The 72,089-nt window shown below is 36.0% G+C and overlaps 2 protein-coding genes, 1 long non-coding RNA gene and 1 other non-coding gene across 8 annotated transcripts; 3 read left to right on the forward strand and 1 right to left on the reverse strand.

Annotated features, from left to right (window-relative positions):
• Positions 1-7,216: 7,216 nt before the first annotated feature.
• Positions 7,217-11,465, forward strand: LOC141678514 (putative zinc finger protein At1g68190). 5 transcript variants are annotated; one of them, XM_074484857.1, is made up of 7 exons: positions 7,217-7,398; positions 7,907-8,535; positions 9,123-9,494; positions 10,117-10,347; positions 10,641-10,688; positions 10,851-10,948; positions 11,186-11,465. In XM_074484857.1, the coding sequence occupies exons 2-7, from the start codon at positions 8,017-8,019 to the stop codon at positions 11,190-11,192; spliced, it is 1,275 nt and encodes a 424-aa protein (XP_074340958.1). In that variant the 5' UTR covers positions 7,217-7,398; positions 7,907-8,016; the 3' UTR covers positions 11,193-11,465. The 5 variants fall into 5 exon arrangements, with proteins under 5 accessions (XP_074340958.1, XP_074340957.1, XP_074340959.1 ...); XM_074484856.1 differs by having other exon boundaries at positions 7,218-7,398; positions 8,007-8,535; XM_074484858.1 differs by lacking the exon at positions 10,641-10,688 and having other exon boundaries at positions 7,221-7,398; positions 8,007-8,535.
• A 3,015-nt stretch (positions 11,466-14,480) lies between these two features.
• LOC141680563 (secreted RxLR effector protein 161-like) lies at positions 14,481-14,924 on the forward strand. Its single transcript, XM_074486756.1, has one exon. The coding sequence runs from the start codon at positions 14,481-14,483 to the stop codon at positions 14,922-14,924; it is 444 nt and encodes a 147-aa protein (XP_074342857.1).
• A 6,548-nt stretch (positions 14,925-21,472) lies between these two features.
• On the reverse strand, positions 21,473-22,730 carry LOC141678906 (uncharacterized). Its single transcript, XR_012557954.1, has 2 exons — positions 22,590-22,730; positions 21,473-21,901 (listed from the first exon to the last, which is right to left on the reverse strand). It is a non-coding gene; the product is annotated as an uncharacterized LOC141678906 (long non-coding RNA).
• An 11,463-nt stretch (positions 22,731-34,193) lies between these two features.
• LOC141681196 (small nucleolar RNA R71) lies at positions 34,194-34,300 on the forward strand. The gene has a single exon (XR_012558638.1). It is a non-coding gene; the product is annotated as a small nucleolar RNA R71 (small nucleolar RNA).
• The last annotated feature ends 37,789 nt before the right edge of the window (positions 34,301-72,089 follow it).

Consider the following 72,089-nt stretch of genomic DNA (forward strand, 5'->3'; position numbering starts at 1 on the left):
CAATAACGAGGACGACGATTTGTCCAATAAAGATGAGGACACAGTCTCCTAGCCACAACTGCCACATCCCCCCTCTAAACGCAACGAACCGACAAGTTCGGAGAGTAACGTTGATGGTTAAGGTTATGTACACAAAAAAAAAATTCATTCATCAACACACACTCTCTGATCAAATTAATATCTTGTATTTTGAATTATCCATACAAAAACCAGTTAACTTATTCTCATACCGGAGGTGAATCGGGGGATCATCTACCGCATTCATCTCTTTGTAGGCCGAAGTTTATTCATCGGGACGGAGACCAAGTCGGCAGAGAATTGGTTATAATATTTGGCGCCGTTTGTGGGAATACGAGATTAAGTCCTGAGATCAGAGACGATGACTAAAAGCAACATTGAGCAGGGCCATTCGAGGTTCACCGATCCGAAAACTAATCCTACGATGCAATCTGTGATTAACCCTCGGAATCTGGGAGCTGATTTCGATGAGGAAGCCGAAATAGTCCCAACTCCTGAAGAACAGGAGATGCTAAGAAAGCTGAGAGCAGAAAATATCGCCAAAGAAAAGGGAAAATTGAAAGAGGCCGATGAGACTCAACAAAGGACCAAAAATGGGAGGTCGATGTGCTGAAACTCAATGTCATAAAGCTACGAAGGGAAGAGTTAAAACTGGAGGAGAGAGTGCTTAGAGCATCACTCGAAGAAACCAAAGGGGCTAAGAGTACTCGAAAAGAGAAACGAGTCCACGTTAAGGAAGATGATTCCACGGACTCTAACTCACACCACGGGAGGAAGATGACGAAAGTTATTTTGACTTTGGAGTTTGACCATGAAGAAGAAGGTGATGTGTTCGGCACTAGGCTGTCCATGCTAGAAAAGGCCATGTTTGGGGACAAGAAATTTAACCGTAAACCGGTTGTGACCTAAGAAATAGAGGCATATCGGCCTCTTCCAAGAGAAGAGAACAGTTTTTAAAAATGACTAAGTTCAATGGGAGGGGGATCCTGAAGATAATTGTGACAAATATGAATTATTGATGACTGGCGTGGGTCATATCCAGACGATGTTGTGTAAGATATTTAAGACGTACCTAAAAAGAGGGGCTTCGATGTGGTACAAATCGCTTCGTCCATATTCGATCCATTCATATGAGCAGCTGAAGGAAAAGTTATAAGGAACTATTCACACCTATGCCGAAGAGACAAAGATAATGAGACTCTCATCCATTTTAGGCAGTGGAAAAACGAGTCCCTAGGTGATTACCTAGCCAGGTTTAAGGAGGAAGCAGACATGGTCACCGATCTGAATAAGACAAAGGCTATGGGATATCTAACCACTGGACTGGGCCCAATCAAAGATAAAAAAACTCATATCATCTCTTTATGATTATCCCCCAAAATATCTTAATGACATATATGTGATGGGTGAGAACATTCGGAGGAAAATGGAAATTCTGGAAGGGTATAGAGAGCCACGAAGAGAGGGCCGAAGCAGGCAGTCCGATCTTATGAGTACTCTCGAGGGTCCAACCGTGACCGAAGGGAAGATCGTAGGAATAATAATAAAAAATAGACTGGTCGGGGCCTGGAAAGGTGAAGAGATGGAGATTTGACCACGTTTACACCTCTTAATGCGTTGATCTCCAAGATTCTCCATGAGATTAAAGGAAAGACATGCTTTTTCCATCTCGCCAAAATAAAAATGGCTGATCACCAGAAGAATTCGGACAAGTACTGTGACTACCATCAGGATAAGGGGCATAATACAGATGAATTCTTCCACCTGAAGAAGATAATTGAGAAGATTATTAAGGCCAGAGAATTGAATAAGTTTGTAAGGGATCTGAGGGACAAGATGGAACAGAACGATGCAAAAAATAGAGGGATCGAAGAAATATATCAGGGAGAGGTGAAGACCATCTCAGGTGGCAGTGCCCTCGGTCTTGATAGCAAGAATGCCAGAAAGAGGTAGCCACCAAGTTTATAACATGTGTCAGTTCAGCCTTGCCAGGAAGGCCATGCCCCTCTCCTTTACCGAAGAGGACTATGAATATGTCATATGCCCTCATGAGGACCCACTTGTAATATCTTTTTCCATCGGACATACACTAAGATGAACCTAGCGGGACAATAAATGGAACCGTGCCGTGAAACACCTCTCGAGGCCTTTGGCGGACATCATATCCCCTCTGAAGGTACGATCACTTTACCTATTATTATCGGTAAATTGCCCTGTACTGCTGAAATATAGGTCAAGTTCTATATTATGAGGGTTGAAAGCCAGTATAATCCACTCTTTGGCCGACCCTTCTTATCCGTTTTCCAAGTCGTGGAGTACATACCCCATCTCAAGCTGAAGTTCCCCACGGAAAAGGGGGTTGGTATGATGAGAGGGGACCAGAAGATGACGAGGATTATCATGCTCGAGGACCTCGACAAAGATAAGGAGTACGAGGAGAATGACTTAAAAGGGAAAAGAAAGTGTTTTGAAGCCGAACCAAGTGGGAATAAATAGTTACTGAATATTGAACTGAAGAAGTTTGGAGCCGACCTGTCTTGCCCAATTGCCGAGCATGGGGCCGAAGTAGGAGAGGTCGAGCTCTACGCTGGATGTTCAGGAAAGATGGTTCGTATAGGAAAAAATATGGAACCTGACCTGAAGGAGAAGGTTATCACAGTGGTAAGGCAATACCAAGACGTATTCGCATGGGGTCCCGAAGACATGCACGGGCTAGATCCGAAGACAGGTAAGTATTGCCTTAATGTGAAGCTCGAGGCTAAGCCCGTGAGACAAAAGAAGAGAAGCTCGAGGCTAAGCCCGTGAGACAAAAGAAGAGAACCTTCGCCTCAGAGCGACAGAAAGTTATGGAAGCCGAGGTTGAAAAGTTATTGGAATCCAAGTTCATTGAGATTGAATACTATGATTGGCTTGCTAATGTAGTCGCAGTCAAGAAAGCAAACAATAAATGGAGGATGTGTGTAGACTACCCAGACTTTAATAAAGCATGTCTGAAAGATCATTACCTCTTGTCGAGCATTGACCAGCTGATAGATGCCACGGCCGGCTACGAAGTCCTCGGCTTTCTTGATACCTTTTCGGGTTACCATCAGATAATCATGAATACGGCTGATATCCCAAAGACAGCCTTCATCATGCCAAAGGGAACATACCCATACATTAAAATGCCCTTTAGCCTGAAGAATGTAGTGTCAACCTTTCAACGTATAATCAATATAGTCTTCAAATAATAAATTGGGCGCAATATGGAATGTTATGTGGACGATATGATTGTTAAGTCACTTTTCCAGGACCACGCTAAAGACCTCCGAGAATATTTTGAAACTCTGAGAAAAAATAGCATAAAGATTAATTTGAGCAAGTGCATAAGAAAAAGGGGATCGATTATACACCGTAATTAGGAGAGGGGAATGATTCAAATCTCGATTATGGGTCCACTATCCTCCCCGATTCAATCTCCCTCGGCTTGTTGTGTTTGTTGTTTGTTGTGTGTCTGTGTTTGTCTGTGTTGTGCGTCTGGATTTTTGTCTGTGTTCTGTGAGTGTTTGCCAGGGATTGCATAAGAAATAACTGACCCCAACCGCTGAAATTATTCGCGGTCTGTGGGCTAGGGGTAATTTGGTAATTACACCGTACCGTGGATAATTTCCGCGGTCCCCTTCATGTTATTTTTAATCCCAGCCGTAAGATCCACCATCCAAGGGTGGAAAAACTATTTGTTATCTACCGGTCTACAACAACCGTTTTAAAATTTTATCAAGGCCCAAAGAGAGGCCAAAGAAGTAAAACTTTGTCAAAATTTTACTAATGCCCAAAGAGAGGTCGAAGAAGTAAAGCTTTATCAAAATTTACTAAGGCCCAAAGAGAGGCCGAAGAAGTAACACTTTATCAAAAAATTACTAAGGCCCATAGAGAGTCCGAAGAGGTTAACAACAAATATATCTATATATATGTATATATATGAAATTATATATTACAAACCCTAAGGCAATGGTAGTCTAGCCCAATGGCAATAAGTTCACAGAAATTAAAATTAAGAAAAAATTACATCAATCGGAAAGGTTTTGGTCCGGGTCTGAAGAAACGACGAGAGGCGCGTCATCATCAGCTCTTCCGACAAGGTCTTCTATCCCGACATCCAGCAGAAACTTGTAGTCCCATCCCCTGCCGGAAGCCCGAATAACAACTTCATCAAAGCCAATATGGAAACAAGATTTCTCTGTCCGCTCCAGCTTCTTCTTCTCATTTCGAAGTATCTTCTGGGTTGCCTTCAACAGAGCATTTCGCTACTCCACACGCTTTTTCAGACGGGACACCTCCCCTTTTAAATTTCATTTACCAGTAGTCAAAGACAAAGCTTGACCTTTAGACACTTCTCTTGCTCTCTACTCCCGTCTGAGCTCCTCCTCGGCCTATGTGACCCTGGCTTCGATCTGACTCGTCGCCTTCATCTTGGACCCTGTCGGCTATAGCAGCCGCCTAAGGAATAGTATGCCATAAAAATAAGAGAGTGAAAGTAAATACAAGCCAGGACTAATACTCAAGAAATAAAGAGGCACGACGTAACGGTAAAGGTAAAGAAAGGGGAGAATGAAATATAACAGAGAAAGTCGAACCATCAGCTCGGTGCAAGCATTAGAAAGGTCCAACGCATCATAAACTTGTTGATCATTCGACAACATGAGATCGCGAAAGAGATCGGGCCCGACTTCCATTGCTGATGCACGAGCCCTTGCCACGATGAAATCCGAGGAAAGTACCCACCGGCTCAGGACAAAGGTCTCAATAACGTTACTGTCATGAGCCCTTCCCCTTTTTCGGGGGTCATCCAAGGCAACTGCAGCATACGGCCGAGTCTCGCCGGTTAACTCCAAGGAAGGAGTGGCAGAGTGTGAAGGAGAAGAAATGGGCACCCGGGTGTCGGCGTCCTCCGGTCGAGAAGTCCCCGCGACACCCTCTCTAAAGCAAGCTTTTCTTCGTCCTTACGCCTTTTTCTTTCCAACACCTCATGTCGCGAAGACACTGCGAAAATAAAAACCCAAGGAAAATGTCAAATACTCGAAGTCACGAGAAGCAGTAGCTTTATACAAGTAGAATTGGAAGAAGAAGAAAATAAATAAAGTATATAAGGACAGAAATGTGTTACCACTACTCCATAGGATGAACAGCCAGTCTCTGTCCTGACTACTAGTTAACGACAGCCTCGGAGCTTTCAGAGACACTAAAGACCCGTATTTAATAGCCTATTCAGGATCGAGGTAAGGCATCACAAGCCGAGTAAGTTCGACCTCACGCCAAACCCCGAACTCTGCCAAATAGATGTTAGAGATGTAGCACCAGTGTGGGTGGCTTTTCTTATTACTGGATTGGTGAAGTACCAATCCCCTCGGCCAGCTCTTCAACCAATGGTGTAGAAACCTGGACTTTTCCCGTTTCTACGGAAATCGTAGTAGAACCAAAATAACTAGGTTGAAGGCTTGATTATCGCCTTCAAGCACAGACATTGGAAATTATTGATGTGTATGAATCCGTTCGGATCCATCTAGGCAAAGACAATCTTCATTTTCCTGAACAGACTTTTCACCAATTTTAGGAAGGGGGCCTCGAGGCCGCATTTAAAAGCGGCTTCAGAAATCCTGACGGCTTAGTCTCCGTAATTCGACAAAATCGGAGGGTATAAAAAATCTGATCCGGAATTTTCGGATGGTAGAGATGATAGACCCCCTCGGAATTTGATATTTGTCATAAAAAATTTCTATGTCTGTCTTCTCCGGCTGTGAGGGATTGTTGGCAGCTGGGAAGGAGGAGATGTCGCTGAAGTGGGTCGGACCGCTCGGCTCCGCTCCCGCGCTAGATCCATGATCCTACATCCAAAAATTAGGAAGCATTAGCCGTGCACTCAGATTGCATAACTATGGGAAAAAAGGACTAAAAGAGAAAGACTAGGTACAATAGGTCAGGATCGGCCCGAAGAAAGAGACGAAGTTTTATGGACTTAAGGGATCGGCTCCCGAAGAGTATTCTAGGGCTTGGACATTTTGAAGAACGTTCAAGACTTACATCAACATGCATGCCATCTTTAAATCCCGACAAGTCCCCAAAAAAGAGAAGAGGGGTGTTTGGGAGACGATTCCCGAAGACTGTTCCAAGGCTTGAATGTGCCGAAGCCTGTTCCAGCCTAGAAACAACCTTGCTTACCTTCTTTAAGCCCTCTAGACCAAAAACAGAATAAACAAAGAGGGGAAAGAGGGAGAACGACGAAAATGCCTAATAACCCCGTACAGACTCAAACCCTTGCAAACCCCCGCTAAAAGGATAGGATAAAGAATTTAGTGTTATGTAGAAGATTGGAAGCACAATATGGTTGTTGAGGGAACTTTGACCTTGTGCTTTGGGAAGAGGTTTTTGCAGTGAGCGATCATTGTTTGTAAGAAAGTGAAATGAAAAAGAATGCTATAAGAGACTAGGAATATATATATAGGGGTAAAAAGATGTGCCCTTTAAGTTTCGGGGTCCAAGAGACGTTGGTTTACCAACGGTTGAGATCAAAACGTTTGGGATTTAACGGCTAGATGAGACTGGGGTTTTCGAGATGGGACAACTGTCATCATTATGGCAGGCACAGTTTCCCAAGCGACACTATCCACCAAAAACTGCAAAGTCAGCTGAAAAGATTGGACTCCGGCTAATTTCAATCTAATTTTAGAGATTTACCATCCCAATATCACTCGTTCAAATTCTAGCAAGCGTTTGGATATAAGCAGGAGATCATGCAGATGGAGTGCTAAAAAAAGGCATTGTACTCTTCAAGAATCAAAATTAAGAATTGTCATCTAACACACATATCTTTGATTAATTTAGTTAATATGGACCGACCAATTGTAAAAGATTATCCGGACATACACTTTATATGGGCTGTATATTAATCCACTAGACCCCGTCCATTTCTTTATCTGTTTTCCACGTGGCATACTCCGGTTGGGCAGAGCTAGGATATCACATGGGGAACTTCAGACAGGGCCCACACCATACTTGCGTGTCTGTGCCACGTAGTACAACTCAAGCACTTTTCCATGCTGACACATTACACGTAAGGTCAAAAATAGCAAAACTCCGAAGTGTTTAGATAAAGTAGATAACAGAATGGCAATGCAGAGCAGCTGAAAAGTATGTGAATGACTGATGTGGTGGGGTTTTACATGTAGATATGTATATTCTTTATTTTAAATAATTATGATGATCATGTAAATATAAAAAATATGCAGAGAGATAGATACATGTAGATTCTTGTGACTCTCCATACCTACTTTATCTATTTCAAGTCTCAACTAACTATACTTTGTTCAGCTTCATAAGTGCTTCTGCAGAATCAAACCAAAGGTAAAATATATGTACAGCATGACTAATAGTTTAGGTTGTTAATCTTGAAATTATCAGATAGGTTGATTTACTGTGTATTATATGATCTATGTGATTTTCTTGCCATAAGTTCTTAATTTTGCTAGCTTATAAGATTTAGAAGATTGCTTTTATGATCGAGAAAAGATTAGCGGCACAATTTGTTGTTCGCTTGCGGTTCGTGTCATTAGTCAATATGACTATGTATGGAACTGTCATGTTGTACATGAAAATTTTCCTAACATGACAATTGGAGAAATTTGTAATTTTCTGGTTCAGTATACTTACAAATCAGTTTGGCATGGTTTTTGGTAGTTTTTTTAGCGAATTATTCGTCTGTTACTTTTTCTTGTGGATTCATATTACTTCATATGTCATGTTTTTTGTGTTTTATTGAAAGTTTGTACAGGACTTGACAATAGTATGTTTATATATTTTTACTTTAGGCAGAATAAACATCACGCAGTAACTTGTAATTTTTAATCTGTAGTGAACAAAAGGTAAAGGCCTAAAGCTGATCAAGGCTCTAGAATAAGCAAAAAAGGTGTGATGCTTTTGTTGTGATTAATTTTGGGCTTGGAATTGTTCAGGACCAAGCTGATGGATAAAGTTTGTGAATACTGCAAGATTCTGAAGCCAATTGTTTATTGCAAGGCAGATTCAGCAAATCTATGCCTGCAGTGTGATGCAAAGATTCACTCAGCAAATGCTCTTTCAAACAAGCATTCGCGCACCCTTCTGTGTGAGTCATGCAGGTGCCACTGGGCTTATATCCAGTGTTCTAATCATCAGATGTTCATGTGTCATAGATGCGACCGCAGCAAGCACAATGTTTCATCACAACACCAGAGACGTGTGATTAGTAGTTATATAGGCTGCCCTTCTGCTATAGATTTAGCGGCTTTGTGGGGATTTGATTTGTGTGCTTCTAATTTTGGTCGCCGAGATCAATTTCCATCCACATCATGTGTGTCTGCGGACACAGGTACAGTTAGTTGTCACACATTGCTGCATTATCCTTCTCAAACTGTAGGCTCTACAGTATTATCCAGAGTGGAACCTCTTACTTCACGCTCAAATGCTGAACAGAAAGCGGGATTGGCAAGTAAGCATTCGAAGGTAGGAGATTAGCTCTTGGCTATAGAATTAATTGTACTATGTGACATTTGATTGTTTATGTTTCAATTTCTTTTTCATTTTCTGACATTGACACATTTTCTCACTTGCATGGACTGTTGAGACTAATTATACTTTCTGGACGAATTTTAAGTCTGCTAATTAGTACATTTCTTGATAAAAGAAAAATACAGAAAAGGTGTATTAGCGAGACTTGAACATTTAAGTTTTTCCCAATATGTTTTGATGGAAAATCTATACTTCTGTCTTCTGCTGCACAGTTCAATACTACTGTTTTCTACTGTACAATACAATTTAGCTGTTGACATCTAACATTAGCAGTTCAATACTTTCCTTTGGCCTAAAACAAGTCAGTTTGCTATGAGATTCATGAGGTTTTAAGTAGAACTTTCTGCCGCCCTGAAAGTTTCAGTAGCCAAATAAGTCAAGGTATTTCTGCTGGCAGGCAGAAGTAACTCGTCGTATCAACTGGCATTAGTTCAAAAACATGTAATTAAGTATCTCTTCGTGTCTTTGAATATCGTGTACTTAAAATAAAAACTTTTCATTTCTGCTTCTTCACTTTGCAGGCCTTTCTCAAAGGAAGTCAAGAAGAAAGCACTTCCTTAATTCTGCAACAAATTCTTGATTTAAGAAGGCTTCAATGCAGTGATGGAAGCAACTGTTCATCTTTCATACTTTGCCTAGAACAGACTGACGTGTCCTCACTTGAAGATTCTCAAAACTGGAAATTTCAGAACAAGCTTGATCAACAATTGCAGGATTCCGCTGGTCTTGACTCTGTACTGCAGCAGATAGGCAGTCCTAACGAAGACCTTGATGTAGATTCTTTCCCTTTGTCATTCTCTCAGTTGGACCACTTAACCTCATCTTCAATTGGTGAAACAACTTTGCAAGGAGATGCTATTTGGCAGTGCAAAAGCCCAAATCAGAGTGGCCAGGTTAATTGGAATCCACTTTCTTATTACTTTTCTAAATTAAAATATGATAGAGAAAAAACTACTCCTCTTGTTGAGAGTGTTATCAAATCTTAATTTAGGATGAGCTGCCTCAGATTCATATATGTAGTTTACATGGGTTAGTGGTTACATTGCTATATAGCACCCCAGTAGGAAACATAGCTCTTCAGTAGAAAGTGTCAAGCTCTACATAAGCAGAGAAAATTTAGTTATGTCTTACATGCAAGCCAAACTTTTAAACCGAGCACCAAGCAGTGGTGAGATGTTGTTTGTAAATTTTTATCTGGCTAACCATACAAATTTATACAGTTAACAATGAACTGTAAGCTTATGCATAGAAATTATCAGAACATAGTTGTAAAAGAAAATTCAAGGATATCGATGGAAGTAAGCTATTTTCGCATGAATGGGATACATTTCATCTTTTATGGATTATGATTTTCATATTTACTTATATAATTTTCCGTTTTGACTTATCCTTGTCTTTCTAAATTTTCTTATTTTCTGCAAGTTTAAGAATTTTCTATAGACAGAATCAACTATTTATTTAGCATATATGCTGCAGTATCAAAATGCCTTAACAAAGCATGAATTACATCTGCAGCTATGGTCGAAAACTATGCAAGACCTTGGAGTTTGTGAAGAACTAGGTTACTTGGATGAGCAAAGCATGCCAGATATTGATTTGACATTTCGAAATTTTGAAGAACTCTTCGGAGGGGGTGAGCATGAGCCAACACAAGCTCTTGTAAATGATTTATCTCAAAGATGTACCACTTTGGAGAAGGATTTACCTTCTGATAGTCTGGAGCATGAGTGTGCCAGTGGGATGGAGGTTTGAAAAGCACTTCCGTCTTTTAATCAATTTGTTTTGCTTTCATTTTGGCTATAGATTTCCGCTGTAGCCAAGGATGCATGAACATTCGACCGTAACCTACATTATTAGATAACAACTTAGCAACACAGTACAAAATTCATGATTGAGAATTAAAAGACAACAGAAATTCTGCTTTTAACGATTCCATTACATTCCCCTTGTCTTATCTTACACTCTGTAACTTTTATTCCCGATGCTTATATATGTTCATCTTAACTTTTCGCATGATCTTTTCCTTCATATATTATAAGCTTTACACGCTCCTGTGGTCTTTGCTGCTAAGTCTTCCCTGCAACTCTGTAAGGAAATAAATTGATCCTAATACTCTTTAAGAATGAAAGATTTTTTGTCATCCAGTTTTACAGTCTTATTTTGCAAATTATTTACGTCTTCTTAGTTCACAGTGTGGAAAGTAGGACACTGATCATATTGATAGACTATTGCCTTATAATTGTATATAGGAACCTTTATCTAATAATCTCCTCAACCAGGAAAGCAAGCAACCGAAAGCCAATGAAATGGTCAGAATAGGCAACAAAGAGAAAAAGAAGATACGACGGTAAATTCCCCTCTCTACTATCTCCTTAATTGTAAATTAAGTCATGGACTCTTCTATGAAGCTACTGTTAGAATGATATAAGATCCAGGAAAGGACCTTTCTTTAATACCTCGGGGTTTTAGAATTGGCAATTTGTTTTAGGTTAAATAGCTTAAGCTCATCTGATACGTCTAAGACTTTATGGTATGCTAGTACTAGTGTGATAACATCATAATAGCTGGTTCCCTGTAATTGCAGATTCTAAATATCACACATTTAGGTATGAGAAACAAGTTCAGTATGCATCTACGAAAGCATTCAAAGAAATTATCAACTGAATGAAGAAAAACTACAACACGGTAACACGGGGACTGGAGATGCAGCACAATAGCACAGACCTATTTACGTTTGCTTGAACGTTGGCATCTTGTTTCTGTATACAAAAGTGAGCATCAGGGACACATGAAATCATACATGTCTGCTGATATACTCTTGCTATGAATTTACATAATTTAATTCTTTTAGTTCCTGATACAAATAGCTCTGTTGCGTCTCAAGGCATTTCTCGAACATTAGTGTGATATAGCTGTTAATCAACTTACTGTATGTGACTAAAAATTTATCTAATCAACTTACTAGAATACAATTGTCAAAAGAACAATATGATTACGATTGCGACAAATTTACCAATGTCTAATCAAATAAAGTACTAATTAAACACCTAATATATAAAGATGGAAGATGCCTGTTAAGAATTTTCTTAATTTTTATTTTTTATTCTTAGTCTGTAGAACTGTAGAAGTGCTTAAAGAGGGGAATCTCTATTCTCTAGTCGCTGACTTGCATTGCAGGTTTCAGCTTTTTTCAACTATGTTTTTGCACACCATCACAATTATATTTCACATAAATCCGACCGGGCTGAGTGAAAGGTCCGTGAGGGACGTTGAAATCCTGGTTCCGCCACTCCAATTTTATTTGCATTGCCATGGACAACAGGTAACTTGGCATATTAAATCTCGTCACCCTTTGAAAAAGAGTGAATTGACCTCTTTCCTACAATTTAAAACCCATGTCATTTCAGTCAAGTTAATCTAAATATGCATCACTACTGTGTCATGCTTAAGAAGTAGAAACAAACAAAATTATTAATTCAGCTGAACTGTTGCTTGGGGCCATTAAGATTTTGTATTAATATTCGATATCAGCAATATGATTGCTCTGAAATACGGCAAAAATTTATGTGGTTGATTCTACTACACTAATCCAATGGACGATTCAAGATCTTGAAGAGGACAATGTTATTATTATTTTAATAATAATAATTACTTAATGGGCTATATATAAATATATCAATTATATTAGTTATTTATTATATCGGATTAAATTAAGTGATTAAATAAGAAACCCAATTAGATTTTAATTTATTGTATGGACATAATGAGTGGATACTTAATACCAGACTCAATTAAATTATAATGGAAGATTTAATTAGGTGATAGATAAAAAGCGTTATAGTCCCCAATATATCAAGTACACATAACGGTTTATCCTCTACCCATCCATTAAAGGGGGCTATTGATAAACCCTAAATAGTACTTGGTTGAGGAAGACAATAATCAAGAATATTATTCAGATTAAGATACTGTTACAATTATAACCTTATGGATTCAGGTACACTTCCGCATTCGGTTTAATCTCAATAATTAGATATGATGATTACGGTCCTTGTCTCTATTTTAAAGATTTGTGTATTATTAGAATTATTAGCTATCAATTGACATCAGAATTTCTTCATATTTAGTTATCGGATATTGATTCATATGATACAATTTTGTTGAAACTGTATATGAGCATGCTATTATCAATATGATATCGAATATAGTATAGACAATGTTTATGTTGTTCCTCGTTGGGGATGATATTATCCCGTGGTTATGGTTTTAAATCACGTGTACCCTTTTTTTAATATATGTTTATCTCTTTTAACTCCCTGACTAGTCATGTTAATGTTATATATAATATAATATATAAGTGACATATATAAGAGACTTTGAGAGAGAACTAACTAATAAGAAAAGAGAACATCTTATTCTTGTGTACATAACCATGATACAAGCAAGCCTTATATAGGCTAGTAGGATGAATGTTACAAGAAAATGGAGAGCCAAAAGTCTCTAATTAATGTAGGAATATGAAAGACCAAAAGTCATCTGCTTATTACATAACACCCCCCCCCCCCCCCCGTAGATGACTCATAAAAACATTATGCCTCGTTAAAACCTTACTAGGAAAAACCCTAGTGAAGGAAAAAGAGTACATGTGTTAAACGAGTAATAAAGGGGACATTATATCTCCCCCTCATTTAAACATGACTATAAAAATTAACATAGATCTCGAAATTTACGCATCCCAATCTTGTGTACCAACTTCTCGAAGGAAGATGTAGGAAGTGCTTTTGTGAACAAGTCTGTTGAATTTTCACATGATCGAATCTGACAAACATTAATTTCACCCATTTGTTGAAGTTCATGGGTAAAGAAGAATTTTGGATCAATGTGCTTTGTCATATCACCTTTAATGTAACCTTCTCGAGTCTGAGTGATGCATTCTTCATTATCTTCAAATAAAACAGTAGGACTTCCTTTATTGACTAAGAGACCGCATGATTCTCGAATATGATGGACCAAAGACCTTAACCATACGCATTCTCGGCTAGCTTCATGTAGTGCCAATAATTCAGCATGATTCGAAGAAGTTGCTGCTAGAGTCTGCTTTGTAGACCGCCAAGATATTGCGGTATCACCATATGTGAATACGTAACCTGTTTGAGATCTACCTTTATGGGGATCGGACCGATATCCTGCATCTGCATAACCAACTAATTCCATTTTTGAGTCTTTAGAATAAAATAAACCCATATCCATTGTTACTCGAAGATATCTAAATATCTGTTTCACATCGATCCAATGTCTTCGAGTTGGAGCAGAACTATGTCTTGCCAACAAATTAACTGAAAATGCGATATCAGGACGTGTACAATTGGTAAGATACATTAGCGCACCAATGGCACTAAGATATGGTACTTCAGGGTCAAGTAGTTCTTCTCCTTTTTCTCTTGGGCAGAATGGATCTTTTTTCTTTTCAAGTGATCGCACAACCATGGGTGTACTGACAGGATATGCTTTATCCATAATAAATCTTTTAAGGACCTTATCAATATATGCAGACTGATGGACAAAGATTCATTTTGATAAGTGTTCAACTTGAAAACCAAGACAAAGTTTTGTATTGCCCAAGTCCTTCATTTCAAATTCTTTCTTTAAGTATGCAACTGTCTCATCAAGTTCGGCAGGAGTTCCAATGATGTTTAAATCATCAACATAAACTGCGATAATTGTGAATCCTCTTTTTGTCCTTTTAATAAAGACGCATGGACAAATGACATTATTAACATATCCTTCTTTTAGGAGGTACTCACTGAGACGATTATACCACATTCGACCAGATTGCTTTTGATGAATGCTTGCAAAATCTTGCAAAATCTTGTGCACTAATGGATACACCCGTGTCTAATGGAGACAAAATTAGACTCAAACAATATCCTAAGAATGAACTTGAGATAAGGGAAATGCAAAGGATACCATATGCATCGGCAATGGGAAACCTAATGTATGCTCAAGTTTGTACTCGTCCTAACATAGCATTCATTGTTGGAATGTTGGGAAGATATTTGAGTAATCCGGGAATGCAGCAATGGAAAGCAGTGAAACAAGTCTTACGGTATTTGAAGAAAATAAAAGATTATATGCTCACATACAGGAAATCAAATCATCTAGAAAACATTGAATATTCATATTCTGACTTTGGAGGATGCAAAGATGAAAGAAAATCTACTTCAGGCTATCTACTGGCTGGTAGAGCGATTTCATGGAGGTTTGCTATTCGCAATAAAACACGCGAAAATACACACAAGCGTACGCGATCACAAGTAGTATAAGAATTAAGTCAATTTCGTTCCCACAGAGATTGGTTTAGGTTAAGTTCAGATTATGCATTTATGCAACAATGTATGATTATCGTTCACAGCTAAGACAAGTAACAATTTTGAGTTAATTAACTACTTAGGAGATTATACTAAATGCATTAACTAAGAGAATAAAATTGATTTACTTATATGAGAATAAAACATGGGATTCTAACTTCATTAAATACTTCATTCAAAGTTTATGTCTTTATCACTAGTATGCGATGGTGATGATAACTAATCAGATAACACAAAATTAGTATACGCTATCTTTCGATTTACGTATACCCTACTACTAAACATCCACAATCAAGATAGAAGTTGAGTAGACACCAATTATGCTTAGACCCTATATGTCTATAAGATTTGAAAACATAACGGTTTAAGAACAAGTTATCTATTATGATTACATAGGGTGTGTAAGATGGTTAAAATTACTCCACGAATTATGCATGTCAATTCATACATAAACCTATGCTAGCATGGCAAGTTCTAAACCTCTATATTCATTGTCGCTTCAATAGAGATTAACAAACAATCTTAGATATTAGCTACGCATCAAAGACGAATAAGCACAACCAAACTAGGAAATCATAAATCACCACATACTAAAGATTTAAAACAATCAACTATTGAAATCCATAAATAAATCTGCTAGAACCCCATGACAACGATTAGTTCATGATCGAACACATCGTCACCATGGGTTCCAATGAAAACATGATAATAAATAAGTTCAGAATACTGCGAGATAATATAAAAGTACTAGGGTTTAGAACAAATTAAAAACAAGCATCCAAAAGTATCGCCTAAATCAAAGAATACAAAAGTATGAAACTAAATCTTCTTCTCTTTAGCCGTCTCGTGTGCTCTAGGTCTTCTTGATGTTCTCCCTGGCTTCCTTCTTATTAAAAACGTCTTATTTTCATTATATATAAGCCCCTGGATCACCTGGACGTTCCAAATAACCAAATTATAGTAGAAACGGGATTTTGCAGCTTTGCACTGGCGCGGGCGCGCTACTTCTCTGGAAAACATGGTGCGGGCACGCCTCACCAAATGCGGGCGCGCTGACCTTCTGCTGAAATTCTGAATTTTTTTTGTTTTGTGCTCCTTTCTTCGTGCGATCTTTCTCGACTCCATTCCTGACCTCGTATCAACATATTATCATATGAAAAGCTCATTTCCTCCTCTGACTAATGCCCTGTAACAACTAAAGACAAAACAAATCATAAATACCAAATACTTGAGCCCAAAACACCAACTTAAGCCGATAAGAAGCGTTCCAAGTGGATATAAATTCCACTTATCATCTGCCAAACAGACGCTTATAGTTTCATCCACCATGGTTGCAGAATATATAGCATGTTTCGTGACATCCAATCAAGCTTTATGGCTGCGAAACTTTGTCACTGGTTTGTGTATCCTTGATGTGTTGAAAGACCATTAAAGATATTTTGTGTTAATAAATCAGCAGTGGAGTATTCAAACAATAATAGGAGTACTACAGATGCAAAACATATAGATATTAAGTTCCTAGTTGTTAAAGAAAAGATTCAGAGTGGACAAATTTTGATAAAACACATTGACACTAACTCCATGATTGTGGATCCGCTCACTAAGGCGTTAACACCTAAGGTTTTTTCACGAGCATACTTCTAATATGGGTGTTACCTTATGTGATACTTTGTTTTAGTGGGAGTTTATATTTTGGTGTTTTATGTAATAAACATTGAGTTGTTTATGTTCTGCAGAATACAGTTGATGTAATTTTATTAAATGTCACTCTACTTTTGTTCAATTTTCTTATTGTGGTTTAAATTGAGTTGAGAACATTGGAATCAATCTCGTTAGAGATTGACTTAGGACTAGTTGGAAATAGACATTATATAGATCACATTATATGTGATTTCCATGCCACTTATCTATGCATTGATTCATGTCGTTGAACATATTTGTGTGGTGACCATGGAAGGTTTAGTCACGTAAAGTTTGTGACGAATGTCACCAGAATCTCATGCATATATAGTAGACGGACCGAATTATTTTGGTAAAATCTAAGAACGATAAATAGCATAAAGTTGCGCACTAAAATATTGTATAATTGATTCTGGATACATATGAAGCCCAAGTGGGAGATTGTTATTATTATTTTAATAATTATTATTATTTTATGGGCTACATATAAATATATCAATTATATTAGCTATTTATTAGATCAAGTCCAACAGCTCCCTTATATGAGCTCTTAAGTTCAATTATAAGGATTTTGACAAAAAATGGCACTACAACAGTGTCTTAATATTTCCTTATATCACTAAGACATTAGCTTCATTCTTTATCTTTAAGAAACTTCTAGTGCTCCCTTATAACATTTTTAGCAATAAAAAATTCATTTCTCTCTCTTCTTTTAAAATTCTCTATCTCTTTTTGTTCCACTTTTTGTCAATATCTTTTCAAATTTATTAATATAATAATAATAAGAAGAAAGGAAGATAAGGATCATTGTTGGAGTTGAAATTCAAAATTATGTCTTAAATCACTAAGAGTTAATATTTTATAATATTTATAAGAAATCTACTAGAACCCTGTTGGACTTACTCTTATATTGGGTTAAATTAAGTGATCAAATAAGAAACCCAATTAGATTTTAATTTATTGTATGTACCTAATGAGTGGATACCTAATACCAGGCTCAATTAAATTATAATGCGAGATTTAATTAGGTGGTATATAAAAAGGGTTATAGTCCCCAGTATATCAAAGTACACATAACGGCCTATCATCTACTCATCAAAGAGAGTTATTGAGAAACATTAAGGAGTACTTGGTTGAGAAAGACAATAATCAAGAATATTATTCAGATATTAAGATACCGTTACAATTATAATCTTAATGGTACTTGTCTCTATTTCAGAGAATTGTGTGTTTATAGAATTATTAGATGTCATCAGACGACTCTATTATAAGGTCAAGGCAGAATAAAAGTTAGAAGTATAGAGTACTGTAAAATTTTACAGTAATCCATGAGTGTGATGACGAGCACCATGAATATATAACAGCTCTGGACCTTGGGAAACGAGCTAGTGGAATTATTTCTACTTCCCACAAACATCCTCCTTTTCCATATCTTCAACCCTTGAACAGTGCTACTGCCCACTGTCTTATTCTTCATTTCTTCGTCTAACTATTTTGTCCCGTGAATGATCCAAAACAAACGTATGTTTTATAACATACAACATACCATGAAGCAGAATTTTATCACTGTATGTAAAAATATAGACATCATGTATTCACGTCAAACACCTTAATTTACGTGTAACATTAAATAATACTGATGTATGATATGCTATAACATATGTTTGTGTTAGACCAATTCTTTTATGTACTGAACTTTGAGCTGCGTAATAAAAATATAAACGAGTCTATTTTGAAATCATGTTTCCACCTATCGTCATGAACCTTTATGTCTGATCTGTAATTTTACTAGTAAAAACAAGTCAAGCGATCAAATCAAAGAAAAAAAATCTTCAAGCTCGCCTTTATATACGACCCGCCATGTCCCCCTCCTCCCTCTCAGACTTGCATTCACTTTCTTTGTCAACCTTTCTTGTTAGCTTGTGTACTAAATAACTAGTAATCTTTCTTATCTTCTTAGTATTTTTAATTTTCTCCAATACTATGAACAATTGCCGCTACCAAAGATCAGCTGATTTCGTAATCGGAAGGCAATGGTGTTGCACAAGAAAAGGCGGAGGAAGGTGGACAATGGAGTGCATAATGTAAGTGATTGCATCACTGATCACACAGCCAAACAATTGACAAAGCTTTGCAATATTTTTCGCTCTCCGGAGTCTTTAGCATGAATGTAGAGGCATCACTGGGAGATCGACAGTATTGCATTGCGGGGAATTGAAGATTGCGGTCCGAGTTTACCTTTAGCAGATTATTTTAGTATCTCTTTGTTTTGTTTTGTTTTTCTGTATTTCAAGCGAAATGTGGCGCCGCCATGGTGATATAACAAATATGTGTCAGAGTTGCATACGAGGTAGCTAGAGGTAGTTCGGTTTGCTGCACTTGTAGCTGCTGGAAATGCATCGCTTACACATATTATGTCACGTATATGTTGTTTATGTATTCGCATCTTTAGTTCTCATTTGATTATGAAAATGTGCTTTCATCTGCAAATACATAAATATAATATATACGGTGCCCACTCGCATAATATACATCTAAAGTTTTAGGTGGAGCAAAGTCATTTTAACAGATTTACGACATCTTTCTTGCTAAAAATTGAGAAAATACTATGTAGAAATGCAGTGTCGGTCCTGAGATTCTGGGGACCTTCATTGAAATCAATTTACGGAGCCTCTGAGTTTCTGTTAAAGTTGATTTCTTGCGATGTGATATGATTTACACCTCGGGGTACTCCATTCCAGCTGCTACAACTCTTTATTGCCTCCTATCGCATACTGGTAGACCAGTGTTCGACGGGATTTATGTTTTATCCTATTAATCTATCTGAGGTTTTTGACATGTTGCATACCTGGGGACGCTGTAATTTCGAGGCAGTAAATGAACCCAATATTTCGAATTTTTGTAGCTTAAAAATGAGCCTAACTTCAAATGTTACATTATTAACATCTGAACCAGAGTTCATTCTGAAGAAAAAATTTAATTAAAAAAAAGATTTATATGTATGAAGTATTCAGAATATATGTGTTAAGTAACCAGTCCTTCTAAATCTTTAAGGTAGTAGAATAAGGCCCGAGTAGGATCTTATTCTCTTTAAGACTACCCCTCAATCGTGACAAATGGTTGACTCGAACCCGAGTCCCTCCCTAAACCGAGCTCTGATAGCATGTTAAGTAACCAATTAAAATTTTAAGGTAGTAAAGGAATGTCCAAACACAATCTTATATTTTCTAACACTATGTAGCCTTTAACCTCAATTTTGCCTCTCAAATATTTTAAACTTGATAATATAATTCTGCTACAATATTTTGGAACTTCCAAGTTGGAAGCTAGATCCAAGTTTCGAGGCCCAGAAACAAATGCATTAACTTCTGAAAAGATGTAATACTGTCATTGGGCCTGCAAATGCTTAAAGATCCAAGAACCCACGTCCGTACATCCCCACACTGGCCTAGAAACTTGTTTTGCCAGAATGAAATGTCTATCTTGTCTGCTGAATAAAATGGAAAATTGTGTTCATACATGTCGCTTTACTCGTGGTGAACGATCCAAAAACATGCAAGACCTGTCTCATTTCACTCCAGGACCACCAGACTTTAACGGAGAGTTTACAAATTTATGATTTCTCGTTTACTTCCCTGGCCTTCTTTGTCGTTCTTTTTCAAATAGTTTCCTTCATTTTCAAAATTCAAGATATAAATACAAACGGTCAAGACCGATCTACAAGTTTTTATTTTGAGAGACATTTGAGTAAATTACTGAAGATATCTTTTTTTCTCTTGTCATATAATAAGTTGGATTTTTTTACGAAAACAGTCTCTTTATGTTTCATGTTCTGCGTAAATTTTACCCTCCACAGGATACCGGGTATGTTTAATTTAATTTGCCTTTTAAATTTTTTCGAAATATTTTCATATTTTTTATAATAAATATTTTGAGAGAACTGCGTTACCCTTACTAAATACTCTCCGCAAATCGCAAAAGTATTTTCACAGTCGTTCCAAGTAATATGACTCGTGCATGCAAATGGAATATATTATCATAAACGAAATATTTTTCAATAGCACATGAGATGCACTTACTCATACTAAGCTATTTTTCACGAAGATTGTAATGGAAGCACGTCTTCTATTTCACGAAAAACATGTGAGAAAAAATAGTACATCAATTCAAAATTTACGTTGATAAAGTAGGAGAAAAATATGTAAATTAAATAATACATCTACGTCACTACATCTAAGGTATCGTAAGAGAATAATCAATGATGACATTTCATAATTTGTTAAGATTACGAAATCGTGATACACACAATTAAACAATGACATTCCGCACTTTAATAATGTTACGAATTGTGATCAGATTTTAATAATGGTATAGTTGCCCTAAAAAATATAAACTCTATTGGAAGGTCATTCTCAACCGTTAATTTAATCTAAAATATTTAAATTTGGATCATCAACTGATTCAAATTATGATCCTCCAAATTTATGAGGAAATCCATCTAAATTTTGATCCTAATTTTTTTTTATATATTATAATAAGTAAATATCATATTAAATTTTTTATTCTTAAATTTTATATTTAAACATAAATAATTATTTATATTATATCTAATAAATTAATTAAATAAAAAATAATTTCTTTAACTACACTTAATAATTATTAAAATTATAGACTAAAATAGCTAAAAATATATTAATTTTATTAATTAACATCTAAAATATCATTAACATTAATTAATTAATCACAAATCAATTTTAAATTATTATTTTATATTAAAGTAAATTTGGATCAATGAATAATAATGATCTAAATTTGGATCAATATTTGAATCGAAGAAAAATTTGAAATAATCTAACTCAAATTTGGACATTTACATACCATAACAACACTTAATAGTTTGTATTAAGTAAAGAGATTTGGTTGGTGGTAAGATTGGGTGGTTGTGAGTGATTATATAAATCCAAGTTAGTAAATAAATGGGAGGGCATGCAAGTTGTGAAACAAACTGTCCCCTGCAGACGTCGTCCATTTGGTTATTGGGCACTCAGACAAGATAGAAAGAAATGACAGCCCTCTTTTAGGGCCCATCATGTGCTTAAAGTTGCAATCCATATTTCAACATCATACGAAGCCTACTGTCCCTAGACGCATCACTTTACCCTCCTTAACTCGCAACTTGCTTCTTCCTCGTGGGCTAACTCCTTCACCTGCATGACGCGCCAGCGTCTCTCATTTTGTTCGTTGTCGTGTGACTGTGTTTGTTAATCAATTAATAAATACAAGGTACATGCATTCGTTTAGGATAGATTTTTTGTTATGAAAAAGCGATCGATAAATTGCTGATATATTGGTTAAATTTTTAACCGATTCAATAAAATACCAGATAAATCATCAATAAATCAATTAATTTTTCAAATATTATCTAATATATTAGAATCGGTATCAACTAACTAGTTTCGACTTTCGATTACCGAATTTTATGGTAATACAATCAAACATGCTTATAAATGTGGGAATCTCATGTTTTCAATAATATAAATCGGTGCATGCATATAAACTTATAATAGTAGTATATATATTAATTAGTATAAAGCCAGGAACTATTCAACTCCAGCTCTCATAGCTTTGATTTCTAAATTTCTTTATTACCAAGTAAAACTTCAAACTTAACTAAAAAACTGCAACAACAAAAAAGTTACATTTTAATAAAAAAGGTTTACGATGGCAAAAAAAAAGTGCCTCACAGCACTTCAAAAAAACATGACAACCACCTAACTAAAAAAGTCAAAGGATGTCAAAAAACACCATCACGCGCCACTCCTAATCCCCACGCGCTCACCGGAACCAACCAAAGAACTCCGACACAACGGGCAATTAAAGTTAAGATGATCAAGCCAGCCATCAAAACACTTTTTATGAAACACATGTTTACAAGCTAACCTGCGCACATACTCTCCATTTCTTAGCCGGCTCAAACACACCACACAATCCGAGCCGCCACCAGCTGCATCTAACGTTGTACTTCTGTTATATTTGTACGAAAATCTCCTGTTGAAATTCAGCTGCTCGGCTAAAATGGCTAAACCTGAGCTCACGGCTTCTGATGAATTATGGTGAGAAAGATTGAGAGAGTGTAAGATAGCTAATATAACGGACCGAAGATAACTTACGCCGTTGGCGATGAGTAGTAGAATAAGGATTGGAAATGAGTCCGATGAAACATCGTTCATTTGGTTTTGTAAACCCATGTTCGAATCCTTAACTATGTGTTAACTATGTGTCTATAAGTCTAGACTAAACCTATGTATATATAGAGAAGATAAATAAATGTAAATATAAATATTGAGTTTATAGAGTGTAAAGATTTTGTTTAGGTGTGCAAACTGTGGATTGATGTGTTGAGTGTATTTATAGTGCGTGTTTGTGTGTGTTATAGGGAGCGGTGGAGTGTTGAAATGAAAAGCTTTTTTATTGGTTTTGGGTTTTTCTTTTAATTTGGCGAAATTTGTGGTAAATTTTGTTGGCGTTTAGAACTCGTGTGGCGTGTTCAAAGTGTGTGTTATTTGTTTATTTGATTCAGTTTAATTTAACGGTTTGTTATTTACTACGTTTTTTATGCGAAAATTATTTGCATCATCAATTATGATGCTCCAATTTTAGTGAATAAACTTTGTAATATGCTGTCATAATAATTTTGTGATATTATATTAGCTATTAATGGAGAGCACGGTTCGAACCGACTCAGTTTGTTAAAAGCGGAAATTAATGTACTTTTAATGATTTTCAGTTTCTCAATTTAAATTTGGTTTAGTTTTTAACGATTTGATTTTTATTGATTTTTACTAATTATATATCGGTTTCGATTTCATTCTGATTTTTACGGTCACCTTTGAACCCTATGCAAATTTTGAGTCTCTATTCTATGAAAATAAATATAAAAATATACTTTCTCTGTTTCTTTTTAATAGTCGTTTGATCTCTATGCACTCATTTTTAAGCGTTTTGACCGCCTGGTTAACTAAAACTTTTATTTAAAAAAAATTATAATTTTTACTTAAAGTTTACGCATCTTTGATTGTATGCAGCAAACTTAAGAGAGACGGAATAGTACTGAATTTAATTTCTTAAAAGTTCATAGATTTTGACAAAATTAAAGAAAATGTTAAAAGTGATGCTTACAACTTAGAAAACCGTACCAATAAAGAAAGCAACTACTCCTGCAAACAAGAAATTACTTGAACAAGTTTTACATTGCAAAATAATGTATGCATATATACTTTACATAGAAGTGAATGACATAGTACAAATTGGATGACCCAATTAGAGAATAGAAAAGGTGAGTTGAGAAAGGAGGTGCTACGTGGTGAATGTAGAGAGGGACAAGAGTCAAGCTATAGTGATGTACGCCTGTAAATAATTATGCACTATCGTGTCACATTTCCTCGCATTTCCTGGAAGCCACCGAAACAAGAAGATAAATGTAGAAGGAAATCAGCAGTACTGTGTATTTTCAAAGCTTAAACCAGTACCAGTACACTGTTTCAACTGGATTTGTCTACGTGTTGATTCGATTATAGTAGTATATATATTTTGAAGGACTCCATCAGCCCGTCTCCTATTAACGGGATTTCATTTTATTTTTTGAATCAAGTTGAACCCGAATCTTATCGTACAAAGAATGTATTTGGACTCGAATTCTTCATAAACTGAGATACGCTCGAGATTCTTTCAAATAATCGCACTTGAACCCTTGACGAACATGGGGTGAAAAAACAAATTACATAGTGAAAAGGTTCTACTCACTTGACGCAATTAAATATCATTTTTGATTCAACTTAATGTCAAAAAAATTAAATTACTAATTCAAAAAATTATGGATTAAATATTTAGATTGTAATTTTAAAGAAAAATATGCTATGAGTATTGTATAAAATGTGGATATAGGTAAGTTTTTTCAAGTTTTGACGAGTTAATTCTAAGCCAAACGGTTTCGAGCCGTGTATACTAATAATATGACTCACGATCATTAATTTAACACATGTATTTTGCATTCGAGTTTTAACTTGATTTTTTATAATCTAATTCAAATTGAATCTTTATTAAGCTGAGCTCGAACTTGTTTACTCTACTCGTTTACTTGTATAATTATCTTACTTACGAAATGATCCTCTGAGAATGATAAATCGTTTTACTTGCTTCTCTAATGATTGTTAAAGCACAAAACAAGGAGCCTTTCAATTACTACCGTTTAGGAAGGGTGAAATAATGCTCCAGTTAACAATGATTGTAAAGCGTGTCAGCTGGTATCCAAGTGGGTAGTATAATTTGTGGTAAAGAGCCTATGGTCATTAAGGTCTCTAATCCAAACCACAAGTTAATACAGGTGTAATTTTTAGTACCACGACTCATTATTAAAGTGTATGGGAGAAGTGGTTTGACTAAGCAAATGACGAGTTCTACACAGTTCTTTTGGTAAAGAAATTGATACGTATCACGTCCATTGAGCACCCATTTTAAATGTCATTATGCTGATTTATCGGGTCAAGTACTGAAGTTTTCACCAGCTACTGTTGTATTGCTTTGGCAATTTGGAGTACGTGTATAACATAAGCAATTGTTTAATTTAAAATTTAAATCATATCCTCAAACCTATACATATTATATGTAAACGAATCTGGATCTAATTTTCTAATATCCAAAAACTAAAATACTAAATATATAATATTTGAATACTCCACCAACATATTATGACTGAACATTTACGATTTTAGTTTTAAAATTATAAACAATATGCTGAAAAATGTAGGTTTTGAGCATCATATTGTCAACCTAATTTTGAATCAATTTTAAATGGTTGTTTGGTGTGCGTATTTAGGTGAAAATTTAAAATACCCATCATTTACGAAAAAATGTTCAAAATATTAATTGACTAAATATTTCATCTAAATTACCGACTAGATACGTACATGAAGAATGTGTATTGAAACTTTAAAAAATAATAAAGAATTGTAAATATGCATATTGGACATGCCCATTCTACTTAAAAACAAAAGTTAATATGCATATTTAACATACATATTCTTTATTAAGCTCGTAAAACTTGAATACCCATTCCTCAAATACATATTTCGTGAATATTTTGGACAGTTCCTGCGTACTGGGTATTTGGGAGGTTGAAATTCAAAAAAAATATATTTTAGGTATTTTTTTCCAGATTGAACAAGTATATAATTGAAAATTAGAAAAGTAGTAAGAAAGTTAAAAAAATTGAGTAATAATAACTATAGGGAGACTGTATGTAATAACTATGATTTTCATATCATTTTCCATTTTCTTTGTTTACCAATTATCATTTAGTAGTATTTATTGATTATTTTCTATATTTTGCGGCTATTGTACATACAAATATAATTTTATTACTAATGTTAGAATTTTTTAATATGCGTAATTTTTTTAAAAGTAAACAATTATTTTGAAATGGAGGCAGTAATATCAATATATTTACATTTAAAAAAATAAAAAAATGTATTATCCGATAAAAAGAAAAAAATGAACATGTATTATGAGATTTTTTTTGTCAAAATGGACTATTATTATAGGACGAACGGAATAAAATTATTTTAAATCTCAAGATTACGAGTAAAATATTGGCTTAGGACGGTGGTGGGGGCATTTGAATTCTTAAAGATATCTGCCGTGAATTGTGATATACTCTGGAGTCAACCTTATGAATATAAAATCGACAAGTACGTAAAAGTTTAGTTAATTTAAACACAAAGGATTATAATAAACACAATTGGATTAAGGGGAAGCAGTGACATCGATGAAAGACGGTTACAGAAGATTTGGATATCCGCCGGCCACACTCCCTGATTAGTTTAATATAATAACTTGCTGGCTTTTTTATTATGTTATTATTCTGAAACAAATGATTATAAATCGGAAACTTTGCTAATAATAAATGATTAATGTTATATTTATGTGGAGTCAAAGTAATTGTTTTCATTGCGTAAAAAATTACGAAATTTTAGTAACCAGTCAATTTCATTGATAATCGAATTATAGATTCGTTATTATCGAAAAATATCATCCATTAATTTTTATTTGTATGTAATATTTAGACTAAAGTTTATTTGGGTGATAGGGGGAGTCAAACTGTCAACCCTAGCCCATCCTTTCTCACCAATACCAGGATTTTATTTAATTTCTAATGATATATGTTTTAAAATTTATTTAATTATATATCGATCGTAATTTGTAGTAAAAATATAATGAAGTTGATCGTGAATTAGTTAAGATAGAGCAAATAATATGAGATGGAAGCAGTATAATTTAGATTAATTTTTTTTTTAAAAAAAAAAGAAACAAATAAAATACTATTTGGAGCGCTTGTAAAGTAGGTTACATATTTTTTAATAATATTATTTTTTTAATTTTTTGTAATAATTTAGTCAATGTTTCATATCAATATTTTTTATTAATATCTTATTGATTAATTTATTATAAATAATATAAAAATCTATACAAGTATATGAGATAATCGAGTAACAAACTGAGTCGCAATATTTCATTAAATAGGATATCATATCCTACGAAAAATATATTTAGTCGAGTCTGCAGTCATAACATTTTTATTTATAATCTTTTGCATTAATCTCCTACGGCATCAGATGTCAAGAATCCAAATGTGTCAAAATCAAAAGGCATAAACACGTGTTGATTATCTTTGCATGTCTGCTTATGTTTACGCACATTTGCCTCAGCCGCTTTTATAGGTATCTGACTAACTACAAACAGTCCATTCTCAAATCCACTTAAAGGAGAAACTTCCGTTAAATTAACACAGATATAAGTAGATTTTCCTTTATTTCTACCGTAAACTAACACATCAACTAGCCTAAGAGTTTATCTGACTTCACCAGGACGAGTAAGAAAGTTAATAAGAAAGTTAATAGGTGCTTCCTTTTTAGATGGAATTCTAGCTTCTCATAATACATCATATAGCAAATCTCTCATTAAATCATGTCGATATTTGAACCCTGATTATTTTTATCAAATAACAAAGTGCTCTTCAAATACATACATCTGACACGTGCACAACGGACACTGAGCTCTATCTGAAAATAAAGTAATCATGAGCTTGTACCGCAATATCACCTGATACTCCATTGGCGTCATACGTTGTCCTAATCCCTTTATGGGCATGACTAATATTAAATCCTGAGTATGTGGGCCTTTCAAGCACCGGAATATTATTATTTGTCTCTCTGAAAATTAAATTTATTAAGTAGATTCTCGCAAATATCACTAAAGTAAATTTATGGTAAATAATTACATTGCTTTTTGGGGGACGGGCCTTTTAATGCATTTGACATTGTAGACATTGCATACATTGTGTATAATTCAGATCCGTAATGCGATGATATGACTTAGCATATCTTTAAGCATTTGACGTTGCATACATTGCATACCTCGTGTATAAAACGTATACTGCATACATTGTGTAAATTGTGTACCCTGCGTATATTGTGAATATTGTATACACTGCATATATTGTGTATATCGTGTACACTACAAACCATGTATACATTGTGTACACTGCATACATTGCCCGATTTCCGTACATTATATATATTACATACATTATGTACCCTGCATACGTTGTGTATATTGCATACAATGTGTTCATAATACAAAGGTATGACTTAGCTTATCTTTAAGCATTTGACGTTGCATTCAATGCATACCATGTGTAGTATATGTACATTGCATACATTGCCCAATTTGCATACATTGTGTATATTATGTACCTTGCGTATACTGTGAACATTGTGTACATTATATATACTGCATATATTGCCCAATTTGCATATATTGTGTACATTGTGCACCCTGCGTACATTGTATACACTGCACACATTAAGTTCGTAATACGGAGGTATGACTTAGCTTATCTTTAAGCATTTGACGTTGCATACATTGCATACCCTGTGTATAATGTTTACTTTATAACATACATTGTCGATTTGCATACATTGTGTATATGTTGTATCATGCGTACACTATGAACATTGTGTATATTGTGTACACTGCATACATTATCTGATTTGCATACATTGTGTACATTGCGCACCATGCGTACATTACGTTCGTAATGGAGAAGTATGACTGAGCTTATCTTTAAAAATTTGACGTTGCATATATTGCATATCTTGTGTGCAATGTGTACATTGCATACATTATGTTCATTATGTACACTACGTACATTGTGTATATTGTGTACAATGCATACATTGCCCGATTTGCATATATTGTGTACCTTCCGTACATTATGTATATTGTGTATACTACATACATTGTGTACACTGCATATATTGCCTGATTTGCATACATTATATACATTGTGTATTTTGTGTACACTGCATACATTGTGTACATTATGTACACTACGTATATTGTGTATAATGCATGCATTGCCCGATTTACATATATTGTGTACCCTGCGTATATTGTGTATATTGTGTATATTGTGTACACTGCATATATTGTGTAGATTATGTACACAAGATACATTGTGTATATTGTGTACACTACATAAATCATCCAATTTGTATATATTGTGTACATTATATATGTACCCTGGGTACATTGTGTACTTTTTCTACACAATCATTGGTCGCATGTCCAGCGTCCTCATGATAATCACAAAACTTAATTTGATCTCTGCTAGTGATTGGGACCGTCATAGGCCCTGGTTTATTAAATAATGGGTTGCCTTTAATTTCTTGTAGCATGACCACAGTGCTCCAGTTGAACATTATCCATTCTGGATTTGGTCTTGGAGGCAAGTTAGGTGCATTATGAGCTTGAGCTCGGACATCCCTATTGGCTTGGGCACCGTGATGCGGAGCATGATCATGAGTAGTGTGGTTATGATGGCCATAGTCATTATTTTTATGCTACTTGTTCTTGTGATGATTGTTGAACTCTTTGGGAGTGGGTTGATCACCCTTTACATCGTAGTGCTCTCTTTTTCGCGTAAGTCTTATATCTCAAAGTGCATTCTCTCTGGTGATGTATTTTGATGCCAATGCGTAGACTTTGGCTAAATCTTTGGGGTCTTTGTTAATCAGATCAAGAACATAGTCTTTGTATCCATAATAGTCTAGACCTTGTCTAAATGCAGTAATAGCTTCATCTAGGTCTACAAAAGTGACACGATTTACTCATTCTGTGAGTTCAACACTTGTATCGTGAATTCGCTCCCGTGGGGGAGTTATTCGTTCAATGTGTCTTTGAGGGATAAGACCTCTCAGGGGACTATGCTGCATGTTTCTTGGTTTCCTGGGATTCTGCACGTTTATATTGACGATGGTCCTCAAGTTGGCATCTGAAGTCGTGCTCACGGTTTCTCCTACAATGGGCTCATGTTGCATCTATATGATGATCACCATTGTGCCTTGAGTGATCCGGATCCTGTGAGCATCCAAGATGACTGTAGATGCCTGACCTTGATCTTTGTGGTTTGGGAGGGGCACGAGAGTGCCTTGAGTTCTGTTAGGTAATGAATACAACACAATGGGGGGCTGAATGTATTTTGGACAATTTTAATGGCTTTTTGAACTGTTATGAATGGTGAACAAAGTAATCTGTCTTGTAGAGATAATATGCTCTGACAGAAATAATAAAACATGCACATGAACACACTATCTTTCAAAACTCACTTAATTTTATATAAAAATCAAGCTAGTTTTTTGCTACAAATTTCTGGGTTCTTAGTATGTTAAGAACTCGGCTTCTCTCTTGAGAGTTACAAATTTTTAGATCTATTTTGTTACTTCTAAAACAAAGCATCCAGTGTTTACTTTATAGAACAGTAAACACTGGTTTTACACAGCATGCAATAGCATGTACTAAACCCTACTTTAAGTTAACTAAAACTTTCTATTTATGGCTTAGTGTATCTTTGCATATCGTGCATGTCTGTGACTTTACTTTGTCAGTCAATCTTGGCCTTTGATCTTGTACTCTTCAAGCTGCTTTTGTAGACTTTTCAAATCAGTGATTGATTTGTTTGTTGTGTGATAATCTTGGATATTTAACTGATCTGCATTTTGTACTTTGAGTTTTACTTCGAGATCTCCAGTTTGATATATATAGAACTCGACATCTCTATAAGTATAATGGTTTATCGAGATCACTTGTTACTCTATAGTTGTTGTGACTTATCGAATTCTCTGAGTTCTCAAATGTGAAATTGACTTGTCGAGATCTCTGAGTTCTCGAGTGTGATCTTGACTTATCGAGGTCTCCATTTCTTTGCATTTAGAATTAACTTATCGATATCAATGAGTTCTCTGGTGAAGAAATGACTTGTCGATATCTCAGAGATCTCTAGTGATAATTTGACTTATCGATATCTCAGAGATCTCTAGTGAAGAAATGTCTTGTCGATATCTCCAATCTATATGTCTTCAATTTGGCTTGTCGATATCTCTGAGACTTCTCTATAAGCTTTTCTTGACTTCTCGATAAGTCATTCTGGAGTTCTCTAATGACTTCTATATAACACTTAATCTGTGACTTATAGATTTCTTGACTTAAATTTTTTTTCCTAAAACAGATTTATTCAACTCCAAACTTCTTTACACTTTCTCTGAGACATGTGTTAGGGCGAAAACACGCGCTAAAATTACACGCAAGTATACGCGTTCGCAAGTAGTATAAGATATAAATCAGATTTGTTTCCATAGAGACACTTTTTAGTTAACTTAAGATTATGTACCTATGCAACAATGGTATGGCTATCGCTCAATGCTAAGACAATAACAAATTGAGATGTTTATAACTAAGTTTAAACTAACATGCAATTAACTACGAGATTAAAAGTGATTGAATTAACTATATGAGACAAACATGGGATTCTAACTTCATTGCTACTTCATTCAAAGTCATTGTTCTTAACCTTAGCATGCAATGGTGATGACAACTAATCAGATAACACGAAACTAGTAAACGCCAACTTTCGTTGTACGAATACCCTACTACCAGACATCCACAAAAGAGATAGAAGCTGAATAGACACCAATTATGTTGAGACCCTATGTGTCTATAGAATTTGACAACATAAAGGTTTAATGCGCAAGTTATCTATCATGATTACATAGGGCAAGTAAGATGGTTAAAATTACCTACGAATCATGCATAACAATTACATGAACCTATGCTAGCATGACAAGTTCTGAATCTCTATATTCACTTTCGCTTCAATAGAGATTAACATGCTATCTTATATGTTAGCTACACACATAAGAGGAGTAAGCACAACCAATACTAGGATATCAATCAATCACCACACACCAAGATATTGAAACAAATTAACTATATAAATCCATAAGTAAATCCGTTAGAACCCCACGATAATGATAAGTTCATAATCAAACGCATGGTCACCATGGGTTCCAATGAAAGCATGATATAAAACAATATAAGAGTACTATGGTTCAAGAAAAATCGAAAACAAGCATCCAACCCTTGAGATTTTCATAGATATATTCCAACCTTTTGTCAGGGGGTGCACCTAAGAATACATAACTCAGATCTGGCAGTGGGTTGAGCTAAGTGTGGGAGCTTCTTCAATAGACGGCTTGAGATGCTTCTTAGAAATTTTTAGCGCTGCTAACCCCAGAGAATCGATTGACATATCCAACTTCCTCTTCCACGGAGGTGCATTCAAAACATGCAGTTGTTCTGCTCCTTCTTCATCTTCAATAACTGATTCCCCAATTAAGGATCTCTCTAATGTATCTGACTTTGGAAATTGCTCAAGCTCCGAATTCACGTCAGAATCGACCCTCTCTACTTTAAAGCACTGCTCTTTATCTGTGGGTAACTTTATTGCCTTGAACACATTAAAAGTGACCTTCTGATCTTGAACCTTCATCGTAAGCTCTCCTTTTTGCACATCGATCATAGTTCATCCTGTAGCCAAGAATGGTCTTCCCAAGATGATGAGAATCTTATCTTCCTCGAAATCCAGAATTACAAAATCAGCAGGGAAGATGAGTTTGTCCACCTTGACCAAGACATCCTCCATTATACCTCATGGATAAGTGATGGTCCAATCGACCAACTGCAAAGACATGTTCACAGGTTTTGGATAAGGTAAACCAAGTTTCTTGAAGACAGATAAGGGCATCAGATTGATGCTAGCTCCCAAGTCACACAAACACTTGTCGAAGGACAGATTACCAATGGTGCAAGATATCGTGAAGCTTCCTGGATCTTTAAGCTTATGAGGTAGTTTCTGTTACAGCACAGCACTGCACTCTTCCGTTAGACCAAAGGTTTCCAACTCCTCAAGTTTTAGCTTCCGAGATAGAATACCCTTCATGAACTTAGCATAGCTCAGCAACTGTTCTAGAGCTTCAGCAAAAGGTATGTTGATATGCAGTTTCTTGAAAACTTCTAAAAACTTGGCAAATTGCTTGTCAAACTTATGCTTTTGAAGCCTTTTAGGAAATGGCGGAGGTGGGTAAACATGTTTATCCCCTGTATTACCCTCAGGAGGATTGTTTTCAACAGCTTTCTTCTTTGGTTCCACCTCGGCATCCTTCTGCACCACATTTTCAGCTACAATCTCATTTTCTGGATTTGGCAAAGGTTTAGATGCACCTGCATTCTGGACAGAATTTTCAGACTCTTCGTCTTGTCGAAATTTGGGGGCTTGCGACCTTTCCGGACCTCAAGGTGATGGCATTCACCTGTTCGTTAACTTCCCTCTTTCCGGGATTGGCTTCTATATCACTCGAAAGCGTTCCTGATGGTCGATTCTATAAGGCGTTAATAATTTGCCCTATTTGGTTCTCCAAAGTTTTGATAGAAATAGTCTGGCTTTAATATATAAGAGCCCGGTTTTTGCACATAAGCCGCAACTCCTCCAATTCAGATTTTTCATTCGAAGATAGACCTGCACCTCCATGAGTTTGTTGTGGAAGTTGGAGTTGTTGTCTTGGTGCAGATTGTTGCTGAAAACCAGGAGGATTGAATTTCTTGTTTCCAAACTGCTGGAACGGCTGTTGCATCGCATTCTGATTGTTGCTCTAGCTGAAGTTAGGATGATTCCAGTTGTTAGGATGATAAGTGTCTGGCATTGGTTGCTGCGATCTTTGAAAGTTGCTCACAAACTGAGCTGATTCACTAGATATAGCGCATTGTTCCGTCGCATGTGAACCTGCACAAAGCTCACAAACACTTGTCCTCTGATGAACTCTATAGTTAGCCAAAGAATCGATCTTCATAGACAACGCCTTTAGCTGAGCAGTTATAGTTGTAGCTGTATCCACTTCAAGAACTCTTGCTACCTTGCCTTGTGGCAATATCTGGGTTGGATACTGATATTCATTCGCAGCCATCATCTCAATTAGAGCATAAGCTTCCTCATAGCTCTTTGCCCATAAAACTCCACCTGATGCTGCATCGAGCATGGGTCTAAAATATGGTTCCAAACCATTATAAAAACAATTGATGATCATCTAATCAGGCATTCCATGATGAGGACACATCCTAAGCATCTCCTTGTAGCGCTCTCAAGCTTTATATAGAGTTTCTCCCGATTGCTGCGTAAATTGAGTAAGAGCATTCCTCAGTGCAGCTGTCTTCACCATATGGAATAATTTAATAAGAAACTTCTGAGCAAGATCCTCCCAAGTAGTAATCGAACCAGCTGGTAGAGAGTGTAACCAGCTCTTAGACTTGTCCCTCAGAGAGAATGGAAATAGTCTCAGTTTCACAGCATCTTCAGAAACATTATTGAACTTGAAGGTGTCACAAATATCGATGAAATCCCTAATGTGCATATTGGGATCTTCCGTTAGAGAACCCCCATACTGGACTGAATTTTGCACCGTCTGAATCGTGCTAGCTTTGATTTCAAAAGTATTAGCCGCGATGGCTGGTCTGACAATGCTAGACTGAATGTCATCGATATTCGGTTGAGAATAATCCATCAACGCTTTCGTTGCCGCGGCTGGATCTCCCATTGTAATAAAAACTAGAGTACCTGAAACACACGACTAAAGTAAACCTTGTAAGTAAAAGAGTCCGAGTCAGTGAACTTTAACGACCACTGATGTCAAGCACATAAACTAAAAATTAACACCAAGTCCCCGGTAGCGGCGCCAAAAACTTGTTAGGATGAAAATACGCGCTAAAATTACACGCAAGTATACGCGTTCGCAAGTAGTATAAGATATAAATCAGATTCGTTCCCACATAGACTCTTTTTAGTTAACTTAAGATTATGCACCTATGCAACCATGATATGGCTATCGCTCAATGCTAAGACAATAACAAATTGAGATGTTTATAACTATGATTAAACTAACATACAATTAACTACGAGATTAAAAGTGAATGAATTAACTATATGAGACAAATATGGGATTCTAACTTCATTACTACTTCATTCAAAGTCATTGTTCTTAACCTTAGCATGCAATGGTGATGACAACTAATCAGATAACACGAAACTAGTAAACGTCAACTTTCATTGTACGAATACCCTACTACCAGACATCCATAAAAGAGATAGAAACTGAATATACACCAATTATGTTGAGACCCTATATGTCTATAGAATTTGACAACATAAAGGTTTAATGCACAAGTTATCTATCATGATTACATAGGGCAGGTAAGATGGTTAAAATTACCAACGAATCATGCATAACAATTACATGAACCTATGCTAGCATGGCAAGTTCTAAATCTCTATAATCACTTTCGTTTCAATAGAGATTCACACGCTATCTTATATGTTAGCTACGCACATAAGACGTATAAGCACAACCAATACTAGGACATCAATCAATCACCACACACCAAGATATTGAAATAAATTAACTATACAAATCCATAAGTAAATCCGTTAGAACCCCACGATAACGATTAGTTCATAATCGAACTCATCGTCACCATGGGTTCCAATGAAAGCATGATATAAAACAATATAAGAGTACTAGGGTTCAAGATAAATCGAAAACAAGCATCCAAAGTATTAACTTTATTAAAGAAAACAAAAGTCTTCTTCTCTGTAGCCGTCTCGTGCTCTCTAGGTCTTCTTATTGCTCTCCTGGTCTCCTTGTTGTTAAAATGTCTTTTTATCACTATATAGAAGCCCCTAGTGGACCTGGACCCTCAAAATCATCAAATTCTACTAAAATCAGGATTCTGGGGCAAAAAGGGCGGGGTGGCTGCACTCAAATCAGCGCATGCGCGCTGTTTTTTTGCAGAAAGGCGGGGCGGCCGCGCCTGACTTCTGGATTTTTCTGCTGATTCTTCTTTTGGTCGTATCTTGAGTTCTGCTCGTCAGAATTAGTCGATGCAACTTCCCACGTGAAGCTAACGAGATTCTCTACAACTTAAGAATGGCCTAGGCTTCTAGTTATTAACTCTTTTCAACATATTTCCTTGGAAATCTCCTTTCTTCATTTAACCGATGCCTCAAATGCAATAACACAAAACCATATCATAAATACCAACAACTTGAGTCCAAAATACCAACTTAATCTTGTAATGAAGCGTTCCAAGTAGATTTAAAATCCACTGATCAACATGATCTTCATGATCTTCTTCCAGAGTTTATTCTTAGGCTTGAGACTGTTCACGGAAAAATACTCCAGTCTAATCTATTTACCTTTTTACAGACTTAAGTGATACAATACATAATACAAACTTAAATTATCATACAACTTACTTAGGGATGTCAATTCGACTTAGTCTTGTTACGACGCAGGCATGTCTTGTATAACAATCTCCCCCAATTTATGAGAAGATTGCTTATCACAAATTCATGCATGTTAACAAGACTAACCCCAAGCTACAATGAACAATAAATCTTTATGTAACACCCCCAAATCCGGGGTCGGGGATTCGGGTTCTCACGAGTTCCATTTCCCTTATCAATACTTAATCTTAATAGTCAACCAACTACTGCGTACTGTGACCCCACAATATACACACACACACCACAAGTTATAGTCTCACAGATGAATACCCAAAATAACACAAGTCATTTTATTCCACAATTATAAACCATTTCACCATAAAAAGGGTTTCTGAATAATTTACATATTCTTTACCATTATTATAATTCATAAATATACATAAGTCTGGCACAATAAAAGTTGAAAGCCTAGCCTACTGGTAGCTCCTACCTCAGCTACAACGGCATCAACGCCTACAGGAAACTGTGGAACGTTTCCTAACCGCTCACGAATTGGGAGCTTGATCCTGTTCATCTTGTCTATCTGTTGTTATGTGATGAAAGAAGAAAGCAAGGGTGAGCAACAAGCCCACCGAAATAATATGTAAAATAATTAACAATATATGAGCATTCTCATAGTACTTATGAAAGTCTTGGTCAAAAAAAAAATAAGTTTGTTATCTTAACGCGACCAAGTCGTAAAATATTCAGTATATATATACATATATACTTTTCACAATCTTTGAAATCCTCTGACATGTATAATATATACAGAGTTCCAGTTTATAACTGTATAAAAATATCGTTGCAAGGTGATCTCATATATCTAACCTTGTCTCAACGTTTTTTTAAAAATCTTTGACATGCATAAGATAATCATTTACTAGATATAAGTTTAAAAGATAAAGTTACAAGATACTCCAATATACTTATATCTTTTCCAAATACTACTTAAACTACCACCGTTCAAGTTATAATCAGTTTCAAAAGTTCATCACACTGATGAGACTACAAGATAAGACTTGAATAGATTCAATCTTTGAAATATCATTTGAAAGAAATGAAGTTACGAGATACTTCATTAAGTCCCGATATATATATATATATACACCTATATATATACATTTCATACACTCCTTGAAAACCTCTGTTATGAAAATTATAAACAGAGTTGCAATATCCAATGAATTTGGAAAGGAGAAAACCTTGGCATAAACCTGATATCTTGCTTATCAGGAAAAGATACCAATAAGTAACCTTTTCTACTAGTAGATGGACGAATTCCCCATTGGTCATCACCCTGGCCGCATTAGGACCTATGCTGGACTGCCACTCAGCCACTTACGCATTGATGGACTCCCACTGAGCCACTTACACTTTCATGGACGCCCACTGAGCCCATGTTGCTTATGCCGACTCAAATAGATGGACTTACTTCCCGAACGTTGGGAAAGTAATCAAAATGTTTTCTCAAAATAGCAACCTTGTTGCGAATATAAAATATACCACAGAGCCGGATCCCTCAGGTTTTGAGCGAGTATTTAAATCCCCTTTGAAAGGAAGATCTTAAATATAAAAATGAGTTTTGGGATCCGCTCTAACTTTTAAAATCATTTTGAAGACTCGAAAACATTTTTAAGAATATTTGGAGTAATGCTGATTTAATAAAATAAATCAGTCCCGATATGTTGGAGAATATCTGAATATTATTATTTAAATAATATTCCCATAAGGATAATCTTTATAAAAATAATTGAAGTAGAAGTTTTAAAACTCATACTTGAAATGAATAATAAATAGCCAAAGATATACTTATACGAAAGTACGATCTTTATTTGAATAATCGAAAATGAGTTTGATTATCGAAACATTATTCTTTAATAAAATAAAGAATATTATTTAATAAATAAGTGGAGTCATAAATCCTCGAATGAATATTCAAAATAATATTCATTAAATAAAATAAACGGAGTCATAAGTCCTCGAATGAATATTCAAAATAATATTTATTAAATAAAATAAACGGAGTCATAAGTCCTTGATCTTTCCAAAGAAATCAAGAATACAAAGTTAGGTTTTGAAGTTTCTAAAAGTCCGATTTAAAGAACTGTAAAAATGAGGGTCTTACCTTACTTATTTGGACGAGACTTATAAACAAGAGTTGTAAGCCATCTCAATACCTTTCCAACGAGCTATAGAACACAATATTTGAGTGAGTATTGAAGGAGATATGGTAGTTTTAAGTTGCTGCTCTGGTTTTGGCCGAGAGCAAGAGAAGAAAAAGTGAAGTAAAAATGGTTCTAGTTTGATTAAATGATTTGTGTGGTGTTTAGCTTGGTTACTTCCTTTTGTTGTTAGTTAGATTGTTACCATGGTAAAAATTGTGTGGCTCACAATCAACCAACCAATCGCTCTATTTGTCATGCTTATATCACCATGCCTATGTCATCTTTCTCATGTCATCCTCCTACACTTGTATTCTTCTTGTTGGTGTGATGACATCATCATCCACTAACCTCTTTGATTAACCCCTAATTACTTGGCTAATGACCGCTTATCTGTTATACGGTTCGCTTAACTTTCGTTCTCGTTTATCGTTAGAGAGATCATACATGGGATCTTATTACTTAGGTTCCCCGAAACCTTTCTCAATATTTTATATTCCTTTTATGATCCTCTCTAAAAAATCCTTGAATTTAAATCCTTTTTATCATGTTACCTTATACTCAATTCTTTCGGTATCTGGTGGATTTTCGGTAAAAATCAAAGTGTTCGGATTTGGATTCTGACGATCTTTACACTTATATACCATATAGATTACTAATAAGACCTCAGAATATCCATAAAAGAACTGCTACATTGTGTGGCATGAAAAGTTTTCTTATTCAGCATATTCAGTAAAATCACTATTCATAAGGTTTACAAAAAGTCCAAAATTTTTGGGGTTATTACACTTTACATACAAAAATTGACAGAAATACAATCTTTAATATTGAGTGGTTATAGAAGTTTTAACAAGGCATTCATTACATAAAATCTTCATAGCCTGACTCATTTCTAATGAGATCCTTAAGAGTTACTAACACTTCCATTTCTTCTGTAATTTCAGTTCCTCTTAAAGCTTCCACAAGTTTGAGCCACTCATCTAATGAATAACCATTTAAGTAACCAACTCTAAATCTGGAGAATCTGCCAACTTTTATATTCAGAAAGCGTCCATCTTTGTAGAGTCTGCTCATCCCTTTTTCTTTAAGCTCATATGATCTTTTCTCAATTCTTGCAAGTTTTTCTGCATACTTTCTATCCCTTTCTTCCTTTTCAGCCTTTGCCCTTGCAATTTTCTCATCCCTTTCTTTCACCCATACACAACATACAGCTCTTCAGAATCTTGTGATTGTATCCTTATCCTTCATCAAGCTGATCACTCTTTTAAATTATGTGGTTGAAAGTGTGTCCATTAGGTTACAGCCAAGTAAAGTGAAAGATCCATCATCATAATATATTTTGATTTCTATATATGATACAACCCAGACTCTGACTATTTCTTCAGCTAGCTGTTGAAAGTATTCTTCATCTGTGAGACACCAATTTAGTGGCAGAAAGTTAGATTGATCATAACAATTCCAGAGAGATCATTCAGTAAATTGCAGTTGCTTTGTTTTTCTCCCAACAGATTTAAAGTTGATCTTGGTTGGTGGTTTATATGAAGGAGGATTTGTGATTTTCTTTAAGCTAGTTTGGCTGGTAGTGATTAGGATTTTGAGAAGAGAGTTTGTAGTTGGCTTATAAAGAAATTTTGGCTTTGAGGTCAAGGATGGTTGAGTGTTTGAGCTAAGAAGTTTTGAGGGTTGAGCTTGGTTGATTTGGATTTTTAGGGTTTGTTGGTGTGGTCCTGAACTGTCTTCCTTCTTTTCCTTTCTTCTCCTCTCTTCTTCTCATCTTTCTTCCTCTTCTCATCTCCCTTGCTCTCATCCTTTTTCTTATCCTTGCTGCCAGTTGCTCTTGAAGATTGACTTGGATTTGAGCCAGAAGGTTTTTGCTTATCATGCTTCTGCTCATCATCATCCTTGTCATTTTTTGAGTTGTTAATTTTTAGATTTGGCAACATGGTATCAGCATTTACAAGAAACCTATCAAGAATCTTTATCATCTCCACATCCTCAGGCTTCTTGCTCCTTTTGTACTATAGATCAGACTGAAGAGTCATGATCAACCTTATGTTTGATTTGATACAGTTTATAGGAACAATGAGGTGTTTGAATTTTTTGGTTATTAGACAGATGTAGGCCACCCCTTTATTTGGATATAGATAGGCTTCAGGAAAAGCTGCTATCTGTGCATTTTTTAGCTCTTTTAGCAACTGGGTGCCCTCTGGAATAACTGGATTTACTCTGTCAATCATTACATCCAGTTCGGATGCTCTTAAAGTTTTGAGATTTGGAAAAGACACCCGGAGACATCTATCCACACCACCATCATTGATATTCACAAAAATTCTCTTCTCCAAGTAATTATCAATTCTTACAACCACTGCCCTAATGAAGTTGATATTTTTGGCCAGTACTCTTTTGTAGGTGATGTAGTTGTTTTGAAGAGACATCCTCAGGACTGCAAGAAGTTCACTAAATTCTTGATCATGATTTGGTCCTTCTGCAGCCTTATTGAGTCTGTCTTTTCCCACATCTTCAGAAATTTGAGCTTTTGAGAAACTTCGACCAATCGGAGTAGGGTCATTTGACTTACCAGCATCCCTGGATTATTGAATCCTAGCTTTTATCTCCCCCTTAGTCTTGGGAACAGGCATGAGCAGGGGAGTTGGTAATTCTGGCCTCACAGCCTCAGAAAGTGCAGGAAATGGAATATTGAGCTTGCCCATGATGGCTCCCAAGGTAACATAATTTTGCATTTGTAAGTGCTTGTAGGAGTGCACCAAGGCTCTAATGTCTGCATGTTGACTCTGCACCAGTGTAGTGAGAGCATGCACTTGAGCTGTGAGTTTGTCATTGGAGGATTGTAGAGTTGAGACTTGACCTTGAAGAGCTTAAATTTGGAGATTTGTAGATGTGGAGGCAGGTTGTTGAGAGATTGAAGCTAGTGAGGATCCAAAAGTTTCTTCCACAGCTTGTTTATTACCCTCTATGAGCAGTGCAGAAGGCTCATATCTGCTTTGGTGAAGCTGGTTCAACTTGAGTTTTGTATCATTTGAGCTTGTTATTTGTTGTTGAACCACCCCATGCAGAGCAATGAAAGACTATCTGAGATTCTTGACATCCTTTTCCATAGAAGTCAGATCAAATCTTGTCATTTGGTCATAAAAATGTTGAAATTTTGAAGTGATTTTGACTTGGGAAGGTATGATCTCATCCAACTTCTCTTTCACCATCTTCCTTACTTTGTCTTCATTACCAACCAACTTTAGTTTTAGAGCTTTACCAAATAGGTGAAAAGCCTTGAGTTGAGCTTTGTAAACTTCAGTGATTGCATCATAGACATCTTGTGGAGTCAGGGCCTTGGCATTACTTCCCAGAATGGTGACATATTCATCTCTAAACCTAGCCAAGACCTGATCCATCTCCAAAACAAAATACTTAGACAACCAAGTATCAACATTTCCATCTTGCTCAGCTTCATTAACAATTTTCTGCTTCTTCTCTTCAACTTCTTCATTGTATGTTAGCAAAATGGCTTGATAATCCTGGTTGCTCATATCTAAAGTAAGTAGATGTTGTGAAATGTCGGCTAGTCCAGAAATCTGCTCAATAAGAAGATCATCTACTGTTGTAGGTTGAGTTTCAGTTGTCTGCAGCCACTGTGAGATAAGGTGTGGTTGTTGGGGTTGAGAGGTAGAAGGTTGGTTGGTTGAGTGTGAAGGAGGTAATGGAACAGAACCACCTGTGACAGAGGTCACAATTTTACTCACAGTTTGCATTTGTTTATGACAGGGTGTTGTTCTCCACTTGTGGTAGGAACCTCCAGTTGAATTGGATGGGATTTGGCTGGGTTAATGTCATGTGCACCAGCCTCAAACCCTTGTGCTTCTTGCAAAGCACTGTCACATAAATGTGATATTCTTGCCTCTCCCATAGTAGGGTTATTGGCAATTGTACTCCCAGCTTCAATTGTTAGTACGATTTCAGCTAGGATTTTGAGGGGAGTTGTTCCTGTGACAGGAACCTCTAATTGAATTGGAGAGGATTTAGATAGCTCCCCCTCAGGAGTATTGCCCTCAAACCTTACAGCATGTGAAGGCTGATTTGCACATGAAGTTGCATCTGTAACCACCACAGGGTCTTCAGTAAAAACTGATGAATCCCCCATGTTTTTGATGGTGTCATCAAGGTCTACCCCAGCTAGTAGCCTCTCACCATCTAAATTTGGTATCTCGGTGGTGAGCAAGGTTTCTTGAACCAAGTCACTTGAGTGGGGTCGCACTTGAGGATTGGATTCAAGTGCTATGTAGGAAGAAGAAATTTTAGAGATTAGAGTTTGTTGATTAGAAGCGAGTGTTGACATCTCCCCCTGAATGGATGAGGGAGCTTCAAGGGATGTGCTCTCCTTGTGTGTGCCATCCTTATTTCTCCTTCCATACACTTGGATTAGTTCAAGAGATGGTGGTGCAGACTTTATACAGGGTGCATTTGGGCTAATGCTCTTTTCAATAGAGACATCCCTTTGAGAGGGTGCCTCTAGAATCTGCTTTTGTCCCGTGTTTGTAACAACATCCTTTTGAGAGGATGCAGATGTGGCTTGAGTGGTCAGCTCAAAGTTTTTAGCCTTCTTTGATTTCTTGAGCAAGGGTGACTCAGTTTCCGTGTTTTCCTCACCACTCTCATTTATGATTGTTAGGTTTGCCTGCTTTCTCTTCTTTTTACCTACTTCACCCTTTTGAGAGGATGAAGTGGTTGGTTTCCTAGCTTCTAGTGGCATAGAAGAAAGTGGTCTCATCTTGGGAAGGCCCCTGTTGGTTATCCTGTATTTGTACTTCTACAGGTTCAGGGACCATAGTTGTACTAGATTGTGCATTTGATCTCATGTTAGGCATGTGGTAAGGGTAAGTCTTAAACCTCTCCATCATAAATGGAGTGATTTTTAGACTTACAGTTACCTTGTTCTTTGTAGTAAGTGAGCCAAATATAATTTTGGACACTTGCTCACAATTACCTATTTTTTGTGTTGTCTATACCATTAAGCAAATGTATGTCTGATACTTTATGATTTAAAGTAGACATAATATATCTAGGAACGAATATTTCTTTACCTCTTGCAGCTAGGGGCATTGTTAGCCTGGTAGCAAGTTCTTCCAGGATCAATAGACCAACAATCAAGTGTCTGTTGTGGGCTATCGATAACACCAGCTTCTGCACCATACTTGAGATGTTGTCATATCCTGTCTTTCTGCATATGAATACCCTTACTATAGAATCAAACACAAAGGGCCATTCTTTCTGTAGGTTTATTCTGTTCAGACTTGCTACGTTGATCCTTCCACCATAATTGATGAAATCCATGAACTCAGCAAGCTTATCCTGTGTTGGCACCTCCACCATATTTGCAGTTGGAAGACCCACGGCTACATTCACATCTTGCTAATTGAAATCTAATTGTTGGCCTCCAATTGTGCAAGTCACCACCATGGACACAGACTTATCATTCATAATAGTCCTTACTACAGTTGTTGTCCATAATTCATGCAGGACATCCAAGTACAAGATTGGGTTAGCAGTTAAAGTACCTGCAAGATAAGATTCAGACAAAAATTTGACAAACCCCTTGAAACTATCAGGGGCTTGATTAACATCAGTGAAAGCAAGGTGGTTGGTTCCTTGTTTGGGGATTTCAGCTCTAACAAGATTGAGTGCCATTGTTGTTGAGTAAGAAGGAACGGGTAAGAAAAATGAGAGAGAAAGAGCTTAAAACGAGAGAGAAATCGGTTTGAAATTGAAAATTTTAGGTCACTTTAAGTTCTCGAAGACGTAATTATGTGTATGTCGAGATGTCTGAGTATTTATAGTAAAAGCAAATGACTTATCGAGAACTCAAAAATAAATGTTTGGAATTTTCTTATCGAGAAGTCATTTTGAAAAGAGAATTATATATCGAGAAGTCATTTTAAATTACTCTTTTAGAGAACTAAAACTGACTTGTCGAGATGTCAAATAAATACCCAGTTTGTCCATAATGGACTGAATTGTTTCCAATTTTTGTTTGAATAAATTCAAATAAAATCAGAGTAATTTACTAAAATAATTTATTGAATTAAATTATTTCAGTTCTGAGTTATTTATAAATCTAAAATTGTACTTGTAGAGAACTCTGTGAGTTGATACTTATAGAGAACTCTATAATGACTTATCGATAAGTCATAATAAGGTTTATGGAGAAGTCCCTCGAGAAGTCAGAAAATTGCATTGTCGAGAACTCACTCGAGAAGTCTTAAAATGACTTGTCGATAAGTCAATTAGACTTATCGAGAACTCAGTTCTCTATATACTCTTGATCACTTTGATTATGCCTTGTGCTAATTTTACATATTGACAATGTAAATCAACATTTAGACAGTTTTCTTAGAATAATAAAAAATTTCAAGTTAAAATTTGAATTTTGAAAAATAAATATGCAGTGATTTCTGAAATATTTATAATTCATATTTAAGTTAATTTCCAATTTATCAAATGAATTTTGATTTATTAGACATTAATCTACTGCAAAACATTAGTTACGTTCTTGCCTTAAGATGAAGAATTAAGCATTCCAATTTCACCTACAAGTCTAGTGAAAGTTGCTTCATCAAAAGGTTTAGTAAAAATGTCAGCTAATTGTTTCCTGTTAGAACAAAAATGAGCTCAATGGTACCATTTGTAGCATGTTCTCTAATAAAATGGTACCTTACATCAATATGCTTTGTTCTAGAATGATTAACTGGATTAGCCACATGACCGGCTCGTTCTAATACTGGTATTTATTCGGCCCGGTTCGACTCGCTAAAAACCCGCACAATTCGTGTGACGTAACGAGCTAATTACGAGTAATGTATCAAAAAACCGGGACTGAGCCCGCATGAACCGCACGAACTCGCACGGCTCGCAAGAACCGCACGAATGCGCACGGCTTGCACGAACGCGCACGGCCCGCCCACGATTCATTTCACGCGCCAATGTCCCGAGCTTCAGTTATGTCTTATTTCTCTGTCTTCTTTCTGATCAAAGCAACGATAATATCGACAAAGGCTCTTTCAGTCCAGGACAAGTACGTTCCCAACGGCTCTTTCCAACGGTTACTATTCTCCTCCTATAAATAATACATACATATCTAGTTCGTATACACACGCTTCCTACCGATTTCTGAACTTCTTTATTCTCTCTTCCCGAATTATTTGCTATGCAGAACAGCAGAAGCCAGTAATTATTTTCAATGTAGTAGACTAGTAGGTGGCTAATTAAAGGTGTCTACTTCTACCACCTCTATGACTCTATCTACAGGCTGTGATATATTAATAATTATAAATTATAATATATTATTTACAACTCTTGTGGACCTGTGGTTGTGTAGTGAAATGTCAAAGAAGTCACTAAAGCTAAGAAATCACTATACTATATTATCAATAGCAGAGTGGAAAAGAAGGGGTGCAGAGCACGCGTCCCGAACCCGGTAAACCGCACGAACCCGCGGGTTTCGTTCGCGGTTATTCGGCTGGGGGGTCCTGATTTCAATTTCTTCAACTCGTGCCCAGCCCGAGCCCGGTTCGCTTATTAACAGGCTGGTCCAGTGTTCTGTTTTCGAGTGTCCAACCCGTGTGCAGCCCGAACCGGCACGCACGGACCGAACAAGTGGCCAGATCTAGCCACAATAGATATAGCACTAATATTGTCACACATAATTGGAATTTTGTGTAACACTATGCCATAATCCATTAGCTGATTTCTAATCCAAAGCACTTGAGCACAACAACTTCAAGCAGCTATATATTCAGCCTCAGCCGTGGAAGTTGACACATATTGTTGTTTCTTGCTATACCAGAATACAAGTCTTTGTCTAAAAAACTGACAGCTTCCACTAGTACTCTTTCTGTCTACCCTGCATCCATCAAAATCTGCATCTGTGTATCCAACAGTTTCAAAACCAGTTCCCTTAGGATACTATAATCCCAAGTTTGGAGTCCCCTTCAAGTATCTGAAAATCCTCTTCACAGCCATCAAATGTGATTCTTTTAGATTGACTTGAAATCTTGCATAAAGACATGCTGCAAATATGATGTATGTTCTACTTGCAGTTAAGTAAAGCAAAGATCCGATCATTCCTCTATAACTTGAGATATCTACACTCTTACCCTTTTTATCTTCATCCAACTTTGTAGCTGTAGATATAGGTGTAGATGCAGGTGAACAATCAATCATACCAAACTTTTTCAATAAATCTTTGACATACTTAGTTTGGCTGATGAAGATTCTATCACTTCTTTGACTGACTTGAAGTCCAAGAAAGTAACTTAATTCTCCCATCATACTCATCTCATATTCACTCTGCATAAGCTTGGAGAATCTTTGACAAAGCTTTTCATTAGTAGAACCAAAGATAATATCATCCACATAGATATGGACTAGGATCATATCATCACCATGTTTCTTGTAGAAGAGTGTCTTGTCAATAGTACCTCTAGTGAATCCATGTTTAATCAAAAATTCTGACTGTGTGTCACACCAAGCTCTAGGCGCTTATTTTAGTCCATAGATAGCCTTGAGTAAATTGTATACAAAATTTAGAAATTCTGGATCTTCAAAGCCAGGTGGTTGTTGCACATAAACTTCTTCTTCCAACTCACCATTAAGAAATGCACTATTCACATCCATTTGATATACTTTGAAATTTGAATGTGCAGTAAATGCAAGAAAGATCCTTATTGCTTCAAGTCTTGCAACTGGAGCAAAATTTTTATCATAATCAATTCCTTCTTTCCGTGAGTAGCTTTTTGCAACCAACCTTGCTTTTTTTCTGGTGACAATTCCATTTTCGTCCATTTTATTCCTGAACACCCACTTTGTTCCAATAATACTTCTGTTCTTTGGTGTAGGAACCAATTTCCAAACTTGCTTCTTTCAAACTGATTTAGCTCTTCTTGCATTGCAAATATCCAATCAGGACCAAGAAGGGCTTCCTCAGTTTTCTTGGGCTCAACTTGAGACAGAAAATATGCATGAAGGCATTCATTTGTAATTGTACTTCTAGTCCTCACTCCAGTAGTTGTATCACCAATAATTGCTTCTTTAGTGTGACTTTTATCCCACTTCCTTGTGTGAGTTTGATGACTTGTATTTTTTTGCTTCTTCTTCATCACTGTCATGACTTCTAGAATTTTTTCCTCTTTCTCCTCCTGAGTTTGTGCTATCAAATTCAGGTGTTTGAGATGAACTTTCATTTTCATGATTCACTTGTTCAGTAGATTCTTCATCAACTCTGTTATTTGTGTTGACTTCAGCTTCATCTTCAGAATCACTATCAATGTTGAGATTTTCAAACTTTAGGGCTTCAACTTCATTTTCATCAAGGCATTCCAAGCCTGGACACTTGTCATTATCAAAAGTAACATCTGTGATTTCCATGATCTTCTTTTATTCAATCACATAGACTTTGTATGCAGTCCTTTCCAATAAATATCCCAGAAAAATTTTCTCAAAAACTTTGGAGTCAAATTTTCCCACATATCCAGAGTTGTCCTTCAACACATAGCACTTGCTTCCAAACACATGAAGATGCTTTACAGTAGGATTTATTTTAGACAAGATTGAGTAGTGTGACTTTCCAAGATTCTTGTTAAAGAGATATCTATTTTGACTATAGCATACAGTGTTCACAGCTTCTTCCCAAAAACTAGTTGGCAGTTTTGCATCTTGCAGCATTGTTCTAGCAGCCTCTACTAGTGTTCTGTTCTTTCTCTCAACTACCCCATTTTGTTGAGGTGTTCTAGCAGCTGAGAAATCTTGAACAATGCCCTTGTCTTTGCAGAATTCAGTTAAGGTTGCATTCCTGAATTCTGTTCCATTATCACTCCTCAATCTTTTCACAAAATTCTGATCTTCAGCCTACTTCTCAATCTTCTTAATATGTTCAATTATGATGTGTGGAGTTTCATCTTTAGAGTGCATAAATTTTACCCATGTATATCTTGAGTAGTCATCCACCATCACAAGTCCATATCTTTTTCTAGATATTGATTGGACATTAACTGGTCCAAATAAATCCATGTGAATAAGTTGTAAAGGTGTAGAGTTCAAATTTTTACTTTTGTGACTTGATCTTTTTATTTTTCCTTTTTGACAAGCATCACAGACTTTATCTTGAACAAACTCCAAATTAGGCATGTCTCTCACTAACTCCTTTTTGACTAGAGTATTGATTGCCTTGAAATTCAAGTGAGACAGTTTCTTATGCCATAGCTTGCTTTGCTCTACAGATGCCTTTGTGTAGAAGCAACAAATTTCATCCTCATTTGTTGAGTCAAAGTCTGCAACAAATAAGCTTCATTTCCTTGCTCCTTACAGAGCAACTTCACCAGTTTTCTTGCTGATAAAAGTGCATTCTTCTTTATTAAATAAAACCTTGAAACCTTTGTCTACAAATTTGCTGACACTGAGAAGATTCACTTCAAGACCAGCTACCAGTGCTACATCTTCAATGACAACATTTCCAGAAATCAATTTGACATATCCCATTGTGAAACCTTTGCAGTTGTCTCCAAAAGTCACTAATGGGCCAGCATTCTCCTCAAACTGTGATAGCAGGGCCATATCACCGATCATATATCTTGAGCATCCACTGTCTATGATCCATATGACTTTCTTATTTTTGCCCTACACACAATGAGTTTAAGTGTGTTTAGAAACCCAAGCAGTGTTAGGTACTTTCTTCGTGTTAACAGATTTGATAGAGGTAGAGTTTGATGATTCAGAAAGAATAGAGTTCATAGAATAATGCGCATTGTCCTTTTTAGCTGAAGACTCAAAATTGATTTCCTTAAGATCAACTCTCAGCTTGTGGCAACTTGTCATTACTTTCATGTTGCAAGGTATGCAATTAAACTTGTCACATAATGAGTAGGGATCTTCTGTATTTGCTTCATTGTACTTGCATGCTCCTGCTCCTGGCTTACTAACAACCTTTTTGCAAAGGTGAGTTAGATGATTAACAGGGCCACATTTTTGACATTGTTTTCTTGGAGCATCTGCAATATAAGCAAAATTGTTGCTCATGTTTATCCCTATCTTTCCATTTCTATTCTTCTTTTTCTTTCTTGCATCTTCAGTTTTTGTTTCCTTGACAGGTGTCTTGGAATCTTGGTTGACCATGGATTTCTTTTCAGCTTTGGAAGTTGGAGTTGTTTCTGCAGTTTTCTTCTCATTGTCTTCATTAACAATTTCTTACTTTATGATCAACTCTTCTTCACTGAAATTTACTTCACATGTTTTGCACATAGGTGAACCAACCTTTCTCAGCATAGCCGGGACATCTTCATTTTTTGTTGCTTTTACTTCATCACCTGCAGCTTTCTTGTTACTATTCAAAGCATCATAATCAAGACCAATAGCTATGTTAGCACATGGCTTGTTCTTCTCATAGTACTGACCAACCAATTCAGATGCATTCCTGAATGATTTCAGTCTCACCTCATTCTTCTCCATATTTTCTCTTAACACAACTTCAATCTCACTTGCACACTTCAGCTTATTTTTCAGATATTCATTTTCCTGCTTGACTGACTCAAGCTCTACAAGCAGTAGATCCATATTTTGCTTCTCACTCTCAAGCTTCTCATTAGCTTTTGTTAGCCTACTGACTTCCTCAGTAGCTTCTACTAAGGTAGTGTGTATGTGAAACATCTCCACACTCATCTTTTCCATAGTCTGCTTATATTGACTAACATTCAAATAAATAGTGGTTAGAGTTGGTACCTTTGATTTTGAAGTGGATGCTTCTCCATGCTCAAAAGCCATAAGTGCATAGTTTCCAACTTCTTTATCCTCATCATCAACATCAGTATCATCCCAACTCTTTCCTTCTGCAATATAAGCTTCCCAGACCGCTTCTTCAAGAGAGCTTCATACTTTGCTTCTAGTTCCAAGTAAGCTATATCCTTCTTCACCTTCTTAGGCTTTTTATATTCAATAGCAAAGTGACCCAACTTATCACAATTGAAGCACCTTATCTTTGATCTATCCACAAATCCTGTTTTGTAGCCACCTTTGCTAGCTGAATTATACTGAGCTTTTGGTTTCCAATTGTTGCTGTTTGAAGATTGTCCTTTGCTTTTGAAGAATCTTGGCTTCTTGACTCTTATATTAGAAACTTTTCTAGGCAAGTAAGCCATGGATTCATCCAATTCATCTAGCTCATCCAGAGTGTAATATTCATCTTCCTCCAGCTCCAACACAACTTGCTTTTGAGGCCCTTTGTTCTTCTATTCCATAGCTTGAACAACTGGAACTTGATCATCTTGCTCATCTTCACTCTATTCTCTGTCATTCACAATCAAAGCACTTGAACCATCAAAAACATGACTAGGTGTGCTTTCAATGACTTTCTTCGCATCATTTCAAGTTCATAAGTTTTCAAGGTTCCATAAAGAACTTCCAAAGTCATTCTGCTTAAATCTCTTCCTTCTCTAATAGCTGATATTTTCTGTTCAAGATGGTCAGGATGAGCTAGCAAGAACTTTAGGTTAACCTCCTCAGCTTCATAGTATTTATCATGTAGCTACAAGTCATTTATCAATTTATTGAACCTCTCAAAAACTTCAGTGATACCTTCTTTTGGTTTAGCCATAAACCCCTCATACTGAGAAACCAGAATCCTCCTTTGGTTTGACCTAACCTCCTCTGTTCCTTCACATAAGATCTTTATTTTCTCCCAGATTTGGTTGGCTGTATCACAGTTGACAATGTTATTATACATTACACTGTCAAGTGACTCTATCAAGATCAACTGCAAGCCACTATCCAATGAGACTTTTTCTTTTTCAGGTTCAGTATAATCTGAATGATCTTAAGGAGCATAATGTGCTGGAATGGCCATGTCTCCATATGTAGATTCCTCAACTCTTACCATGGGAGTGAAAGGCCCATTCTTGAGGATCTGAATATATAATGGATTGGCCATCCTGATAAACAATATCATTTTCTTTTTCCATAGTGTGTAGTTAGATCTGTCAAAGGTAGGGATTTTGATACTGCTAAGCTTCTGTGTATTCATTCTTCTAAGATCTTTAATCTGTTTGCTTTCAGATTTTGCTCTGATACCACTTGTTAGGTAATGAATACAACACAGGGGGGTGAATGTGTTTTGGACAATTTTAATGGCTTTTTGAACTGTTATGAATGGTGAACAAAGTAACCTGTCTTGTAGAGATAATATGCTCTGACAAAAATAATAAAACATGCACATGAACACACTATCTTTCAAAACTCACTTAATTTTATATAAAAATCAAGCTAGTATTTTGCTACAAATTTCTGGGTTCTTAGTATGTTAAGAACTCAACTTCTCTCTTGAGAGTTACAGGTTTTTAGATCTATTTTATTACCTATAAAACAAAGCATCCAGTGTTTACTTTATAGAATAATAAACACTAGTTTTACACAACATGTAATAACATGTACTAAACCCTACTTTAAGTTAACTAAAACTTTATATTTCTGGCTTAGTGTATCTTTGCAAATCGTGCATGTCTGTGACTTTACTTTGTCAGTTAATCTTGGCCTTTGATCTTGTACTCTCCAAGCTGCTTTTGTAGACTTTTCAAATCAGTGATTGATTTGTTTGTTGATTGATAATCTTGGATATTTAACTTATCTGCATATTGTACTTTGAGTTTTACTTTGAGATCTCCAGTTTGATATATATAGAACTCGACATATCGATAAGTATGATAGCTTATCAAGATCTCTTGTTACTCTATAGTTTTATGACTTATCGAAGTCTCTGAGTTCTCAAACGTGAAATTGACTTGTCGAGATCTCTGAGTTCTCGAGTATGATCTTGACTTATCGAGGTCTCCATTTCTTTGCATTTAGAATTAACTTATCGATATCTCTGTGTTAGGTCACACACACTCTAGAGGGGGGTGAATACAGTGTATAGCACAATCAAATCGAACTTTAATAACTCAAGTAACAGAAAACAAACTTTATTCAAAACAATAAACTCTGTTACAGTATGAACTGTCTTCTCTCATTGATGAACAAATATCACGAGAGCTGTTAGGGTTACAAAAAATAATCTTCTCGATAATGATAACACTTATAGTGTAAACCCTATGTCTGCGTTTATATACTACACAGTTACAAGATAATCGCTAATTGATATGGAATATAATTCTGCTTCCTAAAATATATTAATCAGATATCTTTTCTTCCAAGTATTCTATTCTTCATAGAATTCCATCTTCATGCATATCTCTTCTTATGTTTTGTCTCGATCTTCTCTTCCTGTAAATCAGTTATCTTCCTTATCTGAACGTTTCCTTTAAGTCCTGATATTATCTTCTGATAAATATCTCCTGAACCTTAAGTACTGATGACTTAAGTTCTGACTTCAGTATAAGTGCTGATTTCAGTTAAGTACTGATTTGTCCTGTTTAAGTAAGATCTGAAAACTAAACATAAATCACATTAGTCATGACATTATCAAATATATCTAACAATCTCCCCCAACTTGTAAATTAGCATAATATACAAGTTAACAGATATTTGATGATGTAAAAAATATTAAGTACAAATGCATGAGAATTTGACTAGATAACTACAACTTACAGACCTTAAAGCTTTACCAACTTTAACTTCTGATAACAACTTCTGTCTGTATTCATATCAGAATTTGAGCAGTTATAGATATTGACTTGGCTTCATCTTCTGATCTCTCTGATGTCAGGAGTTGTTCTGAGATAGTTCTTCAACAAACATCTCTCAGCATATTTGAGTTCATCAATCATCCTCCTTTTAGCATCTTTAAGTTCTGCAAAATCTTCACCAGTTTGAAAGATTGCAGCCCTGAGATCATTAATTTTAGCTTTCTTTATGTCCTGATCCAGTCTGATCAAATACGCCTTGTCAGACTCAAGATTGAATTCCACAGCCCTGTAACCCAGAAAGGTAGTTATAATCTTAGCAGAGTTAGGCTTCATCTCAACAATATCACCCTTGTGATCTCTGTACTTTGGAATATATGTGTTGTCAGACTTAACAGAATAAAGCCTTTTCTGTTTCTGAATTTGACTCTTCAAAAAGTTTGCAGCACTTTCTGTTATTTTGTCATTCACTTGAAGTAAGAATAATACATGTTCCAGTTCTTCAAAATACTTCAGTGGAATGACATTTTCCCTTATATGATAAACCCTACCATATGTCATGAAGTACAACAAGATGTGTTCTTTCAAGTAGGTATGGTAAACCATCTGTACAGATTCTAGTTGATTCAATCTTTCAGGAGTTGCTCCAATACCTGGTTCACTTAAGGAAGTTGGATCATTGGTTGTGTTCTGTATTCTTCTTTCATCAGCACTTCCCAATCCAGTTTTATCTCTTGCTTCCTTTCCAGTAACCACTCTTGCTTCAAAACCACTTGCAGCAGTTTTCAAAGGTTGAGTCTGTTTGGCTTTGGTGAATCCTGGTAGGAGTATCTTTGAAGATTTAACATGAGCAATGTCAGAGGTTTCCTTTGATTTATCTTCTGATATCAAGTTACCTTGAGCTATCTCAAAGGTTACTTGCTTCTTTGAGATATCAGAACTAACTCTATCTTTACCCTGAACAACTTGAGCCATGTCAGAGGTTGTCTTAGAAATTTTTCTTGAAGTCAGAACAAGATCAGCATCTTCAACAGTAATTTCTTCATCCACAGGAGGCACATAAACCTTGATAGGTTCACCAATTTTCTCTTTACCCTTAGACCTTGGATCTATCTGCAATTGTGATTTAGCCTTGGTTGCTTCATGATTTGTTCTTTCTTTTATCACAATGCCTTTGACTTTTGGAAGTTTCTTTTTACCAACAAAAGCTTCAGATTTAGATTTGACTTTTTCTGATTTAAGTCTAGCTTCTTCTTCCATCAGACTTTCCAAGTCCATTCCCGGATTCTCCTTTAGAAATAATTGTCTTGATATTTCTTCATCAAGATCCAAAAGTTCATCAGAACTTATCCTTTTACCAGTAGCAGAAGTAATTCTTTTTCCAGCATCAGAACTTGTCCTGTGACTTGTGATTTTAGCTTTTCTTGATGAGAAATTTCTACCTTGACCATGACCTCCACCCATTCCAGAGTTTCCCTGGTCATCTTTTTCATCATCCTTCCTCTTCAGTGTCTGAGCAGTTTTGCATTTGGATTTAATTACTTTCTCCCCCTTTTTGGCATCAGCAGGTAAGAGAAGAGAGACAAGCAATTTCACTGAGGCTTGGATTTCATCGAGTTGAGATTGCTGAGAAGCTTGAATTTTCAAAATATCATCAATCTGAGACTGTTGTTTCTCTTGAGTCTTCTCAATGTAAGCAACTCTGTCAAAGGTAGGTTTGAAGAATTTTTTCTTATCAAGTGTCCTAGTCATATCTTGCTTGAGCAATTCTTCCTTAACTTGACGTAACTCTGCATGAGTTGTTGAATGGAGACCTTGCAGATGTCTAGTACTCAATACAGTGACTCGAAGTTGTGTCTTAAAATCATCATTAATTAACATTTCATCAGCTTTGGCAAAGTGCACAGCAAGAATCTTTTCAGATGGAACAAAGGTAACTGAGTTCCATTCCTTAGTCCACTCCTGTCCTCGAGGAGTTTCACTCCAAGGTACTGGTGCTTCTCCTCGTACAAACTTCTTGACTAGTTCAGATTTAGAAATAGTTTGTGGAGGTGCATGTCCTGAAGGACCAGCTGCATCAGCATCTGTATTTGGAGCAGCATCACCAGTATCATCAGCATTTGCAGTATCAGAACTTACAGAATCAACATCTTCTGATAAAACAACAATATGAGAAGCAATCGAGGCTTCAACATCATCATCTAAGTGCTGATCTGTTTCCAAGTTCTGATCAACAGCCATATCCTGATGCTCACCTATGTTCTGATCATCAACATCTAGATGCAGAGAAGGTGTAGTAGACAATTCTGGAGTTTGAGTAGCATCAGTAACAGGTGATGTTGTTTGATTAATTGCTTTTGGAGCTTCTAAGTAGAGAACCTCAGGCATAACCAGGTTTTGAATATTTCAGCACTTGTGCCTGGGTCTACAGGAGATACAGTTTCATGTACAGGAGACACATATGGTGTGTTTGCCTTGTCTGTAGCAGCTTCTTGAGTTGGAGACAATGAAGAAGGTGATGCAGTAGCTTCAGCAAATTCTGATTCTTTTGAGATCAGAGATTCCTGATCTCCTTCCTTAGCTGTTGCTTCCTCATCATCTGAAGCTGGCCTTTTAGCTCTCTGTTTCTTGTATCTCTTTGAAGGTGGGAATTCCTTGGGAGGTTCAGCAGAAGTCATTCCTCTAAGCCTTTTGAGAAGCTTAGATCCCCCAATTCCAGAATCCTTTGGAGAAGGAATCTTCTCAGCTTCTGTAACAACAGGTTCTGATGCAGAAACCTATTTCTCACTATCAGACTCATCTCTCAGAATAATCCTCCTTCTCTTATGTGGTGTCTGAGGAACAGTCTTTGTCCTCTTGGGCTTGGAAGATGAAGGCTTCACAGTAGGTGCTGAGGATGAAGGTTGAGCTGTCTGTGAAGGTGTAAGATATGATTTGAGATATGTTCAGAGGGAGGGTTGAGGTATAGATGTATGAGTGGTATGTTCTGATGGTTGCTGTGGTGTTTGGGATATGGTGGTGGGTTGTACATCAGGATAAACATATCTATAGGTTTCAGGATCAGCATTTACCAAGATCTGTTTTACAGACTGAGGAATCTGTAAAGGTCTAACCACCGTTTTCTTAAGGTCAGCATTTACCAAGTCATTAAAGGCTCGTTTTGCAAGTTTAAAAGGTGGATATAAGTCAGTAGTAGGTTGGGGTTCATCAGCACAACATAAATTATATATAAGCTGATAGAATCTAGCAAAGTAGACAACATTCCTATCCTCTGTCATCTTATCCCCAATAAAACCTATCACAGCACTTGCAAAATCAAAATGAGTTTGGTTAATAATAGCATACCCGATGTGCTGACTCATTATTGGAATGACATCAAAGTTGGAACACTTATTCCCGAAGGCTTTAGTGATGCAGTCGAAGAAGAAGCTCCCTTCCTTTCTGATATGTGCCCGTTTCAACTGTCCAAGCTTAGCCAAACTCCTTTCATACCCTAAACTGTCCATTAACTCTTGTAGAGCTGATTCCTCCGGTGTTGAAAAAATACAGCCTTCTGGTAAATGTAAGGCCTTGAGAATTGTACCAGAAGTTACCACATGTTCAGAATCATCCACTTCAAAAACAATACTGGGAGTACCAGTTGCACCACCATTATCAAAATGCCCAGTCCGCCAAAATGTCAGAACTTGTTGGCTTGAAAAGACTGAAGGCTGGGTCAATGCATACCCAATTTCACTGTGTGCAAGAAGATCTTGCACAAAATGCAACTCAGACGGAGCTTCATCATGATTGAGAATTGCAACATATTTATTTGGAACGAACTTAGCTCCATCAATGATCAAATCCTTAGGTGCCATGAGAAAAATTGAAAATTGAGAGTGCCTGTAAGGTGTTTGATAAAATATCTGTATGAAAAACAACTTCAGGAGATGAGAGATAGTAAAAGTGAAGAAAGAGAGATAAAGTATAAAAAGTAAATAAAAGATTGTATAATCTTCTCTCTCTCTTACTTATACATGGTTAAAAAAAATATAACCGTTGGACACCTGTCAGACATGCAGCAATAATGAATAGTTAATAGGCACGGGAAAACAGTAGTCATTACTTATCACATGCAGTTTTTCAAGGGAAAAACCGTTCCACTTACCCAGTAATCCCATTAATTGAGGTAAGTCAGTTTTAATTCAAAATTGAAACTGTTCCCACTTATTCAATTATTTTCACTGCAAAACCAATATTCTGAAAATAAATTTCGAGTGTGAGAATGACCAAAAAAAATCAAGTAAACAAGTACTGATATTTTAAAATCAGAACTTAATTTAAATCAATGATTAAAATGATCATCAGAACATGGATATGTCAGGATTTAACAGTGCAGTTAAATTGCAAACATCTCAGAGACAGAATCTTGCAAAAATAAGAAATTTCATTAATATATTAAGAGAATACATTCATGAAATTGAAATTACATCAGAGTATTACAAGACTGTCCTAAGCTTCTAAACCTAACATCAACAGCTTTTGTCCTTGGCTAAAAAGCCGGACAAAGCTGACGATGAAGAAAAACAGGAAGAAGAAAATAAATTATTTCTTCTTCCGACTCTCTACAAAAAGAATAGTGAGTCGAATGATTCGCTCTTGTTGGCGGAGAGTTTCCAGCCTTTCTTCTTCTAATCGCTCCAGATGGCGATGGTAGTCCATATAAAAGAACAGGTGTGTGAGAACCTCATGGGAAACCGAGTCCCAAATCTCATCAGGAATGACAGTTACGTGCCATTCCTGCTGCCAGGCCTCACAGCTCAGCTCCATGTTGAAGGTCTCTTAGTTCAAAAACATATTGTAGTTGACCATGTTTGTGTTGGTATGAAGGAAAGGAGAGTGAGTATGTGAGAAAAGAAATGATGTGTAGGCAGATGTGAAGTGTTGGTTTATATAGGCAAGAGAATGCCAGGAGACGCAAGGAAATTTAATGCTGACAGGTAGAAATAATTCTACCTCGTCTCCCTAGACTGGGAAGAAGAAAAACAGTCATTGGAAAAGTAAAACAGGGTTTAATGCGCACAACAAACAAGAAAAAAAAATTACTATGCATGTACGTGTTCTACTAACCCTAAATAGATTGACTGTTAATATTCCACCCAAACATATTCTGATTAAAAATGAGACTGTTTCATATTTTAACCATAAATAAGTCAGGTAAAGGATCAGAATTTAATATCAGAACTTAACAGTCATCAGAACATGATTTCTTAACTCGAAAAATGAATGCCTATCTCCGTAATTCTGCACCCAAATTGTGATATCGATTCTTCAGAACTTAATCATCAGAACGTTCAACAAAACCTGTCCTCAGAATTTATGCAATCTGACACATAAACTGTTCATCTACAACAACATAAATCACCACAGTAATTTTCATCATTCATATGGAGTGTTAGTGTGTGCATTAAGCTAAATATCAGACAAAGAGTAAAGTCTGATTCACTTAAGTACATCTTAGAAATAAGGCATAACTAAAACTTTACTTAAAATCTGTCATTATTCTGAAGTCTACTTTAGAATGAGTTCATGCATGTGTCCACCTCAACTGTCTTGTGCTAATTTTATGCATCTTTTTAAATTCCATTTTACAGTGGCTTCTCAGTGTAAGTGAGTCACGACTGCTTATCAGAATTTATGCTATTATCAGAGTATTTCTCCAGTAATCATAGAGTGTGAAAAGTCACCAAGAAAAATATTTTGCTTTTCTGATGCATATTACTTAATACCAACAATGCACTTGGGTCGTCCCTTCCACATTTTTACTCTAGACCTCAAAGGAGTACTGATTTTTATTTCTTTTTCTTTTTCTTTTGATAAGAGAGGTTTATCAGCACTTAGTACATTCAACAGATTTATTAACATCAGAACTTAACAGATGAGAAACATTCTTCTAGTTTTTGACTTAGTAATAAGATAGACAAAGTAAACTTAACTAAGCTCAATATCAGAATTTGCTTGTGTCAATGGATTTCCACATAAACAATTACTTCTAACATGGGATCTCTAGTATATTGAAGACTACTAGGTCAGCATCTAGCACAGTTACCCTCATAGGATTGAATAGTCACATAAACAGTCATATCACTATCAGAGTTTAGAAATTCACATCAGACAACAATCAGTACTTAAGCAATTTTCAATTAAGCACAGAATACACAAAGAAAGTAATTTCTGTAAATACTGATCATAAAGTCTGATGCACCAGAACAAAACTAAGAAGATTTAGAGAAAGAACCTGAAACAATTCCAAGTTCATTTACCAATCTTGTAAAAGTAGCTTCACACAGTGGTTTTGTGAAGATATCTTCTAGTTGTTGATCTATTGGAACAAAGTGCAATTCCACTGTACCTTCATCCACATGTTCCCTTATGAAGTGGTACCTAATGCTGATGTGCATTGTCATTGACTGTTGAACTGGATTACCTGTCATAGCAATAACACTTTGATTATCACAGTAAATAGGGATTTTAAAATATGTTAACCCATAATCCAGTAACTGATTCTTCATCCAAAGAATCTGTGCACAACAGCTTCCTGCAGCAATGTATTCTGCTTCTGCAGTAGATGTGGAAATTGACTTTTATTTCTTGCTAAACCAAGAAACCAATCTGCCTCCAAGAAATTGGCAGCTTCCACTTGTGATTTTCCTGTAAATTTTGCAACCTGCAAAATTTGCATCTGAGTAACCTATTAGTTTAAAATCTAATTCTCTGGGATACCACAATCCCAGATCAGCTGTTCCCTTAAGATATTTGAAAATCCTTTTCACAACTGTTAAGTGAGGTTCTCTTGGATCTGCTTGAAATCTTGCACAAAGATAGGTAGCATACATGATATCAGGTCTACTAGCAGTTAGATAGAGTAGAGAGCCAATCATACCTCTGTAATCAGTAATATCTAGTGATTTACCAGTATCCTTATCCAGTTTTGTTGCAGTGGCCATGGGAGTGGATGCACTTGAACAATCTTGCATTCCAAATTTCTTCAGCAAATTTCTGGTATACTTGGTTTGATTAATAAAAGTGCCTTTTTCATTCTGCTTGACTTGAAGGCCTAGAAAATAGCTAAGTTCTCCCATCATACTCATTTGATATCTTGACTGCATCAGTTTGGCAAACTTCTTGCAAAGTCTGTCACTTGTAGAACCAAAGATGATATCATCAACATATATATGAACCAGAAGTAAGTCCTTTCCATGGTTGAGGTAGAACAGTGTTTTGTCTATTGTTCCTCTATTAAATCCACTTTCCAGAAGAAACTGAGCTAAAGTCTCATACCATGCTCTTGGAGCTTGCTTAAGGCCATAAAGTGCTTTATCAAGCCTGTAGACATGATTAGGATATTTGGGATCTACAAACCCTGTAGGTTGTTCAACATATACTTCCTCCTCCAATTCTCCATTGAGAAAAGCACTTTTCACATCCATTTGAAAGACAGTAAACTTTTTGTGAGCAACATAAGCCAAAAATATCTGTATGGCTTCCAATCTAGCAACTGGTGCAAATATTTCATCATAGTCAATTCCCTCATGTTGAGAATATCCTTTTGCAACCAACCTTGCCTTATTCCTTGTAATTATGCCATCACTATCAGTTTTGTTTCTGAATACCCACTTTGTACCAACAGATCTTTTCTTTTATCTTGGCACTAGGGTCCAGACTTTGTTTCTTTCAAATTCATTTAACTCTTCCTGCATTGCTTGCACCCAATCAGCATCTTGAATAGCTTCTTCCACTTTCTTTGGTTCAGTCTGAGAAAGAAAGGAATTGTAAAGACATTCACTTGAAGTAGCTGTTCTAGTTCTGTCACCTGCATCAGGATTTCCAATAATTAAGTCAGGTGTATGTGATTTAGTCCACTTCCTTGCAGATGGAAGGTTTTCTCTAGAACTGGATGCTCCCCCATGATCCATGCTATCTTCATCAACATTTTCTGATGCTCCCCCTGAAACTATGCTCTCTGAGTTGGATTCTTCAGAATTTAAGTTTTCAGAACTATCAGAACTTGGCTTATCAGAACTTGACAAATCAGAACTTAAAGAGCCAGATGTATGTTCTGATGCTTCTTGAGATGTGGTTGTATCTTGAGTATGCTCCCCCTGCATAGGTGCATCTTCCTTTGGCGTAGTCACCACAGTTTCAATAACATCAGAGTTTAATCCATCAGAGATTGCAGTATCAGGATATAGACTGTCAGGATTTTCAGTATCAGAATTTAAGTCTTCATTTTCAAATCTCAGTTGATCATGATCATTGAAATCTTCAAGTCCAGTAATCTTCTTGTCATCAAAAGAAACATTGATAGATTCCATGACCACTCTTGTTCTCAAGTTATAGACTCTGAAGGCTTTCGTGGAAAGTGGATATCCAACAAAGATGCCTTCATCAGCTTTTAGATCAAATTTGGATAGCTGTTCAGGATGAGTCTTAAGAACAAAGCACTTGCATTCAAATACGTGAAAATACTTCAGATTTGGCTTCTTATTCTTCACCATCTCATATGGTGTCTTTCCTTTCTTGTTAATGAGTGTTGCATTCTGAGTAAAACAAGCAGTCTGCACAGCTTCAGCCCAGAAATAGGTTTAAAGCTTTGCTTCATCAAGCATTGTACGTGCAGCTTCAATGAGAGTTCTATTCTTTCTTTCAACAACTCCATTTTGTTGTGGAGTTCCAGGAGCAGAAAATTCCTGCTTGATTCCATGGTTTTTGCAGAACTCTTCCATTATCAAATTCTTGAACTCACTACCATTATCACTTCTTATTATTTTCACAGAATCTTTGACCAATTTATCCAGTTGCCTGACATGATCAATCAAGATAGATGCAGTTTCACTTTTTGTGTGCAAGAAATACACCCATGTATATCTGGTGAACTCATCCACTATGACCATAGCATATTTATTCTTTGCAATAGACATGACATTTACTGGACCAAATAGATCAACATGTAGAAGGTGATAAGGCTCAAGAATTGATGATTCAGTCTTGCTCTTGAATGAGGATTTCCTTTGTTTAGCCTTCTGACAAGAATCACAAAGGCCATCAGGAGCAAATACTGACTTTGGCAGTCCTCTCACAAGATTTTTCTTGACTAGTTCATTTATATTGTTGAAATTTAAATGAGAGAGTTTCTTGTGCCAATTCCAGCTTTCTTCAATTAATGCTCTAATCATCAGACAGATTGCAGAACCATCAGTACTTGTTGAAAGCTTGGCTTCATAAATGTTACCACATCTGTATCCTTTCAGAACAACTTTGCCTGTAGATTTACTTACAACTTCACAGTGTTCTTCAAAGAAATCCACATGATAACCTCTGTCACAGATTTGACTGACACTCAGCAGATTGTGTTTAAGTCCTGAGACCAGAGCTACTTCTTTAATGATGATATTCCCAAGATTGATATCGCCATATCCCAATGTTTTTCCAATGTTGCCATCTCCATAAGAAACACTTGGGCCAGACTTCTCCACAAAGTCTGATAGCAGGGCTTTATTTCCAGTCATATGTCCTGAACATCCGTTGTCCAGAACTAGGATGTTTTTCCTGTTGCCCAGCAATCACAAAGACCACTAATGATTAGTTTTAAGGACCCAGATTTGCTTGGATCCTTTGGCCTTATTAAGTTTGTTAACATTTGCAGTGGATTTAGCATCAGAGTTTGTGTTAACATTTTTCTTATCAGAATTTACACTATCAGACTTTGAATCAGAACTTACACTAGAAGGAACAATGCTAACTTTTTTTAAAGAAGGTTTTATTTGATAATAATCATAGTACAGACTATGATATTCCTTACAAGTATAAATGGAATGCCATAAACTACCACAATGAAAACAAGGATTTTGTAGCTTATATCTAACAGACTGACTCTTAACTCATGACTTTGAAGGTAAGGAGTTTATGTTATTATTCTTCCTGCAAAAAGAAGCCAGATGGTTAGAACTTTCACAGTTATGACATGTTTTTCTAGGAGCATCAGGAACAGACTTATAATCATTGCTTTTATTCACACCTTCCTTTCCATTCCTATTTTTCCTAGGTGATTTTACCTTGTTTGCATTCTTAACATCTTTCAGCTTATGCTTAAGCTGCTTCTTTGTCATTAAGCATCTTCAGTTGTCTTTACCTGTTTTAGTTTGTCAGAAGTTAATTCCTTTTTAACTTCTGATTTCTCAGTATCAGACTTTACAGCTACAAACTTAACAGGTTTTAACTTTGGCTTTTGTTTAACAACTATAGGCTTAATATCTACAGTTCCTTTATCATTCTTATCCTCTCCATAACCTAAACCCTCTTTCCAGTTTTCACTACTTAACAAATTTTGAGTTGTTCTGCCAGAGTTAGTCCAAGTCCTAATAATCTCTCTTTCCTTTTCTAACTCAGCTTTTAGAGATTCATTCATTTTAAGCACTTCATCTCTAACATAGAAAGCATAATCTCTATCTTACTGAGTTTGATGGAACATGACTAACTCTTTTTCTAAATAATCATTCCTCTTTTTGCAAGCAAGATTTTCAGAAGTTAATCTTTCACATGTTAGAGTTTGATCTCTATAACTAATGAACATGGTTTTAAGATATCTTCTCAACTCATTAATATTATCAGTATGAAAGGCATAAGTAGTTTGAGGTACCTTTAATTCAGCAGCTTCAGAACTGCTTTCAGCACTTGCCTTATCAGCATTTGCCATCAAGGCATTATTCTCCTTACTTTCAGAATCTGAGGTGTCTGTCCAACTTTTCTTCTTTGTGATAAGAGCCTTGCCTTTGTCACTCTTCACTTTCTTGCAATCAGGAGATATGTGGCCTTTCTCACCACAGTTGTAGCATTTGACAATTTCATAATCTCCTCTGTCAGACTTTCCTCCTCTGCCCTCAGATTTTCTGAAATTCTTCTTATCGGAACTTGCGCCTTTCCTGGAAAACTTCTTTCCCTTCCTGAACTTCCGGTATGCAATCTTTGTGATTCCTTTCACCATAAGAGCACACAACTTCATCATCTCTTTATCAGCATCCGTCTCAGGAAAGCTTTCGGATTCTGAGTCATCATCACTTTCAGAACTTGATGACTCAGTATCAGACTTTGTGAAGAGAGCTTTACCCTTGTCTTTCCTTGAGGTAGCTGCCTTGGGGGATTCTTCTTCAGCCTTAAGAGCAATTATTCTTGACTTTCCTCCTTTCCTCTTGCTTCTTTGTTCCATCTCAAGTTCATGAATCTTGAGCATCCCATAAATTTCATCAAGAGTTGTTTCATCAAGATTATAGTTGTCTCTTATTGTTGTTGCCTTCAAATCCTAGCTTTCAGGAAGAGCCAACAGGAATTTAAGGTTTGAATCTTCAAGATCATACTCCTTATCAACCAGTGACAAATCATTCAAGAGACAAATCTATCATATAAATCAGTCAATGACTCATTAGCTTTTGAGTCAAAGTGTTCATACTCTTGAGTGAGTATAGTCTTCCTGTTCTTCTTAATCGTATCAGTTCCCTGACATCTTGTTTCCAAGTCATCCCATATCTCCTTTGCAGTCTTGCAGTTTATTATCCTATTTGACATTACATTATCAATGGCACTATGCAGTAAGTGTCGTACCTTAGCATCCTTAGCAATTGATGCGATATCTTCCGCAATGTAGTCACTCTTTTCTTTTGGTACTGACTTTGCTGCTTCACCTGCAACTGCAACAGCGAGTTTGGTTGGTTTGTGAGGCCCTTCCTTGATTCTATCAAGATATTCTGGATCTATAGCTTCCAGAAACATGGTCATCCTCACCTTCCATATGGGATATTCAGATGGTCTCAATATGGGAACTCTAATAGTCTCATATCGGCTTTGAATTTGTGTCTTTGAAGGTTCTTCAGTTTTGGTGGGCTTAGTTGGAGTTTCTACTTCAGACATGATTGTTTTTGGATCTTAAAATGTTTGTGTGTTAACAGATAGGCTATGATACCACTTGTTAGGTCACACACACTGTAGAGGGGGGTGAATACAGTGTATAGCACAATCAAATCGAACTTTTGTAACTCAAGTAACAGAAAACAAACTTTATTCAAAACAATAAACTCTGTTACAATATAGAACTGTCTTCTCTCAGTGATGAACAAATATCACGAGAGCTGCTAGGGTTACAAAAAATAATCTTCTCGATAATGATAACACTTATAGTATAAACCCTATGTCTGTGTTTATATACTACACAGTTACAAGATAATCGCTAATTGATATGGAATATAATTCTGCTTCTTAAAATATATCAATCAGATATCTTTTCTTCCAAGTATTCTATTATTCATAGAATTCCATCTTCATACATATCTCTTTTTATATTTTGTCTCGATCTTCTCTTCCTATAAATCACTGTCTTCCTTATCTGAACGTTTCCTTTAAGTCCTGATATTATCTTCTGATAAATATCTTCTGAACCTTAAGTACTGACGACTTAAGTTCTGACTTCAGTATAAGTGCTGATTTCAGTTAAGTACTGATTTGTCCTGTTTAAGTAAGATCTGAAAACTATACATAAATCACATTAATCATGAAATATATCTAACACTCTGAGTTCTCTAGTGAAGAAATGACTTGTCGATATCTCAAAGATCTCTAGTGATAATTTGACTTATCGATATCTCAGAGATCTCTAGTGAAGAAATGTCTTGTCGATATCTCCAATCTTCATGTCTTCAATTTGGCTTGTCGATATCTCCAAGACTTCTCTTTAAGCTTTTCTTGACTTCTCGATAAGTCATTCTGGAGTTCTCAAATAACTTCTCTATAATACTTAATCTGTGACTTGTAGATTTCTTGACTTAAAAAGTTTTTTACCAAAATATATTAATTCAACTCCGATCTTCTTCACACTTTCTCTGATGCATGATATTCATGATCTTCTTCCAGAGTTGATTCTTTGGCTTGAGACTGTTTATAGAAAAATACTCCAGTCTAATCTATTTACCTTTTTACAAACTTAAGTGATACAATACAAAATGCGAACTTAGATAATCATACAACTTACTTAGGGCTGTCAATTTGACTCAGTCTTGTTATGACACAGGCATGTCTTATACAACAAGTTCCCTTCATATTCATCTTCATCTGGATTGATAAGAGGTTGTATGAACAGGGCTAGTTGCACCATAGATTGGAGGAATACAATGAGAGCGTCCTTTTGCTGAGCGTTTATCTATTAAACTTGTTGTTGTGTCAAGTGCTGTGGATTTAAGGCCACGGGTGGATCCAAAGTTTCTGGAGCAATGATGGGTGAAACTTGCTCCGGTTGGTGTTGTCTGTCAATGTGAACCGTGGGTCTTCTTTCCCGGGCTCGAGTTGTTTAGCCAGCTTGAACCTTCGGGTTTTGATTAATCACGTTTCTCATATCTTTAGGGGCTATGCAAGCATCATTAAGGGTTAAGCTCGTGTCTGCATTACAAACTCGGACATAGTTGAGGTGAATGGGGTCACCAATCTTATGAACGACATGGCCTTATTGTTGAGTAAAACTACGCAATACGGGTCTCATATTGGATCAATGCACATATGAGCTTGTAGAGTATTGAGAGGTGTTTTTACCCTCGGATGAGAAGGGCAGGTTTGATGATGGTTTAAAGAGCGTGGGGAAGTCCCATCTAACTAGCGCTAAATGATAAGTCGTTCTACCGTCGAGCTCTACTTCCTTAGTATTATGCCAGAATAGATGTGTATTGGGCTTGTTGGACTTGTTCATTATGTTCATATTGTGGATCTTGTTGACCTTACTAAAGTGTATATTTGACTTGTCGACCTTGTTGATCTTATTGACCATGTTGATCTTGTCGACCTTGTTGATCTTGTCGACCTTGTCGCCTCCAAGCTCCCTGAAACGGAAATGCCCGCGGAGGGTTATGACCCTGTAAGCACCTCCGATGTGAGAGTAAGTATCCGGTAGGAGATAGTCATAATATAAGTATATGATTTTGTATTTATTTCTAGAGTGAGAAAGTACAAAGAAGGTAGAGCAAACTTATCAGAAATTGAATGTAGTAGAAATGTAATGAATGTCTCAACCTTTTGCATTGAAGTGATTAGGGGGTATTTATAGGCACACGTTGTAACGTCTGGGAAATATTATGTAATTACTTTTATCAATAAATAATTATTATGTGATTTTTATGTGAATTTTGGTGAATTATTTGATGATTGATATTAATATTTGGATGTTTATTTCTGATAAAATTTAGATATTTTAATCTTTAATTATCCAGAATAAAATATAGATAGTTTTGGTATTTTTCCGGTAATTTTTGGAGTGTTATGTGACTTTATGAGAATTTATAGAATTAATAATGATTATTTTTATGTAATTATAAAATTATGTTTTGGAATAAAAAATCGTCTCGCTTCAACAGTTTTTGCGTTTTTACAACCCGAAACTCTTCCAAAAACTCCTTTATAACCTAATCTGATGATTCTGAACACTTTTCATGTTTTCACTTTTTCGATCCGGGGTACGGTTTGACCTGTACGAGTCCCGGGATAAAATTTTTGATACGATAACCATTTTATAGATCGATAAAAATCCGTATTCTCAAAAGGCGAGATATATTATCTTATTTTCGTATAAAATATTTTATAGGAAGCTCAGTATTGATAATTATCCAAATCTGGTATTAAAATCGTATCATCTTTTTAGTTACTTAGCGGCTAAGTAACCTATTTTCGGATCTGATATGTAAATGCAATTATCGAATTATTAAACAAATAAAATATGTGATGAGTCTATTAGCTGTGCGTTATTTTATTGTTAATTTTGGGTAATTGTTGGATACGAACCTTATTTGTATAATTAATTATTGAACTGTATGGCATTATTTTGTTCTTAAAATGATTTTATTGAATATTTATTCTCATAAATGCTAAAATTGTTTCTAAAATTATTTTTATTGTTTTACAATTTTATTTATTATTTTAGGAGTTTATAAAATTTAGAAATCAATATTTTATTGATTATTTAATTTTAAATGATTTTCTGATATCATTTAATTGTAAAATCAGTATTTAATTCCATAGTGCTTCCAAAATCATGAAAATTTTATTTTATTAACTTTTAAATATTTCGAGAATTTTAAAATTATCCCGACAATTTTCTGGCTTCTATTCACCCACCTTAATTCGTTAAATTGTAAAATGCGAATCTGAATGCGCATTTCAAAAATAATTTTTTTAAAATTATAAAATTTTTATGATGATTAGTTTTATTTGTCTCGAGAATTTTTAAAAGTGTTTAGATAAATTTTTGGGTTATTGTTACTCGTAAATTGTTTGTTGAAATTGATAAGTGCGACCCGAATCGGGGTAATAACGAAAAAAATATAAAATAAAGAAACAAAAAAAAACCCATATACAGCCCCCCTCTCTGTTCCTTACCACCGCCTTTCGCCCTCGACCTCACCTTCTCTCTCTAATTATCTCTCTCTCTTTCGATTTTTTTTCAATTGAATTCGCTCAATTTCTCTCACCTTCCCTCTCTTTCCTCGTTTTCCTTCGATCCCTTCTCCTTCTCGGCTGCTCGTTCCTGGTAAGCACCGTTGTTCCGCCGCCCTTCGCCACTCCGGCGAGGTGGTGGTGCGTGTGTGCCCCTAACTGCAAGTCTAGTCCTCGTATATGTGTATTTAGCTTTGTGTGTGTGTGTTTCGCGTCGTGTGTGTGTATTTTGTCACGTGCGTGCGTGTCTCTATCTCTGTGTATGTTTGTGTGTGTCGGTTGCTAGGTTGTTTCCGCTTCCGGCCATCTCTGTGATTCCGGTGACTGTGCAAGTGTGTATGTTTGGGTGTTGGGCGCGTGTAGTGGCGCATGCCTTGTTACCTGTTGCGAGTGTTCTTGTTGATTGACTGAATAATTTTATTAATTGCAATTCCTATTTACTGCAGGAGATAAATTGATTAAGAATTCGTGAAATAAAAATTCGTGCGGCAAAATTATTAATTGTAAATCGGTGGAATTCATATGGAAACCCGAATTTAACGGGTACTGACGAATTTTATCGCTGTCGGCAATGAGCCTCGGCGAGTCGACGGTGGACAATGACGATTAATTATGAGTCCTAAATTATAAATAAATAAAATTAGTTATAAAATTAATTTTGAAATGAAAAGTACGAATAAAAACATAAAAATACGTATAACAATAATTAATAATTGAATTGTACCGATGATTGAAAATTGTGAGTTGTGATTGGATGTTGTCGTTTTGATTGGATTGACGTCGAATTGCTTCGACGGGTAGGCCGATAAACAAAGGAAGTGCTGCCCGATTTTCGGAAAATTAATTCCGAAAATACGGGAACGTAACCTACAACTATCGGAAATGTCGAACGAAAGTATATAATTATGTTATAAGAATCTAGTTATGTGCGGTAACAAAATATTTTATAATCACCCTACTATTTTCAAACCAACGAGTATACGTACTTTCCGAAAACAAATACTGAACCGAGTTTCGAAGATGTGAACCAAAATTGCTATGTGTATTTCAATAATACATATAAACACGAGTTGGGTTATGAAATCGTACGGGTCTAAGCGATAGTGGTATTATATTAAGAGAAACGATGATCTGAACTAGGGTATTTCAACCCTGTAGGTACTAGTCGGAAGACTCAAGAAGTGACGTCGGACTAAGATTAGCCTAGTGGTCAATTGTTAGACTCAACAAGATTTCGATCGAAGGACACGAAGGATATGATTGTATCCAGAATAGGATAGTGGTTTGACGATAAAGACAAACGTTCAAGACGATCCAAAAGTTAACCAGTAATAGTGGTTAAAGCTTATTGAGGCAAGTATTCCTGAACTTTCTTTTAAAATACTGTAATTATTTCTTCATTCCTATTCTAAGTTCAGAATAGTTAAATATTTTACATTTCGCTGTAATTACTCTAATTATGCATGTTCTTTTCATTATTGTTCCTATATTATCGATTGCTCTCTCGAGCAAATACCAATTCTTTCGGGTTATTTGCGCACCCTGAATTGAGATATTTTGAAATTAAAATGATTTGACATCAAAATACTCCACGGGCTGGATATTGATGTGTGGGATTAAGTGTTCTTAATCTTAAGGATCGGGACATAACCGAATCCTTGAGATGGGCCGTAGAGCCTGGGTACCTGACTGGATCTATACAGGTAGGTATAGATCTGCACTGTATCCTGGCTGATCAGCAGGATATAGGTGTGAACTGGTGTCCAGTCTAATTTATTGTTGATCACCATTAACTGCATTCTCTCTCGAAAGTTTTATGATTCCAAAAGCCGGACAAAATCCTGATTCAGGATATGAATCTGGGAATCGCTTGTCATTTTTGAATTTATAATTAAAGGCTGGTAACAACCAACGTTTATTCGCTTAACTCACTCAAATAAATAGAATTATTTAAAATTGTTCAAAGATTTTGTCTGGGAATTTTCCATTGATATCAATGCTTGAAACTCAATTATATACTTGATGGACATTTTTGGCTCACTCTTGTTTTGTAATTCTTATTTCTTCCAGAAGCAGGAAAAGATAAAAGTGAATAGCTTGTGATAGACAGCAAGAGTTAGAGAGATCTCCGCTGCGAGAGAACGAAGATTTTAGAAAAAAATAAGGCAAGGGCATTAGCATAAAGGTATTTAAACTTGTATTGTAGTTATTGTGAATTGTAGAAGGTTATATTCTTTTTTCATACAATAACCTGTAAACGATCCGTATTTAAGGGGTTATTTATTTATTATTTTATTTTATGTAAATATTGTTCAGTGACACCAAATCTTGACCCCGGATTTGGATTGTTACAAGTTGGCATCAGAGCTACAGGTTATTGGTCACTGAAATAAGAATATGTGAGGGTAAGATAGGAATGATAGGCCATATGAGATAGGAAAGAGCTAGGCATGCTCATGTTAAGTTGAGTTGAGTACGAATTAGGGTTACAAATCCGATATGGGATTAGTAAGATAGGATTGTGGGGAAAAATGTAAGGCAAATATAGCAATAATATAGATATATTGAGTTTTCAGATCCTATATTAATGAGGAGTTGACAACTCGACGGAGACTGGGTATATTACCCTATTTTTCATGTGGTTTTGAAAAAGATGCGATTGATTCTTGTGAGAACTTGTGTAAGGGAAGCTAGGTGAGTATTAGTACGATTTAACTTAGAATTAGGTAGTAGGACGAGCTCCATGCCGGAGGCAACGAGTTGATGGAAGATGATAAAGAGCCAAAGTTGCAAGCTGTAAAGACAATACCAGACGTCAGCGTCCCTATTTACAAAGACAATCGTTCTAGGTATAGGTAAGACTAGCAAGAAGGTGCGACCCTATTTAAAAGCAGAACGTCGAATTACATGTGTGGTTGTAAGTATAACGTCCAGAACGATGATGAGAATATCAAAGACAATACCAGACGTCAGCGTTGTGGTAGAATTGCGAATAAAATGATATACAACGGAAGAGGAAAAGTTCATCGGCTAATAAATACGAACAGAATCCAAGAAAAGGTAGAAGATGTACCAAAGTGGAGAGACCCTTATATGTGCATTATTTTAATTAGACATTTCATTAGCGGATTATAAGAATAACGAGTAACTTATATAGTAATGACGACCAAATATGTGATTTTCAAAACTTTAAAATTACTTTTCGAAAAGGATTTTCTTAATAAAATTTCAGAAGATTTTTACATAAAATGAGTTTCACAATTTGGTTGTCGAATTACTACTTAAGTTCTTGTTATTATAAACATAAAGTGATCCAAAAAGAAGAATGGATTTGGACTCA

The sequence above is a fragment of the Apium graveolens genome, chromosome 8 (assembly GCF_009905375.1).
Source record: "Apium graveolens cultivar Ventura chromosome 8, ASM990537v1, whole genome shotgun sequence".
In the NCBI taxonomy this organism is placed as follows: Eukaryota; Viridiplantae; Streptophyta; class Magnoliopsida; order Apiales; family Apiaceae; genus Apium; species Apium graveolens.

Bases quoted from the DNA above. Each gene is read 5' to 3' on its own strand.
- LOC141678514 (XM_074484857.1), top strand. From the start codon at position 8,017: ATGGATAAAGTTTGTGAATACTGCAAGATTCTGAAGCCAATTGTTTAT. The intron at 8,536-9,122 runs GTAGGAGATTAG...TTCACTTTGCAG, and splicing joins TGGCAAGTAAGCATTCGAAG to GCCTTTCTCAAAGGAAGTCA. The intron at 10,348-10,640 runs GTTTGAAAAGCA...ATATATTATAAG, and splicing joins AGTGTGCCAGTGGGATGGAG to CTTTACACGCTCCTGTGGTC.
- LOC141680563 (XM_074486756.1), top strand. From the start codon at position 14,481: ATGGATACACCCGTGTCTAATGGAGACAAAATTAGACTCAAACAATAT.